The sequence below is a fragment of the Cynocephalus volans genome, chromosome 6 (genome assembly GCF_027409185.1).
Source record: "Cynocephalus volans isolate mCynVol1 chromosome 6, mCynVol1.pri, whole genome shotgun sequence".
In the NCBI taxonomy this organism is placed as follows: Eukaryota; Metazoa; Chordata; class Mammalia; order Dermoptera; family Cynocephalidae; genus Cynocephalus; species Cynocephalus volans.
Window position 1 is genome coordinate 47,965,757 of NC_084465.1, and position 72,089 is coordinate 48,037,845.

The 72,089-nt window shown below is 39.5% G+C and overlaps 1 protein-coding gene across 1 annotated transcript; it reads right to left on the reverse strand.

The window, feature by feature from the left end:
* Positions 1-25,041: 25,041 nt before the first annotated feature.
* On the reverse strand, positions 25,042-54,155 carry PIK3CG (phosphatidylinositol-4,5-bisphosphate 3-kinase catalytic subunit gamma). Its single transcript, XM_063100830.1, has 10 exons — positions 52,161-54,155; positions 49,182-49,247; positions 48,848-49,073; positions 47,240-47,343; positions 43,422-43,568; positions 42,307-42,397; positions 41,389-41,519; positions 40,355-40,466; positions 38,972-39,129; positions 25,042-25,320 (listed from the first exon to the last, which is right to left on the reverse strand). Exons 1-10 carry the CDS (start codon positions 54,153-54,155, stop codon positions 25,042-25,044), a joined length of 3,309 nt encoding a protein of 1,102 aa, XP_062956900.1.
* Positions 54,156-72,089: the final 17,934 nt, after the last annotated feature.

Sequence of the window (72,089 nt, forward strand, 5' to 3'; positions counted from 1 at the left end):
TCCCGATCTGCACAGAGAGTTAGGAGACAAGCAACTTCTTTGAACAGGTTGAGAATAATAAAGCAGCTTGTTTACTCTCAAATGGGTGACCCAGATTAAGTTTTAAGAAGGAATAGTGAAAAATTGGATATTGAGAACAGAATAGGGAAGAGGATAGCTGATCCTAGGGGTCTGCAATGTCGGTAATGTCCAAGAATGACAGAAGGATTGCTGGAATTCTGATGAAAGTCGGGTGAATGCGGTGATCAGGTTTGGTCATTACACATGCATGGTGGCCTTTGCTTTTCTTTGTCCTTCCATGGGGCAAAAGTGAAGCCAACTGGGCTGCAAGAAACTCTGGGATATTTGTTTCCTCCCGACGGAGTAATTTTTACTGTAATCTCAAGAAGCAATTCCCTTTCTTTTTTATGTATTTATGTATTTATTTATTATTTTAACTTCTCAATATACGTTGTAGTCGATTTTCATGACCCTTTACCCGTTCCCCTCCCCGCCTACATCATATCTTGTTCACTTGTCTTAAAAAGTTCAAGGAATTGAGAAGCAACGCCCTTTCTAATAGGAGTATCCTCTGAGAGTATTGAGTTAAGTGTTAATCTGACATTATAATGCCATAAGCATTTTAATCAAGAACCAGTTCTCAAATTTTTGCCTTGGTCACACTGTAGAGCCGAGGTCAGATACAGATGTGCTTCTGTGAAAACGGTCTTCTAAAAGTTTTTGTCAACTCTAATTAAAAAATAATTTTTTTTTCTAAAACAGTATGTACAGTGGTTTCAAAACAAGGAGGAAGAATTATGTCAGTGTATTGGTCTATTTGTGTTGTTTATAACAAAATACATGGAATTGGGTATTTTATAAAGAAAAACAACATTTATTGCTTACAGTTTCTGAGGCTGGGAAGTTCAAAGTCCATTTGGTGGTGGCAACAGTGACCCTGGGGTCTCACATTATAAGCTGGTGGAAGCAGAGAGATCAGAGAGAGAAAGACAGATTCTCCTCTTCTTTTAAAGCCCTCAGAACCATGCCCCGACCACCATTTTTAATCCATTCACTACTGCATGGTCCTACAATCCAATCACCTCTTCAGGGCTCCACCTTTCAATTACCATAGTAGGATTTCCCACTCTCTTAACAGTCATAGTGGGGGCTAAGTTTCTAATACATAAAACTTGGAGGACACAATTCAAGCTTCAGGGAGTTTTGGGGGGACATAATTCAATCCACTAAAGTCAGTGTGAAATATAGAACTTACTTTGTCTAGGTTGGAAAACCAGCAAAGCACACTCTTTCTTGCTAAAGGATTAGGAAAGCCTTAATATATTTATCAAAATTGTCAAGTCAGGAACATTTTTGTGCAACATACAAAAGGTCCATTAGCCTACTCACAATGATTTTGACATTTTCTTGTATTTTTTTGTCATCCAGACCTTCTCCCATATCATTAGGTGAAGAGAAATTAAAAAAAAAAAAATCCTTTGGGGAAAAACCCAATTCTCTCACAACAGGTAAACAGTTACTCTCCAGAGAAATAGAGTTGAGGGTTCTTGAGATAATGACTAAACCCCTGAGGCCACTTCTAGTTTGTTAATTCTGACCCCTGGGGGTTGGTTTCTGCAAATGCATCTACTTAAACACGCTAAGGCAGGACACGCCGTTATATTGGTAATAGATGGATTTAGTAGAAGTAGAAATCTTATGATTGTATTTTAAAAGGGCAATAAGTGTGGGAATGAAAAAAGATTCAGAATATGGGACTAAGGCTGCAAAGAATTCAATGTTTTTCTCATTTCTCCTAATGCCCTCAAGAGGATTAATCTTTAGATTTGTGAAAGAATGAGAATTAAATTGCTGCTAATGCCATGTCTCCAAAATAAAATTAAAAATCTGGAGTTGAAGTTACTGAAGATCTCTAATATCAATGCAAAATGCAGATCATGTGAAAGCGGGTCTTTGCCTGAGAGCATCCTTATTATTTCAAATTTCAGCCATTGGCTGACAGAACAATTCTGGCTATACAGCATAGAACTGTGTAGTGGCATTTGATGAATAGGGTTTCATTTGTGCAAATAGGGTATGGGTGGGGGAACTTTCTAGTCTGAATTCAGTGGTGGCAAGTATAAGCCTTTGAGTAGTTCTGCTGGGGAATATTTTGTTTTCTGGTCTGACACCAGGAATTAAATGATGGACAGCCCAATAGACCTTAATCAACACTGTGAAGCAAAATTTGTCCTTGTTTCATTCAGCAACATTCTTCCAAGCTTTTTTTTTAAAAAGTGAGCAACTATTATGTGCCAGGAATAGGCAGGAGAGATAAGTGGCCCTAATCCTAATGAAACTAATATTCTAATGAGGGAGCCAAATAAATGACTACACGTTCTGATGATCACTGTGAAGGAACAAATGAGGGAGAGAGAAAAGCGGGAAACATTTAAGCTGGGCCCTAACAATGAAAGGGAGCTTGATCTGGGAAAGATCTTAGTGGGTCTAAGAATCTGTAAAAGGCCAGCTGAAGCTTTGGAAGCCAGAGGGAGAGAAAGTGAGATGAGGCTGGAAAGAGCCTCATTGTATCCTCCCACCTGTAATTGTAGTCCCTCTCCCCACCTTCCATGACCCTCACAGTGCACGGTCGTTCATCTACTTATCCATTCAATGTGCATTTCTCCAGGTGCTCAAAATAGGACAGGGAACCGCACAGACACAATTCCTGCTCACAGGGCTCTTCCGTTCTAGTAAACACCAGGACATAGATTTAATTATTGTCTTTCATGATGCTTGATATGAAAGCTGGGTGAGGGGATGGAAGGAGACAGTGGTGGGGTGGGAGATGGGAAAGGAGGGAAATAAAGATACAGGGAGGCCAGGGAAGGCTCTATGATGAGGGACTTTCAGCTTTTCAAAATATAAAAAAAAAACAACAAAAAAACCACCCAATCACCAGTAAGGTATTAATTAGTTGACTGTCAAAGACATTGCTTGTCCCTGCAGTATATTATTCAATACTTCATACAAAGTGCATTGGGATAGTCTGTTTGCTCTCTAGAAGTGATTGGAATGCAGACCGGGGGTGAATATGTGTGAGAATTAGAGGAGGATTCCTGGAGAAGGTAGGCTTTGAGCTGAGCCTTAGGGGACGAGTTAGGTTTTGACAGACAGACAAGGGAAGGAATGATACTCAGCCGAGGGAGCAACTTGAACAAAAGCCTAGAGGTATTGAAGTATATCACTTGTTTATTGAAGCACCGTAGAGTAGACTGTGTTAGCTTGTTTGTCACTATGGGAAGAGGGAATCATTCTCAGTTTAGCAAGAAAACACACAGCACTTTAGGTATTTCAAAGAGAAAATTTAAAGCAGAGATTTGCTCATATAGGTGATAGAAGAGCTAAGAAGTCAGACAGAGGTGGTGAGGCAGCTCAGAGTTTACCAACAGCAGAAAGCTGCTACTTCCTCCAGGGCTGGAGGGACAAAGGGTTGTGTTACCAGAGCCCAGGATCTGGGACCATCTTGTGGAAGCAGGAATCACAGTAGACCTGCCCTATGGGAGCTAGGTCCATGAAAAAAGAGCATGTTCCGTGGGAGCTGGAAACAAGGAGGGGATACAGTCAGTGTTAGAGACGCTGACCTGAAGCAGCGAGAGGAGGCGAAATACCATGGCTTCTCCCCAACTCGGGCCTTTCAGCTTTCTGATAGGGCTCCCACTGGCCAGCCCTACCCAGAAGCTGGAGGGCAAAGGAACTTGGGAAATGTAGTTTTTCATGACATAGAGCAAAGGGAGAATGGCAGGGAGTGGATCTGAGAGCAAGGGGAGAAAGGGGTGAGAGGAGCAAAAGAGAGAGGGCAGGGCGGTTCAGATTACAGAAGAGGCTGGAAGGGAGGGACGCATTGGAAACAAATCAGAACAGCCTTTAGTGGCTAAGGAGTTTGGGCTTTATTTTTCGGCCACAGAGAGCCATAACAGATTTTTAAAAAATTAGCTTTTATTAGTTTTTTTAAATTATAAAAATAATATAGTCATTATAAAAATATTCTAACAGTACATAAATGCATAATATAATAGTAAAAAGTAAAATTTCTTAATTTCCTTCCAGACCACCTCCCCTCCCATCCCATTCCCCAGAGGTTATCAGTTTGGGCTATCCCATGCAGACACTCCAGGTATGTAAAAACAACACACACACATGCACATGCGTGTGCACACACATGCTGCTATGTGTATGGCTAGTTTATTATCTATATATGTGTACCATGACCCCATTTATGCATTTTAATATATATGTACAATATATGAAGCACATATAAATGTATAAATGGGGCCATATTGTGCATATTTATATCTACATTAAAATACTTCAATGGGTTCATATTAAGCATTCTCTCCATAATTTTATCGTTTCCACTAAAAATACATCTTGGCTATTGTCCATGTCAGTACATGTAAATATATAATCTACCTTAACCTTTTTAATAGGTGTATGGTATTCTAGTGTATAGAATTTATTTAACCAGTTCCATATTAATGGGCATTTAGACTATTCCAATAGTTTGTTCCTATTGTTGCAAAGAACATCTTTATAAGTAATCATGCATTTTTGCCTAAGTATCTAGAAATAGAATTGCTGGGTAAAAGGGAATGTATTCCTAATTGAAAAAAAGTTATCAAATTGCCTTCCAAAACCACTGCACCAGTCTGTGTTCCCACTAACAGTGAATCAAACTGTTTCTCCCTCATCCTCACCAGAACTGATTGTTATAATTTAAGTGTTAGTTAATCTGGTAGTTGCAAAGTATTTAATTATTGTTTAAAATTTATTTTTATTTAATTATAAATAAATTAAATATTTTCATATATTTATTAGTCATTTGTATGTCCTTTGTCCAATATTGAAGGATCAGCTCTTTTCTTACTGATTTTTAAGAGTTCTTTGTATTTTATGCCAATTAGTCCACAGATTTTAATTTGTGTTGCAGATATTTCTCCCTATTTCTTATTTGCCTTTTGTTTTCATGATTTTCCCCCCAAACACTGGCTATCAATTTTTAGGTAATTGCAGTTTGCAATTTTTAGTGGTTTCATAATCTTTTCTTATGCAAGAAAAATATCTCCCAATATTATAAAACAGTTAATCCTGTTTTTCTTCTATTCTTTCATGTTTTAGACTTAAATCTTTGTTCCACTCAGAATTTATTTTGATGTTAGAGATTCCATTTTATTTTATTTTTCCAAATAGCTTACAAATTGTTCCAAAAATAATAGTTATTAATAATTTAATAATACATCTTTCCTTCACTAATTTGAAATGCTGCCTTTATCATACACTGAATTCCCATGTATACTTGGGTCAATTTCAGAAACAATTTGTCTGCCTCTTTCTGCAGAGCCTCATATCATTTTACTTAAAGTGGCTTTATTTTTTATTTTCATGTCTGATGGGGTTAGTCATCCCTCATCACTTTCATTTTTCTACTTATTACATATATATTATCACACATGTATTCTCATGAAGGGTTTTGGACAGAAGACAACTACTCAAAATAATGATGGTGATGATAATAGTAATGCACTTATCATATGCTTATTAAGTGCTAGTCTTTGTTATTGTTCTTTGACATTACTGATTAATTTAATTTCTCAATCACATTATGGACACAAGAAACGGATAGAGTGAGGTGCTTATTCTCTTATCTTCTCAATGTTTCTTAGTTTAAATTTCCAAGACGAGGGCTCATCAACTTACCACATGTCATAGGTCACTAGATATGTCAGGGTATGTCATAGGTCATTAGCCAAGCTATGGATTGGCTCATATTCAGCTACAGTCAGGTGGAACAGAGCATAGCTACTTAGCTTGGACTGTGGTGGCACCTGCACCATGGCTGATGTATTTGGTACATCTCCTGAATTACATCATGTAGGCAGTGATTTCCTTTAATGCTTGCTGTTGGAAAAGAACCTCATGCCTACTTTGAGGTTCTGATTATGAGCAAATGAACTTCAATGTGACTCCTTGGGGCAGAATCAACCTGTCATAAAAGACAGTTTAATTCATAACAGATCAGGGATTTTTGCCATATCAGTGCAACTAAAAAATATTTGAAAGGTTCACTAGATTTTCTGGACAGTCAAACTTACCAGTGAGCTTTATCTGTTTGGCCTGAAAGACTGAACTTTCAGCTTTAAAAGTGAGCATAATATTAGGGTAAGTAGTTGAAACATTAGAGGAAAATGAGAAACTATAATTGATATGACATTACTGAAAATGAATGGCATTCATAGCCAGAGAATTAAGTCTTTATAATCATCTTCTAAGAGAAAATGTTTTTTTGTAACTCGGCCATAGAGAAACCACATTGATTGCTTTAAGAGAACACTACATTGATTCTGTGGTGCAGAAAGGGAGTTGGAGTTCTGCATTTATCTGTGAATGTCTCAAATATTTATGTATTGGTGGATTGTAAGGTTTGGCATTGCATGTGTTTTTGGGAGAAATATCTAAAGAAAAATCCAATTGTTGAGGGACTCTAAAAACACCTGCATCTTTTAAGATAAAAAAGAGTTAAATAGTTTTTCATCAATTTCTGGCTTACTTTTCAAATCTTCTTCTGCTTTTTGGCTTTTCACTGTTCTTTCTTTTAGAAGATACAAATCTCCCATTGAAGAGAGATTTAAATGTTGTTTAAATCTTGAATGTTGTTTTTGTTGAGTCAGGAAACTAGAGGAAACAATAAAGAACAGTGAGTAAAAGACTTCTTATGTGGACGACTTTAATATTTGCATTTTATTCGAATTCTTAGGAGTTACTGGGAATATTAAACACTGAAGGAAAGCTTTGGGAAATCATCAACTAAATACTGGTGCTGATGGATGGCACTTGTCGTGCTGCCTTGTGTCAAAGTTATTTGTACCTTTTATCCCTTCATTAGACTCTAAGATCCTTGAGAGTTGTATCAAAATCATCTTCTTAACCTCAAGCACTTCACAGAGTATTCAATAATCATTGTGCCAAAATGGAATTTCACTAAAAATAAAAATTTTACTATCTTAAGAAGACAGGGATCCCATCAGCATAGAAATGTGAAAATAGCACAAATGAAACAAAATATAATCTGGGGAAAAGCCTATGTTAGGGTGACAAGCTTTTATCGCATTAGAATAATACATAATTACTCTATTATTCATTATTGTACAGAACTGTCTGGAAGAGCTTTTGAGACAATCTAACATAATGTGTAACCTAAGGGCATGCTACCGTCTAAGTATGCTGGGTAGACGAGAGAAAAAAAAAATAGAACCCCAATTAAAAAGTCATATGCTAGTTTTTATCCTCCACTCTTCTCTTCCTCCTTTCTGTCTTCTTGGAGAGCTGCTCTCCCCCTGCAAAAGTTGTTTGCAGCCCTATCCTCCCACCTTCCAGTCACTGGTTTTAGAATTGCAGAAGGCTGTGGTGTTTTGAAATCTGCTGATACTAAAGTGCCTGAGGCGTCAGGCAAAGAGAAATTAATAACCTCAAATTAAGGCACTTAAAAGCACCTGTGAAAAGAAGGACTTTCTGGATCTGGCAATATCGTGAAATGGTAATCAATACCATACAATTTTTGAAAAAAAAAAATTGATATTGAGTAATACTTTTCTTTTTGTATTTGAGCTCATTTGCCACAGAGCATACTGTACAATTGATAAGATCAGGTGACCTCATTTTAGAAATAACAATAGGCAGAGATGAAAGAGTGAGAAATAGGCTCATTTGTACAGCATCGCTAGTCTTAAATTAAGATAGGAGATTTCTACTCCATATTTTCATTAAGGGACCAAGCCTGAGATGAGACCGGTAGAGCAGAGGCATACTATATTAGTACCGGAGTCTTGGTTTTAGAATAGAAAGAGAAATACTCAGAAAAATAGGAAACACAGTAATTACTATATTAATCTTTTCTCCTCAAGGGTGATTAATCGTGTCCTAAAAGCTAACATGAGGATGGTCTTAGGGAAGACTGTATTGATTCAGGGAGTTGTCAGAATTAGAATGGTTTACTGAAGTACCTGAGGGATGCTATTTTTCTTAAGAGCCTAAAAACAGAACAGATTTTCATCCAGTGTTACTACACAGAGGTTGTACCTAAAAGCAAGATGTATAAGTCGGCTTAAATTCCCTGTTACTCTTTGATCTTAAGGTTCAGCTATAGGAGCACTGATGTTTCCTAGTATTGTCTCTAACTTACTTTTTTTAAATGGAAAAATTTTATTAAGATATAATTTAGGTACCATACAATTTACCCATTGAAAGTTTATAGTTTTAGTATATTCACAGAATTGTGTGAACATTACAATCAATTTTAGAACATTTGTATCATGCCCAAAACAAATGCCATAACCATTTAATGATCTGTCCCCATTTCCTCCCAACCACCCCCAACCCCAGGCCTAGGCAACCACTTATTAGCTATATGCATCAACCCTCACATCAGCCTCAAAGCCTGGATTCAAAGTTGGTTTCCTACAAAAAATGATCAGTTAATTCTTACCATGGTCCTTCAGAGCTGCTCTTCAATAGTTGAACTTGTGGCTGTTAGATCTGCAACATCTAACATGGTACACTTTGTGGCTGTCTCAGAATAGTTAATGAAAAGATTTTTAAAAAGCTGCATGCATTTAGATCCTGGTAATTCTAGTTGTCACAATAATATCAATAATTAGATTGTATAGTCCAATTAATTAGACATTCTGAAATTTTTCATTCTATTCTACAGTTTCTATATGCAGATGTGTGTAAGTTTAAAATATTCTCAAGTCAATTGACATACTTGGTGAAGACAAAATATTCTGCAAACTCTCATACATTGTTGGTGGGACTGCAAAATGGTGCAGCCTCTATGGAAAATGGTATGGAGGTTCCTTAAACAATTGCAAATAGATCTACCATACGACCCAGCCATCCCACTGTTGGGAATATACCCAGAGGAATGGAAATCATCAAGTCGAAGGTATACCTGTTCCCCAATGTTCATCGCAGCACTCTTTACAATAGCCAAGAGTTGGAACCAGCCCAAATGCCCATCATCAGATGAGTGGATACGGAAAATGTGGTACATCTACACAATGGAATACTACTCAGCTATAAAAACGAATGAAATACTGCCATTTGCAACAACATGGATGGACCTTGAGAGAATTATATTAAGTGAAACAAGTCAGGCACAGAAAGAGAAATACCACATGTTCTCACTTATTGGTGGGAGCTAAAAATTAATATATAAATTCACACACACACACACACACACACACACACACACACACACACAAACCGGGGGGGGGGGGAAGAAGATATAACAACCACAATTATTTGAAGTTGATACAACAAGCAAACAGAAAGGACATTGTTGGGGGGGAGGGGGGGAGGGAGAAGGGAGGGAGGTTTTGGTGATGGGGAGCATTAATCAGCTACAATGTATATCGACAAAATAAAATTAAAAAAAAAAAAAAATATTCTGCATATTCAAAATATGCCCTACATATTTTACTAAGATAAACATAAACTTTTAAGAGAGCTCTGAGAATTTTGAGGAAAAGGGAATGCAGCTTTTAGTTAGGTACCAACACATGTTTTTTTGTGATTTGTAGAAACAGAGGATTGAAGTTAGAGGGCAGGGCCACTAGCAAAATGAAGTGAACTTTGCAAGAGAGCTGATGGCAGCTCTTGCTCAGAAAAATCCTGTGTTAATTTGGATTGCTGGCTCCATTTTAGTGCTATGAAAAGCAAAGGCTAGGAAGAATAAGCATCATTTATCAGTGATAAACATTTGAAGAACATGAGCTGTTGTGTTTTAGAAAAATTTGGAAAGTCAAGTTGATTCGAGAAAGCTTTCCTAAATAATATTTTAATTAGGGAACATGATTAAATTTCCCTAAAACTGAGCCCAGAAAAGATACAGGGAGGAGACCTGAAATTACCCTGTTTCTGAAGGAATTGTGTGTTATTAATTCTGAATTCCAAAGATTTTACACGCTGACTGGCACATAAACGTTTAATAACCATATTGAAAGAGAGGGGACATTATCCTGAAAATAGATTGGGCACTTTCAGCCTTGGCCCCATGGCATCCTAAGTGTCGAGGATGGTTTCATGTGAGAATGAGGATGCTATTTTGGAGGCCTTGATTAGTAAGGGAGTCTGGAATAAACACTGTTTGGGCTAATATTTCTCTATTGTGCCTCTCCTAGACTTGCCAGTGTTGCACTTGTATTGTCTGTCCTGATCTATTAGAGTCATGCAATCTCTTTTGTATCTTAGAACAATATCTCCTTTTCCTATGTGATTTGCTTGATTTTCATCTGCTCTATTGATGTTAGACCTGGGGAAGACCTTGATACCAAGATACAGGACTGATGCCTTAAAATGTCAAGAGTTTTCAAGGAAGAAATAGCATGGACCTCCCACGATAAGCATCTTTAAATTAAAGGTAAAGGTCATAGAGGCAAATTGATATCTTCCTGATAAAAACCCTGGTTGTTGTGGAAATGGGAGTGGGGAGGAAACAGGAAAATGATTGTGAAATGTTGCGGTGAAAAAGGGGTTACTTATGGCTGTGGTCTGAATGTTTATATTCTCCCAAAATTCATATGTTGAAACCCTAATCCCCAAAGTGATGATATTTGGAGGTGGGGCCTTGGGTGGTGATTAGGTCATAGGGTGGAGCCTTCTTGAATGGGATCAACAAGGCCCAATGAGATAAAAGAGGCCCAAGAGATACCACTTGCCCCTTCTGCCATGTGAGCAGGCAGAGAGAAGGTGCCGTCTGTGAACAAGGAAACAGAACTCCCCAGACACTGAATCTGCTGGTGCCTTGAACTTGGACTCACAGCCTCCAGAGCTGTAAGAATCAAATTTCTGTTGTTATAAGTTACCCAGCCTATGGTATTTTGTTATAGCAACCCAAATGAACTAAGGCACTTACGTACACCTAGTGGTTCATAATATATCCCTTTAAGCCAGGTAGGAATCATTCTCAACCTAGCTCCCTTGACACTTTGGGAATCAAGGAATCAATAATCTAAATTCTGCAAACTTGATAGCTCTTTGTCTTTCCTTCCTTTCTTCCTTCCTCTCTCTCTCCATCCTTCTTTCTTTTTTTCTTTCTCCTTCCTTCCTTCCTTCCTTCCTTTTTCTCTTGTCCTCTCTTGACCTCTCTCCCTCCCTCCCCCCCTTCCTTCTGAATAACCTTAAGCAAAATAAGCCCAACTGTTGGCTTCTGGAGCTACAGCTGAGGAGCCCTGGTCTGGACCCTTTCATTGACGACCTAGGGCAGGGAAGAATCCCCAGGCTGCAGCATCTGCTTCTTGAGAAGGTGCACATGCCGGTTCTTTAGAAAAGGTTTCCAGGGAAACCATAGAACTTCTATTCTTTTTCTTTAAATTTTATTAGCACTAAACGTGCCTGCTAATGCCTAGGGTTCTCATTTGAAGTCAGAAGCTGCTGAAGAAAAGTGTTTGCATGAAACAACACCCACATACCCCCAAATCATTTTTATGCTTCCTTCACTAAATGTCAGTTCATGCTCAGCTGGGAAGAACTAAATGATCTGGGTTCATTTGTGGGGTGAAAGATAGGGAGGATTAACTCCTCTTGGGTGAATTGTTTTTCTCCCTTTTTATTGTGATGGCTGCTAACAAATGATAGTGATGTTCAGTTGGGCAGTTGTGTCTTCCCAGTTAGACTCTCTGTACATTAGGCCATGGAGAAAATGTGAATACCAGAAAATGTCTTTATGTACATTTTTTAACATGCAAGGAAATATTTGATCAAGAAAATCACAGAAAAGTTGGCTGAAATATTTCTACACCTACATGTATGCATTCACGGCCGAAGATTTCTGGATACTTGGTCTGTGACCCTACATGTTTCCGGTGTAGTAGAGGCAGATCCTGGCAGCCCTGTTTCCACCTTGTGATCCCACATCCCTGACCATAAACTGATTGACCCTGAGGTGGATGTCTGACCAAAGCTGAACCAAAGCAATTTGAATTGGAACACAAAGATACTGGAAGTTTAAACTAGATGATCAAATCAGAGGAGAGCTGAGAGGCAGCCATGCTTAAGTACCCACTCAACCCTAAGGAGGAAAGCAGGCATGCCAGGAGAGAGAGATTTAGGCATGCACAGAGACAGATAAAGCAGAGGAGAGAGAGAGAAGAGGGACTGGAAGGACTTTTGGTGGCTTTCTAGTTCTTGTTTCTTCGCCTGGGCGGCCTGCGTGTACTTTTTGATCCAAGGTTCTGTGAGAGAGATTTATAGCCTCAAAATAAATTCCACTTTGTTCTTAAGTTAGAGTGGTTTTCTGTTACTTCCAACCAAAAGGCCCCTCATAAGAAACATCCAGCTTGCTAGGATCAGCTTTTACCCCATTTCTTTCTAAATGGTCCGGGCTTGCTGGTTGCTGGTCTTGCCATTTCTGGCCTAAGCTGGTGCTGAGCTAGACTTTCCCTCTTGTGGTACCAGGCATGTGTGCTCCTGCACTGGCCTTTGAGGGGTGGGCATGTGGTTGTGCCCCTCACACTGGGTGTGGCTGGTGACCCACACAGGAACGCCACTCCCTAATCATGTGGTGGTTTCTGGTGGGAGCATCAATGGGGATTTTTATAGAACTGACACACAGCAGGCTGGCCAGACAGGGCAACAGAGCTGAGGAGATTCAAACTTTTCCCTGGGAGGGAGACTCCCAGGTGTAGGGGGACTTTGGAGCTTAGAATCATAAAATGGCAGATATGGAAGGAATTTTTTGCAGAGTCCAGCTACACCTCTTCCTGTCCAGATGAGAATCATGAAGCCCAGGGAGGCAGACATGACTTGCCATGGGGTGGAACTAGGATTCCCTACCTCTTGGGTTCTTTCTCCAACTCCATTCTGCTTCTGGATGAAAAGAGAGTGTAGATTCCTGGGTTCTTCTTTTCTGGGCTATGGGTGTAATATAAAGTTCTTATACCACATATATGGCTATGGATTTTATGGTTCTTGTGATGAAGTTAGTCATTTATTTTTTAAGCAAATTGAAGAAAAATATGAGTCTATAGAAATGTGAATGACTAATTGTTTTTTTCTTTCAGTATACTTGTGTATATGGTGTATGTTTAACTTCAACCCAAGTTGTCTTAGGCTGGCTTGCTGTGATATCCAGTAAACCATGATAACATACCAAGGTCACCTGGACTTAGGTAACGTGGGTGGACACATGATAGTCTAAGTTTTGTCTTTGCACCGTAAGCCCCCCTAAATCATATTCTTTACACAGATCATTCTCAAATCTCCTTCTGAAAGTTTGTCTTCTCTCTTGACCTCTGGATACTCCATGTGAGGTCCTGTACAGCTTTGTTCACGCCACACTCGTGATTCTGCCTGCCTCACACCATTTGATCTCCAGCCTACTCTATTGTAGAGGGTTTCTTGCTTCTGGGCAACTCTTCTCTCTCTCTCTCATTTTCATTTTCTCCAACAGACTGCCTCTATAATTATTATTTTCCATTTTGTAATAGGCAGTTTTTTTTTTTTTTTGCACTCATTTCTTCTTCTGGAAACAGCACTTAGATTTTCCTTTGAGTCCCCCACCCCCCTCCAATGAATGAGTGAATGGGGTTTGTGTGGTGCTGACCCCCCTCTCCACCTCCAAGGCTGGGCACTGGAGGCCATAGCATTTACATCTGTAATGTGTGACCCAAGTTATCCAATGAGATTCAGCCCTGGGATCTTGATGGTACTGTTGGGGAAAAGGCAGTCTCTTCTCACAAGGGAGCCTAAATGATTAGGATATAAGCCTTGAGCTGTTGACGATCATCTTTGCCACATCTTCGGAGAGAATCCCCTTGAGAAAGAAATCAAGAAAGAGAAAGTGCAGTTGACAGATGACATCATTTATTCCTTGGCATTGGCTGAGTCTGAAGCCAGATGCATCTCTAAACTTCCCAGTGAAATGAACCAATGCGTTCTTTTTTGCTTAAAGCCAGCTTGAATTGGGTTTCAGTCACAGGCAACCTCAAGCATCCTGACTAATGCATGGTCATATCACTATTTTCCTTAAAAGTTATTCATGCATTTCTTTTACCTGCAGAGAAACCCAGCCTCCTCTGTGCAACTTCCTGGCCTTTTATGATCTTGCCCAGTCTAGACTTTGCTCCTTCTCTTTCACCATTCAGCTGATGCTCCTGTCATGATGCTCTCCTGGTGTTTCTTGACTCACCTTGCATTTTTACCCCTATTGCCTTGTCTTGCTACTCCCACCCTCGCTCCATCTGGAATGCTCTGACCTGCATGTTGAGATCCGATTCATACCTCAAGACCTAATTCACCTTCTCTAGGAAGCCTTTCCTGGTCCCTTAGTCAAAATGAACTCTTGCCACCTTTATATTTTCTTTTTCTCTTTATTTATATCTCTATTATAACACATCAAAACCTGTCTTATCTTCCAAGTCAAGAGGTCATCTTTATATCTCTGCCCCTACTCCCAAGCCTAGAACAGAGCAGGCATCAGTTGATCATGATTTATCACAGGGTTTTCTCTACTGTAGTCAAGTTTGAGTGGGCTGTTTCTGCCGCTGGTGGTTCCTGAGTTGTTTTTGATTCCCCAGGATCTCCTAGCACAGCTGAGTTTCCTGCACATAGTAAACACTGAATAAATGTCTGCTGCATAGAGTGGATTTGGTCTCAGAGGCTTCCACAGTTATTTTCATACAGGTTTTGGTGGTGCTGAACCAGTTTCAACTATCAGTTTCAGTGCTCACATCTGTGACTCTTCACCCCTTCAGTACCAGCTCATTAGCCATCCTTGCCGGATCCAGCTGCCCTTGAGTGACTTGTGGTGGCATTTGTCAAAACCTAAACAAAGGCAAAGGCAAAAGCAAAGGCTTGGCTCATGGTTCTTCAGGCCCTTTCAGGGCTTCCATGAGAGGCGTCTGAATGCTGAACATGGTTTTTGTCTTTCCAGTTGACGGTGAAGAGCTGTGATAGCTGTTAGGAGAGTGGCAGCTCTGAGCCTGGAACTGACTTTCCTTAAATGTTCCTTGATAGTTTCCATTTGGTTTGATGCTTGTCATTGAACTTGCATCTTTGAATAAACTAGAAGGTAGGAGAGAGAGAATGAGGAGAAAAAGTGGGATCACTACTTTATACAACATGGCTCAGAGAAAGCTCCCTTCTACCATCATCACCATTACCATCACCATCATCACCACCATCATCACCATCATCACCATCACCATCATCACCACCATCATCACCATCACCATCACATTCATCATCACCATCACCATCATCACCATCACTACCATCACCATCATCATCACCATCATCTCCATCACCATCATCATCACCACCATCACCTTTACCACCATCACCATCACCATCACCATCATCACCACCATCACCACCATCACCTTCACCACCATCACCATCACCATCACCATCATCACCACCATCACCACCATCACCTTCACCACCATCACCATCACCATCACCATCATCACCACCATCATCACCATCACCTTCACCACCATCATCATCACCATCACCATCATAACCACCATCACCATCACCATCACCATCATCACCACCATCACCATCACCATCACCACCATCACCACCATCACCATCATCACCATCACCATCACCATCATCACCATCATCATCACCATCATCTCCATCACCATCACCACCACCACCATCACTATCACCATAAACACCAATGCCTGAGTGCCTGCTGGGGTACTTGATCCAGCTCTAAGGAAGAAATAATCTTACATTTAAAAAGTGGATTGTCTACGTATTTATGTAAAGCACACATGGGCACTTAGTTGTGTCTTTGTATTTATTTGTACAAGTCAGACTTTTTCGTCTGAAGGCTTCCTGACAAGGTGAAACTAGCAGACTTTATACACTTGGATTATTCTTAGGTTAGTGGCTGCAGCTGCTGTTTACAAATCCTGGTGATGTTTGTGTCTCTGCTGTTTTTAGATTTGACTTGATACTACCAAACAACTACTCTATGACAGGCTGTGCTAAGTTCTTTCCCATACATTAATTCTTTTGTTTTCTTTAATCTTCAGGACAACTCTGAAATGTGTTAATTATCTATTGCCATGTAACAAATTACCCCCAAACTTAGTGGCTTAAAACCACAACATTTATTATCTTGTAGTTTCTGTGGATCAGGAATCCAGGCATGGCCTAGCTGGGTCCTCTGGCTCTGGGTCTCTCACAAGATTTGACCTGAAAGGATGTGTGTCCTGACTCACTAATGTGGTGCTGGCAGAATTCAATTCCTCACAAGCCGTTGGCTGGAGACCTCCCAGTTCCTTGCCACACAGACCTTTCCATAGAGCATCTCACAATATGGAAAGTGGCTCCATTAAGGTGAGCAGGTTAGAGAGAGAGAGAGAGTGCCAGCAAGATAAAAGCCACAGGCTTTTATAACCTGATTTTGGAAGTGACAGCATATCACCTTTGCCATATTTTATTTGTTAGAAGCAAGTTGGTAGGCCCAGTTCATACTCAAGGGGAGGCGATAATGTAAACGCATGCATACCAGGAGGTGGAGGTCACTGGGGACCATATTAGAGGCCTACCTATCACAGAGATAGATATTATAATTCCCATTCTACAGATGAGAACATTGAGGCACCATTTGAAAACACAGAGATTGATGATGTATGTATGCATGTATTTCATTACATATGATGAAAATCCAAGCCTCTGAGTAGTATTTCTCAGGCACAGATAGGTACATGTTTTCAGGCTTCTTGGTTTGACTTTCCTCACTCACAGAATCTGCCTCTATGTCCTATAGAGCCTTACTATTTAAGTGTGGTGGGGGGACCAGAAGCATTGGCTTCACCTGGGAGCTCATCGGAAATGCAGAATCTCAGTCCCTGCTGCAGATGTATGGAATCAGAACCTGCATCCCCCAGGTGGTGTGTGTGCATGTTAAAGTTTGAGAAACGTTGCTGCAGAAGGTCTCCTTTCCAGGGTTCTCTGTTGAGCGCAGGTGTTCCTGTGTTCCTCTGTCTGCAGGCACCGCTGGTTGTTTGCCTTTTCAGCAGCAGCGGAGAATGCTACATTCTACCCCTGTACTGTTTCAAAACCAGAGAAAATAAAGCCTCTGAAATGAAGGCTTCTTATTGCCTACTATCTTTCTAAGCAGCAACAAGGTAAGAGAAATAATGGGGTCTCTCAGTAATGTGAGAGAGAGCAGGGACAATTGGCATGGATAATCACAGACAGCAGACAATTAAAACTGAAAGTTGACGTTTTGCTCTGGAGTGAACTGAGGCAAATCTGTCCGGTAAATGAGCCTTCCTAAATTATATTTTATTTAGGCAACATAGATGAATTTCAAAAGCATTATGCGATGTGAAAGAAGCCAGGCACACAGACCACATATTGTATGATTTCTCTTAAAAGAAACTCTAGACAAGGTGAAACTATACTGATAGAAAGCATTTCAGTGGTTCTTAGGGGTTAGGAGAGCTGGAGAGAATTAGCTGCAAAGAGGCATGAGGGAACTGTCTGGAGGGATGGAATTGTTCCTTATCTTGACGGTGGTGGTAGATACATGGGTGTATACATTATTAAAACTCATCAAATTATACATATAAAATTGGTGAATTTTATGTATGTAAATTAATCTTCAAAAAAGCTGTTTAAAAAAAGTAAGTGGGAGTTAGTAGCATTGTCAATTGATTCTAGTTTCTCTGTCTAGTTTTCTTTAGGGCCAGAACCCAGGGACTAATTTGCATTGATTAGAATAACTCATCAGAGAAGGATGGTTATTTAGAAGATTTCTTGGTATGTGATGTTGCCAGAGAATGGAAATTATTTCTCCTTTGAAGTCCTACTGGAAGACACTATATGTAGAAAACTGAGATTCCCATCATTTGGGGTACTTCTAAATGTCACACGCTAACGATGATACCATTAAAATGTTTGTTTTTATTTCTTGAGATTCTTCAGCCTTCTTTGAAAAGGAACATGGAAATGATAGAAATCATTTATTGAGCAATAACTCTTGGCCCAACAGTCAACTTAATGTTTCAGTTTCATTATTTAATTTGCACAGCAATTCCGTAAAGTAGGTATTACTGTCCTCCCAAGTTTACAGAGGAGACAGCTGAAGCTTAGAGAGATTAGACAACTTGTTCAAGTAACAATTAGTACTTGAATTTGGGATGATCTAACGCCAAAACCACTTAAACCACTCTTTCCTGCCTCACCTATTCTAAACTGCTCCTGCAGCATCTTACTCAGGCTTTAAAACGTATTCTCCCCAAGTTACTGGCTTAAGGTCCAGCTGTGTCCACAGCCACACCTGCATTTCCTCCAGGGTCTTGTCACTCAGACTCCTGTAAATCTCCATAGATTAAAGGAGTCAAACCCATCTACCTGCTGAAAGCCTGAAGAATGTGCCCTGCCACTTAGAACAATTAGTGCCTGAGCAAGGAGTGGCTTCAAAAACAAGGATTTGTCTTCTTTGGTTTCCAGAACTATGGGCTGGATAGAATGGGGCTCAGAGAGGTCAGGGATTTGGTAGTGGTTTGTGGCCATGGGATTTCCCCAGGGGAAGCCCTCTGTAGTCACAGGGCTGGTCGTTTTGTATAACAGGTACTTAGTGATAGTGCAAAGGAAAAGTGCAGAGTAGGATAGGGGTGACTGGGGACCAGTAGGGCTTTGGCCACCAAGCACATCTGGTGATGCAGGTGCCATTCAGCCATATACCTTGCACACGGTTGGAAATGGTGGTGATACTGGTGGGTGAATTTCTGCCAGATGATAAGAACCTATTTTTAATTCAATCATAATAAAAATATTTTGAGTTTGATTCTCTTAGGATAAAATTTCTCACATGACTGCCCATCAGCTGTGAAATTCAGAGAAGGGCCACTGAGGTGTTCCAAATGGACTCTGCTTTCCTTGGTACATCCCTGCCCCTCATTACAACTTCCAATTCAGATTGCTAAATGCATTATGGACTCAGACTCAGAGTCCAGCCCCGAGAAGGACAATTTTTACCAGAGCAGCAGGCGGTGAGATTTACTCACGAGCACTAATGAATGAATGCTTAGAAAGGAATCTGACATTGATGAGAAGTGAAAATGAGGCTGTTTGCACCTCCCAGAGGGACCTCATTTATGAGTTAGAGAGTTCAGCATGGCCACACCAGCCGCATGAGGTTTGTAGAACTGAGCAGAGCTGCATCAAGCAAGTCATCTCTTACTGACTGAACACACAACATATTTAGAGGGCGTCTTCCAAAAGCATTGCCATCTAAGGGAGGAAATCAAGGCCAGCCTTAGCAGTGTAACAGATAATGATCAGATAGGGTCAAGTAAAGCAGGAAACTTTTACCTGGTCATTTTTATGCCAAGAAGTTCCGACAGTAGCCTTGATGCCACTGTGTAATAATTATTGACTTCATGATTTTTTTTTTCCTTTGAGAAACAAAATTTTCTGAGTTTTAATGAGGCATGATGTAAGGTAAAGGGTACAATTATCATGCAGACTGCATTTTTTTTCCAAAATAAAAATACATCATTTTGGGCCGAGCCTGTGGCGCACTCGGGAGAGTGCGGTGCTTGGGAGCGCGGCGACGCTACCGCCGCGGGTTCGGATCCTATATAGTAATGGCCGGTGCACTCACTGGCTGAGTGCCGGTCACGAAAAAGACAAAACAAACAAACAAACAAAAAAACCCATAATTTTTCCCCTATTAGGAAATTCAAATGATGGAAGTCAAATTCCCCAAAACCTAAGAGAAAAAATAAATACAAGGTAAAAAAATTACTATTAACAGTGTGGTATGAGTATATCTTCCCAGCCTTTTCATGCATATACAAAGCTATATTTTAACTTGAACATGATCGTAGTGTAATACTGTTCCTGTACCACCTTGTTTCACTCTGCCTTATGTCATAGACCTACATGATGTTGTTCTAGTCCATTTTCTGTTGCTTACAACAGAGTACCTGAAACTGGGTAACTTAAAAGAAAGCAAAATTTCTTACAGTTTTGGAGGTTGGGAAATCCAAGGTCCGGGGGCACAACTGGTGAGGGCCTTTGTCATGGAAGAGTCCCATGGTGATGCAGGGTATCACATTGCCAGGGCTGAGCAAAAGCCCATTTCCACATGCTTTCTTCCTCTCCTTAAAAACCCACCAATCTACTCCCTGATAACCTATTAAACCATGAACCCACTAATCCATAAATGGATTAATCCTAATCACCTCCCAAAGGCCCCCAAATACTACAGTGAGATTTCCCACCCTCTTAACACTGTTACAATAGGGATCAAATTTCAAAGTAAGCTTTGGAGAGAACATTCAAACTGTACTAGAAGTCAATAATTTTGATCTACCTTATGTTTTTAAGGGCTTCATTGTAGTCCATTATATGGATGAGATTTCATTATCTGATCCCCTATTGAGGAACTTTTAGGCTGTTTCCAATCATTGTTTATTACAAAGAATGCTGGTAACCATTTTTGACCACAAATCTTTGCACTCTTGCAATAATTTCTGAAGGATAAATTCTTGGATGTGGGGTTTTTGGGTCAGAGAATAGATACCTCTTAATTTTGATAAATTTTGTCACAATGCCATGCATGAGTTTACCAACTTGCACTGCTTTCAACAGTATGATAGAGTGCCCTTTCTTTCAAATTAGTACCAACTCTGGGCATTACCAATCTTTACTTAAGCTGATAGGGAAAATGAACCTAAAGCTTTTAAAATTTGCATTTGTTTAATGAATAGTGACTCAGGGTCTGCTGTCATATGCTTACTGGCCACATGTATTTCTTTTCTTGTGTATTCAATATTTTCTAATGAAATATCTATCTCTTTATAGAATTATTGGAGCTTTTTATATATTAAGGACATAAGCACTTTGTCACATATTTTGCATGCAATTAAATTTTTTTGATAAGAGCAGAAAATATTAAACAGGTTTACTTTCATAAACCCTGTGATTCCTGTCCAAACCACACAAAAAACAACAAAACTCTATAAAAATGGTGGTTATTGATACTGTATTGGTTCCCTACGGCTGCCATAACAAAGTGCCACAAACTGGGTGGCTTAAAATAATAGAAATGTATTCTTTCACAGTTCTAGAAGCTGTAAGTCTGAAATAAAAGTGTTGGCAGGACCATATTACCTTGAAGGCTCCTAGGGGAGGATCCTTCCTTGCCTTTTCCAGCTCTGGTAGCCCCAGGTATTCCTTAGCTAACAGAAGCATCACTCCAATTTCTACTTCTATCGCACGGCATCTGCCCTGTACGTTAATTCTTTCTCATAAAGACACCAGTCATATTGGATTAGGGCCCAGCCTAATGACCTCATCTTGACTTGGTCTGTAAATCCTATTTCCAAATAAGATTACATTTACAGGTACCAGGGTTATGACTTCAACGTATCTTTTTGGAGGACACAATTCAACCCAGAACAAACACCTACCCATCATGAAGTGTCAGCTATTACCAGCATGTTATAAACACTGTTAAGGACTGGGACTGGGTAGTCTTGTTCCATACTTTACTCTTCAGTACTTAGCACAGTGTCTGATATGTAGTGGGCATTCAGTAATGGTTTCTTAAAAGAATTTGGGTTTCAAGAATATCTGGCTTTTCAGACATTAAAAGATGTGTATAGAGAACAGAAGATGCCAGATTCTTTTTCTAAATTTACATTAAACAATTTGTAATTGAAATACTTGCAAGTGGGGAGAACTGGACAGTCCAGAGAGGGACTAGCTCAGCTTTATGAAAGGGCACGTTAGCAAAGGTGTGTTCTTTAGGTTCCCCAGGCACCTGTCCTGAAATGAGTCTTTGAGAATGTGCAAACAAGCACTCAGACTAGAACCATATTTATTTGTCAGAATTATTACATTGTAAGAAAAAAAATAGCCAACAAAACCCTTAAAAATACAAATCTATTTTCTTCATATTGTTAAATATAATTGTCAATTTATTTCATAATGATGGAGAAAAGAGCCTAGCATGCCAAATAAAGGTCAGAGTTTGCTCCAGGGAAAAAATAATTAATTTCCATTAATATAGTACTAACAGCCTCCAAATGATGCTGCAGAATTCCTACATCTAGCCTTTCTTTTTTTAAAAAAAATTCATTTCCTGAAAAACATATATTACTAAAGTTAATTTTTTAAAAGTCAAGGGTTTTCTCTAGGAGTTGATATATTTTATCTATAGTACCTTTACTTCTCCCTACTACGAAAGTATCACTAAAGTCAGTCAAATGCAGTTGTATGAGGCTCAGCCTAAAACACCTGCTTTGCTTTACTTTTAGTGGCCATAGCTCTAATCCAAGAGCAATGGGCCACTGTTCTAAGTCTTAATGTACAGCCATAGAGATGAGGTATTTCAATTTGAACAGAAGCAACATTTTGATCCGGGCACTTCATCTACACTCATACAGACCTGGTCTATGTGTGCAAGGGTGAGCACCAACACCAGTATGCAGATACACACAGTGCCGGTTTTGCGTGACCCGTGTAGTCGCACAGGGCCCCATGCTCGGAAGGGCACTGTGCTAGGCTTAATGCTCTGCTGTTGCCATCCTGAGTTTCTCAATACTTTTTAGATGATGAGCCCCACATTTCCATTGTCACTGGGCTCTGCAAGTTATGTAGCCAGTCCCAGATACATGTAAAAGTTGCTTTGACTTATTCATCTGACTTGTGATCTGTGTTTTAACATGGCATTGAAGATAGAGTTGTGGATAGTTTCCCAAGAGCAGGATAACCCTGGGTCTAGAACATTTTCAAAGGTGCAGGTGTTAGTCTTGTAATTCACTGGGAACAGCAAAGGAAGAAAGCACATGGAAGTGATTTTTGTTTATGTGCAAGTCTATAGAGCTGAAATTATATCCTCACTGGAATATAAAAAAGTCAAGTCCAATGTGCTTGGCTATTATTTATGAGTAGTGAAAGCATCCTTTTCTGAATTAGAAAGCATCATCCTTCCTACTTTTCTTCAAAAGAATGGTAGGAAATAGTTGGTCTAGAAATGTCATAAAATGTCTATCCTCCATTTATAAGAGGAATAAACATTTCAGTACAGTGCACGGTCTTCTGTACAGGGGGATGGAGTGTGATTTTAAGAGGACAAGTTGCCAAAGAAGAGGAGTTCTTTCTAGATACCTATGAGTCTAAACAGGCTCCACGGGCAAGGAAAGACAGTTGCCTATACCCTCAAAGGCTGTGCAAGGCTTCTAACCTTGGCTGTGTAGTAAAATCACTTAGAGTACTTAGAAAAATACTGAAGTCCAGCCCTCATCCCACACTAATTAAATTATGACCTGGGAGTAGGGCTCAGGCAAGGGTATTTTAAAAAAGTTTTCCTGTGATTCTTATTTGCAGCCAGGGTAAAGAACCACTGGGCTTTTGCATACACAAAAAGAAAGGTTTAGGCTACATCAGTCATCTGTTTTGAAAATTTAAAAATTAGAAATATATTTATATCTGATTGTGCTTAATCCTAGACATCGTTCACATGGAGTTATTTCTATGTAATATATTGACTATAGGTAATGTACAATATTTTATAAATAATTTAATGATCTCTCCAAGGTTAAACAACACTTCCAATAAATAGCAAGATATTTAAGAGAAGAAAGTATTTTTTAAATAAGACATTTCAATTATTTTTAGGAAATCTGAAGGATGGATAAGGCAAGTAGTGTTCTTCCTAACTTAGAATACTTTTTAGATATCAAATATCTTCTTCCATTAAAAAAGAAAGAAAAAGCTGCTCAGACCAAAATTTAAAATTAAGGCATTTGAAAACTAATTCATATTTTCTAGAATACTTCCTTTAATAATATACTTTTTAAACATGCCACTAAACATCTTTACAAATATGTACTTAAAATTCTAGTAATCCTAGAGTAGAAATTCTTTTTCAACCAATTCTTGAGTTCTAGGGTAAAGGTATCCTTGAAGATTTCACACATCTGTAAAAGGCTGTGGGAGGGCAGCAGCTGAGGACAAAGAAAAGCAGGGAAAAGGGAGAGAGGAAATGTACGGGCATAAAAGAATCCCTGTAGGTAATTCCTGTTTCTATGCTGGAGTAGCTATCCTAACTGTACTAGATAACTCACTCTGTGGGCAGAGTTGAGACAGGAGGTCTCATTTCTGTTTTTCATATTCATAACCATGGAACCAAACCAGCATAGGAGGGCCAAGACATGAAGGTTCAGATTTTCCCTTTTGTGTTTGTGTGTCTCGGTAGTACATTGTAAAAGAATCTAACTGCAAAAGCCACTCAAAAGACTAACTGGCTTTCCTTGCTTTTAGCACATCACTAACATCTGCAGACACTGTGGGGATGTTTGGAAGCATCATTTAAGGAATGAGACAAAGGTTACAATGATTACATCTTTTTCTGTAAACAGCTTGAAGGACAGAAGGATAACCAAAATTGAGGGTAAACCCACAGGCTGGCCAGTTAGCTCACTTGGTTAGAGCCAGTACTGATAACACTAGGCACTGGGATCAAGGGTTCAGATCCCATTACTGACCAGCCACACACACACACACACACAAAATATATATATATATATATATATATATAAAATATATAATATATAATATATATATATATATATATATATAAAGAGAGCATAAACCCAAATGAAAATAGATGTCACCAATTATTCTAAAGAATTTCCAGAAGCACTCAATAATAAGATAGTCAACATATCAGGCACTATAAGGAAGTCATTAGTCTGTTTAAACTTATAATATAAATATTCTCCAATATTACCAAGACAAATGAGAAAAAAATGAACCTGCAAATAAGCCTAGCACTGAATGTTATCTAACAAATCAGCAAAGCAACATTTTTTTCCTCCAGGAAGAGTTCAGCTAGGAAAAGAGCGACATTTCTGAAGTGCCAGCTTTCACAATGTCCAATTGCATTCTAAATCCAAGTTCTATGACTGACATGCTAATTTAAAGCTTTAGAATATTTGTTTTTAATTTTAGCCCAGAGTATTAAGCTGAATGTTTCTCTCCTTGTTTGATGCCAAGAACAAGATGGAGGAACCAGTTAAACTGCACAGTCCATCCTTTGTCTCGGCAAACTTCAATCTGATCAAGAAAATACTTTTTAGCATCCTCCTCATTTTTCCCCACTGTTAAGGCATCCCGGATATACTCAATATCTTCTTTGCTTGTTAGTTGGGGCATCCCCGTCATCAGCATCATGGAGAATAGGATGATCAGTAGGTTTGTGTGATGGCGAAGGGCTAGATAAGCCTTAACACAGACATCCTGGATGAAAGAGAAGAAAATGCTGTTACTATTTGCAGTAGCAAGCAGGCTGAAGACCACTGGGCTGTATTGGAATTTACATAGCATGACCTGTCCATGAGAAGAAACCATCACAAACAAGGTAGGTCCCTGCTTCAGATGAAAAACTTGGTAAGAACACAAACTGTTTTTATAATCTCTTAAACACTTTAGTGTAGCTGCATATACCCAGGGTGTGCTCAAGGAAAACTAATTGATACAGATAATTTTCATCTTATTTCTTACACTACCTTTTTAATTCAGTTTCCTTGCTAGGAAATTGAGGATGGAAGTTTCCGTGGTCTCTGAAGAGGAATGAATCAGTTTTTGAACACCATGTTGGGATCAATAAACTTTATGTAAGCATAAATAATGTTTGCCAAGAGCTAATGAAATCCAAAGAAATGATGTGGTGTTCAAGATGTAGTTAGTTTTCATTTTTATTTTACACTTTGTTCTATTCTAGGAAAACATATAAATTAGTTTTTCACTGTTTGATTCTCAAAATTGTTGAATGAACTTTGGAATTTTAATACTAATTCTGAATATTGAGTGAGAGAGAGGTCTTTAAAAAATGCTATAGCTGACCTCTCCCCAAGAAGCTTCAGAGCAGGTGATACAGGTGAGTTAAATCACTTCCTAGGCAATAGGTATGATTATGCAATTTAAATTGTTCCAAAGCATAGAAAAAGATGCAAGTTTCCCAGTTTTACAACATGAGAATAACCCAACCTTAATACCATAACTGGACAGAGATAGCCAATTAAAGAAAACTAAAGTTAATGATTATAGATATAAATATTTCAAATAAAATATTGAGTAAAATATTAAAAGAATAACACACCATAACCAAACTGCAACAAGACTAGCTCATCATAAGGTAAAACATCCATTTCTGATTTTTAAAAAAGTAACATGTAATTTAATATCTCATAAAATGTAACAATGTGAAGAATTATCTGAAATTACCAAAATAATTCTAAATAGTGAAATACTAGAAAAAGAAATAAAGTATAAAATCAGAAAAGTAAAAGTAAAATTATTAGCATTTATAAATGACATAACCGTCTTCTTGAAACACTGAAAGGAAGAAAAACTCAAATATTATTGTAATGTTTTTAATAACCTATTTTTTCAATAAAAATTAATAAATAGAATGCTGTAATTTGGAAACACAAATCAGAAATTATAATGAAAAACAGATGCTGTCATGCTATGAATAATAGTAATAATAGGATAAACACATACACAAAACATGCAGAACCCACTGTGTTTTTTTTGGTAAGAATTAAATTAATTTTATTTCGATTTCTTCAACAAATGCTTCTGTAGTGCTCACCACGTGACAGTCATTCATCTAAGGCTACATATTATATACACTAATTTCTCATGAGCACACCTTGTGTGTGTGTGTGTGTTTTCAATGACTTTATTTAGGCATAATTGTCATACAGTAAACTGCGCATATTTAAAGTGAACAATTTGATCAGTTTTGACACATTTATACACCCATGAGACCATTACTACAATCAAGATAAACACAGCCACAACTCCCCATAGTTTCCTCCTGCCCTATTGTAATCCATCCCTTCTGATCCTCCCTGTCCTTTATAGATTTATTTGCATTTTCTAAAGTTTTGTATGAATGAAATCAGACTATGTACTTTTTTGTCTGGCTTCTTCAACTTGGAATAGTTAGATTCTGAGATTCATCACAATAATTATTGTTGCATGTATCAACAGGCCATTTTTTATTGGTAGATAGTACTCCATGTATGAATATACCACAATTTTTTTTTATCCATTCACCTTTTTAATTTAGCCATATTAGTGGGTGAGTAATGGTATTTCATTGTAGTTTTTATCTGCATTTCCCTAATAACAAATGGTGATAAGCATCTTTTCACGTGGCTATTTGCCATCTGTGTACCTTCCTTGGTGAAGTGTCTGTTGAAATCTTATGACTTTTTAAAAAATTCTATTTATTTATTTATTATTGTAACATAGTTGATTGTACATATCTGTGGGGTAGAGCTGAGTATCAATGCCTGTCAGAAGCCATTTTTAAAAACTGTTAAACTTTACTGAGTCACATAAAAGAAAACTTGAATACATGGAACAACATAACATGTTCCTCAGTTCTGCATATGATAAAGATGTAAATTATTCTCAAGTTAATATATAAACATAATGAAATTTCAATAAAAATTCTTATTGGATGTTTAAACCAGATATTGTTTAAGTTCATCAGGAATAGTTAGGGCCTGAGAGAATATTTTGAAATAGTATAGTAATAAAAACCAGTGCTTGCCATACTAGATATTAAAACATTTTATGAAACTACAATATTAAAAACAGTATGAAGCAGTATCTATTCTTTTCCAAAAAAGACAAGAAATTTTGTGGAAAAGAACAGAAAGTTCAGGTAGGTACATAATAAATATATATATAATAAAGGTGACTTAGATTGGTGGGGAAATAATCTATTATTTGATAAATGGAACTGGGACAACTGGCTTATCATTTGGGTGAAAAATAAAGTTAAATTTTTACTCCATATGATATATTAAAATAAATTACAGATGAATTAAAGATTTAAATGTAAAAAGGGCAAATATTTAAATCATCAAAGAGTGGGAAAGAACTTTAGGAAAATGACTTCCAAAGTGGTATCTATAAGGAAAAGATGGAGAGATGACAGAAACTTAAAACTTTTGAGAAAAAAGGCTATAAATAGTACTGAAAGAGGCTAACGACAAAGAAGACGTATTTGCAACATGACAGATCACTTCCCCATCACCAGCCCCCCAACAATTATTACAAATCAGTAAGGAAGAGATAAATATAGTTGGCAGAAATACAGGCCAAGTACATAAATGAGAATTCACACTATAAGACATAAAACCAGAAAATAAACCTATCAAAAAATATACAACCTCATTAATAACCAAATAAACATAACTTAAAATGAGATGGAAACATTAACCTACGAATTGAAAATTTTTTCTTTTTTAAGTTTTTTAAGGATAATACCTAGTGTTCACCTTTCACAGGCTGATGGTAGATGGGAAGAGGTACAAAGATACTTCAAAAAGTTCGTGGAAAAGTAGAATTAAAAAATAATATGAATCTAAAAAAAGACAATATGAATCTTTCCACGAAATATCTGAAGATCTCTCGTGTAACTTTACCACCAGACAATTTGGTAACATTCATCAAAAGTTTTAAAATGCTTATAAATGTCATGGAACTTAATTGTGGTGGTGGCTACATGATGGATGTGTTTGTTAACATTCATAGAACTTCACACCTAAAAAGGGCAAATTTTGCTGTATGTGAATATGCCTCGATAAACTTGACTTTGAAAATATATGAGTTGTTTTACCCAGCAACTTCCATGCTTGGAACATACTTTTTAAAAAACTAGATAATTTTGCAGCGATTTATCTACAAAGGTGTTAATTAGAATATTACTTAAAATTATGGAAACTTGAAAGCAAACTAAATGTCCTACAGTAGGGAACTGATAAAAAAGGTTCATGAAATGTACCTACAATTGCATGCTCTGAAACTAGAATGATAACGTAGAGGAATATTTAATAAGCATGTAAAAGTGTTGGTGTTAAGAAGCAGGTGTAAAATGTAGTATCATCCCATTTGGGCAAATTAATACAAAATCTTTACATAGAAAAAAATATAAGTTCACAGGTCAAAATGTTCATAGTGATTTTTCTTTTTGCTTTTAGATAATCTTGTCTGTGTCATTCGTATGTGATAGAGTAAATGCAACGATAATTGAGGTCAGGCCTGCATCATCCTGAATGTCAAGGCTGGACTGTGTATGCATCACCCTGTCCAAGTACAAGAACCCATGCACTATTCTGGCATCTTCTAAGTGAGATAATATATAAAAAATGCGTGGCATGGACACTGGCACATAGCGAGGGCTCAATAAATGTCAGTCCTCTGCCTTCCTTACTGTTACCATGAAGCAGGAGACTGGAACAGATCCAGGAGTCTGGGCTGTTCTAGCTGCTGTCCAGGCATCACTTGTCCCCTGGAAGTGGCCCCAGTGCATTAGTGGCCTTGCATTCTTAATGACTCTCCTTATGTCTGGAGATCATTTTTTCAGCTCATCTGTAGGACCTACCGACGTCTCTCTCGTTTCTTGGTAATTACGCAGGCTAAGTGCAAACTTCACCCCAGGCAACAGTCTCATTAATTTGTCAACTTACGCAATTTTCACAAGGGCATAGATGGGGATGCCTTTTGATTTTGGATTAGAGTACATTCTAATTTTTAATCATTTTCTATCCTTCTATACACTGGGGGCTCCAGGCAAACCCTCTGCTATGTAAGTGCACTGTGTGGCCAAACTCTTTTTAATAGAAAATTTTCAAGGAGGGAAATTAACCTGAGGCCAAGTTATAACAGTAATTCATAGGCGCTCAGTAAATACTTCTTAAGCAGCCACAAGCAGATTCACCAATCCCTGCTGCAGCCAAAGAGGGAAAGGAATTGTCCTGATTCTCTTGAAGGCCGTCTCACTCATATAAAAAATTCCTGTTGGTTTTAATTCATTTGACTGGTTCTGATTTTCACAAGCAAGGGTCTCTTCTATGAGAAAGAAATTTCCTTTCCAAATTTAATGCATGCCAAATTTAATATGTTTCAGACACAATGTCCAGATTCTGACTTGCTGCACAGACTGAGAGACTCAGTGCAGATTTAATTATCCTTTGGTTAAAGGCAGTGTTGAGCAGTGGTTAACAGCAGAGATTCACACCCAGCTGTACGGATTCAGATCTTGGTTTTATTACTGACAAGCGGCAGGTCACTGGAAAAGTCACTGGAAAAGTCACTTAACCTCTCTGGACCTCAGTTTCCTCATATGTGGGATGAGAATAAAAACAATACTCATCTAATGTGGTTATAGTGAGATTTAAGTGCTGTGTAAGTGATTGGCTATTATTATTAACAAATATCATGAAGAGTTGCATTATTGAACATACACTTCTCAATGCTAAGGTGTCACTTTCCCAAGTAGACCATCTGTGCACATGTCTCCTTAGACAGTGAAGACATAGGAGAGGAGGCAGGTTGCAGTGGGAGATAAGCCTCGCTCCAGCCACTGTCAAGGGGGAGGGTTGTCTTCGTGCTGGCCCACCGAGGTGGGTGGGACGGAAGCACATGGCACACTGGCTACATCTGCAGCTGGTTCTCTTGCCTTGAGGGGCACAGCTGAGCACTTGCTCCACGCACTCAGACCCCAGAAGTTTCATTTCTGCCCTTTGCACTCAGCCACAGGGTCTGTGAGAGCTTCCTGACCATGCCTCCTCGGCTCAGAGGCCTGTGGTTTGAGGGATCATGAGGATGTGGCTCAAGGAGCTCAGGGGAAAACAGAGAACACAGAAGTTACTGGCTGTAGTAAAAGAATGTTCCCTTCTACCCGGGCTGCCTGTTGTTGACCTTAAACATCCCCTGTCTCTATCTCAACTGGCTGTTGAAGGCTTTGTTTTACAGAGTGTACAAGAAGGGGAAAGGGAAGAATCTGATTTCAGGGACTTGGTTTAATGTACTTGTTATGAGTGTGAATGTGGGGAACATTACATTATTATTAATGTCATTAGCTAGAACATTCTTCATTAGTAGCTAATAAATAAGTAGTACATCTGCTCTTAATTTCATTGTTGATTCAAATGCCTTAATTATAGCATCTAGTACTAAAAGAAACGATTGTTTTTACAAAGCTACCACCCCCATAAGTCTTAGGAACAAAGAAATTCATTAACATTTCAAGGCCCAAACTTTGACTTGATGTGCTAACTGGCTCAAGTATCAGTTCTCTAAACTGAAAACAAACTACTTCTATACAAAATCTACTAACTTCTTGAACACCGATGTGCCCTGGCTGCTTTAGACTGTCCAAGGTCATATGGAATAATTTTTCTTAAAATCAAAATCTTCCATTCTCATCTAGAAATGAAGTGGAAGTGAAGTATTACTGTACATGTTCACAAAAATGAAGAAAAAAATCTTAGGACCATAAAACAGGAACTCTAGGAAATGACTCGAGGGCTGAGGGGAGAGAAAGAAGAAAAACTCACAAATATTCATCAGTGAAAAGAGATGTTTCCACCCACTTACTTTTCCTAAATAGCAATGTTGCCTCTGTCTGCTAGAAGAAGGAGATAGTGGAGAAAAAATATTTCACTCCAAGGCAGAGGATTTCATTTTGTTTTTAATAAAAATCAGTGCATTGGCTAGCCTATGTCTTTAGGAGCTATTTTGGCAAAACAGAGAAGGTCACTGATTAGTAGACCTAAAAATGCATTAGAAGCACTTTCTGGTATATCCAAAAGAAAAGTGTGTGTGACATGTGGCCATGTATCTGTTGAATTTGAATTAGGCTTCTTATCTTTAAGGATTTGAAAATGATTCTCAGACTAGCTCCGTTTACCAGATGGCTATATTGCCATCTTCTTAAATATTTAGTTAGAAGCCAATTAGAAATCTAACCACTACAGTTAAACTATTCTACTTTAGTCAAATACTCTGAGTAGCCTGTATGTAGAAGGGGTGTGTGTGTGTCTTATTCCAGAAAGGATTTTAGGTGGACTATTTGGATACACAGAAGTGAAAACAACACTAGTTAGAAGTGAGTGGACAAAGGAAATAGAACAACAACAAAGGAAACAATACTCAATGGGTTGGGGAAAGAAAACTAATTTAAAACTATATAGCACAAATCTTACATACTTGCTATGGGCGGCAGTCTTCAAATTTATCTCTAGCCAAAAGGAGCCTCTAATCCATTACTCTATCCAGTGTTCAAAAGATTTTAAAAAACCTGTTTGTTTAGGAGAAGCACAGCTTTTTTAGAAACTACGACGAACAGAAATTTCACAAGAGGGGCTGGCCAGTTAGCGCACTTGGTTAGGACATGGCTGGTAACACCAAGGTCAAGAGTTCGGATCCCCTCACTAGCCAGTAGCCAAAAAAAAAAAAAAAAAAAAATTCACAAGAAGATCTGTACACAAGAGTACACTTTGTAACATGTTGAACAATTTTCTTGATAATATTCTTACGGTAGTCAAAACAATTCTCTAAAAGAAGCTAAACATTGAGAAAATGATGCCAGTTGAAAGGTTATTCTTGATGAGTATTTAAAAGTAACAGGGATCTAATATTTTAGGTACTGAGTGATACTGCATGTTGGTAGATTAACACATAAATCCAATCCAAGGTCATCTCTCCAGTCTTGGATTCATATCTTTTCCAGAATAGTGATTAAGTTTGACAAGCTTAACCAAGTCCTAACAATTCGACAGTCCTACATGTGTGCATCTGGGGGAGATATCACAGCAATGTATTCAAATCCCTCCAAATGGCTGATGCTGGACTCTTCCCTAAGGGTATCGTCCAGTGGGTAACATGTAGAGAGATTGAAGTTCTGAGAGATTTCACACTGGGAAGGAGGAGGCTGAGCCTGACCTGGTCGGTGGGCCACAGTGCAGATCGCAAGGGTGAATTCTTTAACAGCTCAGTTCATTGTGGACAATGTGACAGATGAACCTGTCATCTCCCACTTGACCTATAATAGGCCTTAATTACAGTAATTTGTGATTAATCAATTGAGCGCCAAGTGACTGCTCTGCTCTCTACCCCCCAATCCAGCCAATGCACTGCTTCAAGTTGGACCTCAATTCCCTTTCTTGACTCAAATTCTACTACCCACTCCCATAAATACCTATGTCCCATCCATACTGGGCAACTGTACTTTTTGTTCCTAAGTACTTTTCAAACTTCATGCACTTGCTCATGCTGTTCTTTCTGCCTGGATGTTCCTTCCCTCCTCCCTGCCTCTGCCTGGCAAATGAAATTAGATTCAGCCCTTAAGATCCAATAAAGACACTACCTTCTCTGAATAGCCCTTTTCTATCCTCCAGGGAAGGATTAATCACTCCCTTTGCAAACCACTGTTGACACTCTTAGGACAAATTTTCCTTACCATGAAGTGTGTATGTCTCTCTCGTGCTGCGCTCTGGGGCTGTGCCTCTGCTCCGTATCGCCTGTGCCCAGCACAGTGTCTGGCGCACTGCAGATAATCTGCAGATAATCTGATAATCTGCATGATGGATGAATGCTTAATGTGCAGAAGCCAAGTTCGACCTCGGAAAAGATTTGCTGCTTTAAAATGAGGATGAATTAGGGAACAATTGTATCTGAAGGGGATTACACTGTAAAGGTATCTTGCCTTGCCAAGGGCAGTACTTGACCCTTTTTTTATGCCTGGCACAGTGCCTGAAATGTGATAGGTATTTAAAAAGTGTATGTTGAATTAGTGTCCTATTTTGGATATGATCAACACGGCCTGGTGATTACAACGGGATGGAGCAGGAGCCTGGCAGGTTACAAGTAAAGACAAGCACAAGGGCTACTGCACAAGGGAAGGGGAGAGAGAGAATAGTAATGGGGCATGGTGCTGATAACACTGAGGTCCAAGATTTGATTCCTGTACTAGCCAGCCACCCATAAAAAGAAAAAAAGAGAGAGAGAGACAATAGTGATGGGTAATAACTGTGAGGTGGCTACAGTCTTTATAGGAACGTCAGATGGCAAGGTCTCTATGGTCCCTATGGCTGGGCTTAGGTAGAATACTCAACTCTCCAGCAAGGTAAATAACAGCAGGGAGCAGGGCCCTAGTCTTAGAGGTAGGTTTACAAGCAGGGGCCTCTGGTGGAGGAACAGAGGCAGAAGCAGTTAAAACAGCCTGGCCAAGGCTGGAGTTAGACTACAGCAGAGGTAAACTCTGGGTGAATGAAGGTTCTTAAAAATTCTGCATAGCGACTGGCAAGGGACTGGGCCTACAGGTTGGAAGTTGGGTACAGGCTGGCATGGGGATGAGACTGCCGGTATTGGAAACAGGGCAGGGCCTGGTATAACTGGCAAGAAAACTTCCATAGTCATCTGGATTAAAATAACACAAATAATGGGTTCCAGACTTTTCTCCTATAAAACACTTCTTAAGAGTGACATCTAGGGGCAAGTGCCTTTTAAGGACAGTCCTCAGACTGCCTGCTTTGTGTAGCTGTGTTTATGAATGTGTTATTTATCTGGCTACATTGATAGCTTCAGATTTATCTCACACACACTTGCTCAGTGCCTACTGTGTGCAAAGAATGTCTTCAAAATGTTTGTAAGAGAACACGTTGTTCATGCTCCTTGAAAACTGTTCTGTAATGAACATTAACTGTGTGTATATACTCCACGTCCTATTCTCTTAGCATAGACTACTGCTATGATTGGGAATAAATATGTAATACTTATGTCAGTAAGGAAATATCGACAAAAATGTGAATAGACACCATATGGCACTCACATATTTTTATTATTTAATAAAGCATTAATTAAGTTTAGTTCCTCATCTAATGTTTAACCTGCATCTTGAAGACTTACTAACTTGCATGTGATGGTGGTTTGTCAAGCTGTGCCTGAGTTACACTTTCATAAACTCATACAATACAGTGTATAATGGGGAAGAAAGACACCCTAGAGGTTATCCAGTCTGATCCAACTCCTCCCTATGCAGGAACTGCCCCTCCATGATCTGCTCTTCACTCAGCAAACACCTATTGAGTGCTGACTGTGGCTCCGGCCCCACATGAGGGACACAGGACACACAAGGCCTTGCTCCACAGAGCTTACAGTCTGGAAAGGGAGAGACAAATAGCAAACCAGTACAAATGGTCATATGCTGTGATAGACTCAATGAGGGAAACAGGCAGGGGGCTGTGACAAAGAATAACAGGAGGGGACCTGATTTAGATGACTGCTCTGAGGAATGACACATATACTGAGACCTAATGGGCAGTGAAGGGGATTCCGGGAAGAAGGCCTGAGCAGTGGGACAGCTGGCATGGTGGTAAGGTGGAGGACAGCCATGGTGACAGGAGTGAGCAAAGGAGGAGGGAGCACCCTGGGGTGAGGCTGGAGGGTGCAGGGGCCTCATCCCTCAGGGCCTTGCAGGCAAAGCTCGGACATTTAGAATTTATTCAAAGTCACAAATTACCAACACATGGAAGTTAGAAAGCAGGATAATGGGATTTTGATATCTTCTGATATTTTTAATATTTTGCTGGCTCTTGCTTTGAATAAAGTAAAAAAGCATTAGATAAAACAAATGTGGTATATCTATACAATGGAATACTACTCAACCATAAAAAAATAATGAAATCATGTTATTTGTATCAACATGGATGAGCTGGAGACAACATGGAAATAAGTCAGGCACAAAATGATAAATACCACATGTTCTCACTCATGTGTGGGAGCTAAAAAAAGTGAGCTCATGAAGTAGACTGAAGAATTGAGGTTACTAGAGGCTGGGAAAGGTAGCGGGGAGAGGGGATAGGGAGAGGTAGGTTAATGGATACAAGCTTACAGCTAGACAAGAAAAATAAGTTTTAGTATTCTATAGTAGTGCTAGGTGTCTATAATTAACAATAATTTACTATATATTTTCAAATGGCTAGAAAAAAGGAGTGCAAATGTTCTCATCACAAAGAAATGACAAATGTTTGTGGTGATGGATGTGCTAATTAGCCTGATTTGGTCATCACACAGGGTATACATGCATAGAAATATTACTCTGTACCCCATAAAAACGTACAATTATTACCTGTCAATTAAAAAATAAAATAAAAAAGATGGCAAAAACATCCCAACATATTCCTGCATAGAAATAAATGGGAAGCCAAATCTCACTTGCCAATGTTGTATTTGTGTTATGTATGTTCTATAACTGTGACTGAAATTTCAAATAAATAGGTCTAAAATAAATTACAAGTGGGTAAAAACACTGTTTCATTTTTTATCTCTTCAGTAAGGAAGAGATTTTTCTAAGGAGAATTGATTTATCAAACTCATTGTCCTCATCTGTTGAGCTCCCTGTGTGGACGATGCTGCTCCAGTGTTCTTGGGTTCAAATGGTGGGCCTTGGTTTCACGTCTATCTCATTACAGCTTGTTCCTGAACTCTCCCCTATTCTATAAATAATTTATAAACATGGTCCTAGGCTGAACTAGCTAACTACCCTGGAAAGCAGAGAGGTGGGACAGAGTAGAGACTTTTTCAGTTCCCCTTACTTCCATCCTCAGGCCACTAGCTAGGTATGTTTTAATTCTTTGTGGAGAAGGCTCGCCTCCCCCTTAACAAACAGCAGCTCAACTTTTCTCTACCCTTCTTACCAGGTTATTCAGATATGCAGCAGGTGTTAATTAACCTTATCAATTCAAAATTAGCAGTTCACTGGAAATGAAGATGCCTTTAATTCAAAATGCAAATGTATACAACACTTCCCAGCTTGCCTAAAAATGGCAGCTTTAGTATACAAGATTCTAAGGCATTATTTAGAGAGTTTAGAGATGTGGTCCCTGATTTTGAAGAACTTCAGTTCAAAAAGGAAACATAAAATTAAGAAACAGAAAATCTTCCTGGAAGGCTTAGCAGTATATAAAAAAAAAAAAAAAATTGTTGCAAGGTCAGAGTCAAATGATGCAGAAATTTGCTGCCCATCTTTGTCAAGCTGGAAACCTTGGAAATTCTGCACAGGTATCATTTGATACTGTGGTGTTCTTTTTCTGTGGGAAAAACAGGAGAAGGTGGGGGTGCAGGGCTGGGAGAGCCGAACAGGTAGGGTGGGGTCTCCGCTCTCTCTTTAACCAGAACATGCTACTTTGTCATGTTTTATATATTGCCCGAGAGCTCATTTCAAAAATGGTTTCTCAACTTAAAAGTTTTCAAAGTTTGAAGACCCACTGTGATGCATATAACAATGGCGGCTAATGTTTATTGAGTTATTGCTGTGGTCTAGGCACTGGGCTAAGCATTCTGCATGTTTCATTGAAATAATCCCCAGAAAAACCACATGAGTTACGTCTTACTATTCCTACTTCACAGATGGAGAAACCGAGATTCTGAAAAGATAAATAATTTTCATCATATACATAGTGCTTAAGTAGCAGGGCCAGGATTCAAACTCCAAAGCCCATCCCTTCAACTACCATGCTGTGCTATATCTGTATTTAGGCTCAATGTGCATATACAAGGGTACTTCAAAAAGTTCATGGAAAGATTTGTCTTATATTTTAATTCTATTTTTACACGAACTTTTCGAAGTACCCTCCTATTGTCAGGCACTTAAAATGTATGCCGGCACTCCAAAATATAGATATATACAAATATAACAAAATTCACGAAGGTGTGTTTTTAGTGGTGCACACTGCCTAGATGTCGTTTTAGTTAAAGAGGTTTTAATGGCTTGAGAAACAAGCTTTGGTCATAAAGGATGGAGAGAGGCTCCCAGGCCAAGAAGATAAATTTCAAAGGTTCACGGCAAAGATTTGTTGCTTTGGCTGGAAGCTCCTTGCAGGGGGAAGAAACCCCTCCTTGTCCTCCCCATCCCCCAAATCTCTTCATTAAGAATATTTTGAAACTTTAAAAAAACAATAACAATAACAACAACAACAACAACAAAGAAAGCTAAAGGAAGCACTGTTTGGATTTTACTGGGTATCATGGACACTATGGGGGCCTATGGAAATGTCATCAGCAACAGGACAGGAGAGCAGTCGTTCTAGGGAGAGTCACTGGCAAAAAGGAGGACATACACACAGAAACAAGGACAGCCTGTGAGTGAGGCCAAATGCCTTGCGTTTGATTCTTTAAATTACAGTTCATTGCTGCTGCGTTTGTCTGAAGCTAGTTAGATTAACACTAATTCCAGGAGAGGAGAACTGAGTGCTTTTCCCTTTTAAATTGGTGAAATTCTTCCAGGTTTTTTTTTTTTTTTTTTTTGGAACCATTTTTCCCTTTCAGGAAGTTGTCAAAATATGTGGTTTTTAACTTTAAAGAAAAACAGGACTGAAATGTGTCAAGTCCCTGGAAATAGTCTAACACCTAACTGAGTTTATGCAGAAAAACAGACACTAAAAATCCTAAGACCATCTGGCCCCAAAGATCTCAATTTCTCTGACAACACCACTGGAAACGTGGGAGGGTAAATCTTGTAATCACCAAATCAAGAGTCAGCCAGGAGAATAAACAGGAACAGACAGGTTTCAAAATAATACATCCTAGTTCCTCTTCCACTGAACTTCAAGGCCCATGTCATCTCCCAAGGGTAACACTGCACACAAGAAGGGACTCAGGAAGAAGACTTGTTTCTGCAATGTGGAGTGCAAATCAAACCCTATTTAAAGTGCATTAAGGAAGAGAGTCCTGAAAAATACGTGTAAAATTTAGGTCTTCTACAAATGTCTTGAACAGATAAATATCTGATGGCTAAACTGCTCACCTGTTGCCCTTCCTTAAAGCTCTCTCTTCAGTACCACGTCATCCTGGTGTTCTATATTTGCCTGTCCCGCTGCTTATGGAATATTTTTACTTGGTTGGTTTTAGGTGGATTACTGAGAAGCGTCATTGTGCACTTGGAGAAGGAGTGGAGGTGGCAGAGAGGAGGTAGGGTTGGCCGAGCCACCAAGTGGAGACAGGGGTGAGGGCTGTGGTGCGCTCCGCAGGCCACCTACTTGGTTCGTGTTCTCGGTAGGCGATGCAGAGGGAGGTGACTTACCTGAAATTTCTGGAAATGTGAGCTTGTCTTCTTTCCAGAAGTTCCCATCACAAACAGGAAGTCTGGAGTTAGCACGAATGGCACTCTCTCCTTATTAATGCCCAGAAAACTTTTGTAATTCCCAAGAATGTGCCCAAAGTCAATATGGAATAGGTTTCCTTGAGAGAAGAAGATGTCTGACATCATTACACTGGCATAAGCGCTTGTAATAACACTTTGTTTCATGAATATTCCTTAAGTTGCCTGAAAATAAGCTATCATGATGGAGAGAGCATATTTTTACATTGTTTTATTAGGCTGTGATATTTTTCTTCTTAGCAGGTGTGTGAAAGTAGTAGCCACAAAGCATTCTTGGAATCAAGTAGGTTATTGATATCCTTCCGGTGTTCTTTAGATGACAGCCAAATGCCATTAAAAAATTTGGGTCTCAAAATTACTCAGAGAAACATAAATCAAACTCTCTGGCCAATACGCTGTCATTCTGCCCAAGACTCTCTTATGGTCCTTACATAACTTGGGACAGACTGACGTTTCACTCTGCTTGGATGAGGGGCATTCACGCTTACTTGTGAATAGTATGATAGAAATAAGTCATTTGAGTGTCCTTTAGGTTAATTTCTGCCACTACCACCATCACCACCACAATCACCATCATCTCTCATTTGTTTAGCCCTTTATCATTTTCTATAGTCTATAAATGCATTATCTCTTTTGATTTGCACAGCAAGTTGGTGCTTTTTCCACACTTTACTCTTAAATCGGTCCAAATTTCATGGAGAAAAATCTCATGGTGTGGTGGCCATTACTGACCATTGTCCAAATGGACAGTGGACCAGTGAAGAGGCGTGAGTGAGGGAGGTGGAGCATTTCAGGTTTAAGGGCATCTATGACTTCTTTTTGTCGCTTCCCTGCAACGTTTGACACTATTGATCACTCTCACCCTCAGCAACGTCTGGGATGTGACCCTATCTTATTTTTCCGGCTATCTCTCTATCCTTTTCTTCCTAAGTCTCATTTGCTGCCTCTTCTCTTACTCGCTTCTTGATCCTCAAGGTGTGTGGTCTCTCTAGGGTGATCTCAGTAGCATCAATGTCCCTACACAATAATGACTTCTAAATATGTGCCCCAGCCTTGAACTCAATTTAAAAATGACTCTGTTCTGGAAGGAAGTGGGAATGGGGCGTTAGTGTTTAATAGGTAGGTACAAAGTCCCAGGTGACGAAGATGAAAAAGTTCTAGAGATGAATGGTGGTGATGGTTGCACAACAATGGGAATGTACTTAATGCCACTGAACTGTACACTTAAAAATGGCTAAAACGGTAAATTTTACGTTATGTATATTTTACCACAATAAAAAATTATTCTGCAATAAGTAAACTCACCTGTCTCTGTGATCATGATGTTGTCGTTGTGTCTGTCGCCTATTCCAAGAACAAAGGTTGCCACACAGTAGCCTGCACAGGAATAAACAAATCTCTCCACTGCTGCCTGAAACTAATGAAAATGCATCTCAATATTAGTTGTCTGCGAACTACAAAGAATAGCATGAATCTATTACAAATTATTTCCAAAAAGATACTGTCTGAGAACCATTTTCAGAGAGCAACTTAGTTGTGCCTGATTTCATTAGTGTTAGCACAAGGAGGAAACAGGAGTCAAAGGGCAACAGTAACTGAATCAAAAGGGTTTGCTTCCTCTCCATGCCTCACTTGCCAACAGCTATATGGAACCCATAGTAATATCTCCTCATTGTAAAAGTATGTTTTGCTTGTGACCACTTAGAGTATGCAGGGGTTCACAAATCCACATGTACAGCAGAATAATAAGTGCCACTAATTATACTTCCGTCCTAAAGGCTGCTAACCATGCAAGTGAGAAGTGCTAATCTTGTACAGCGGAACTTTAAACGGCAGCCAAACAGCCTAACCATACAGCTTGTGAAGGATTCAGCACATGCACTTCAGAGTCACGGTGGAGCTGACATTTTCAGCATCCATAATTTACCATTTAGAGTAGAGTGCAATGTAAATTATAAATTACTCTATTAGATACGTGGTATTTCTCAGGTCAGAAAGAATTTATGCATGGTAACTGCGTCTTTCTGCTGAACAACAAAAATAGACCGCCATAAATAGTGCTAACAGATCATTTTATAGAACCAAATTTTATTCAAAGCATGCCTGGTAATCAAAGGAGAAACAAATGCTCATGGAGTCCTCAACTGAGTGCCTCTGTTTTACACATATGCTATGTCACTGTGGGAAAGCACTTAAAACCCCCATTACCTCATGAGAAAAGGCTTTCAATACGTCAGAAGACAAGATGCTGGGGGATCCTTTGAAAACCTGAAACCACTATTGCTGTATAAATGACAGCTTGTAAGGAACGTTTAGAGTGGGGAATAGCATAAGCTCACCTTTTCTTCAATAGGGCATTTTTCTTTGAGCCAGTGATTCAGGACTTCATCTTTAAATGCACCAGTGTTGCCCACCGTGCTTTGCTGAATTTTGGCAATTGTCGTAGCATCTTTGACGATCTCAATCATTCCTACATGAGGATGCACAGAGTTTGATGGAGACTGGGGCCCACTGCCTGGCCTACAGGAGGAATGGCTCTGTCTCTATATTTTTAAACTAGAGGGCTATTTTCCAGGTCTGTGTTGTTGGTTTATTTAGGGGGAAGAGAAAGAAAAGAAGAAGGATATGGAAGTTGTGTGGGATATGCTTTCGATATCCCTCAATAAAAAGAGGAAAGAGTTGGTTTTGAACAGTAATAAATAAAAGCATTTATGTGCTGAGCGTCCTTTCTCACTTGGCAACCTGTACCTTTTCCATTTTTAAATCACAGGGTCAAATGTAAACAGTTTCATACAGTTCTCAAATCAGAAAGTTGAATAAAAATATGTGTGATTGGACTTAAAATGTCATGTCTATAAAAGTACGAAAAAGTAGAGTAATAGCTTTGATAGTGTGAATTCTGGAATATTGAAATAAGTGACAGATCTTTCCATCTATTTTTAAATGTTATTTGTGAGAGAAAAGTTTAATGTGTAATGAAAAGAGCTAAAGTTTAGAGGTAGAAAAGTAAAGGGGAGGGAACCAGTTCTTACTAAGATAATTTCCATGTATAGTCACAGGATTTGAACCCTGCATTCATGTATTTTCACCATATCCATATTAAAAATTGAGTCACATTCACTAGCCTAGGAACAATTTCTTCCTTTTTATATGGATTACGATTGTGATTTTTCAGTTATTAAACACCTACACTGAAGGAATTATGATCTTTTACAACTAGCTGAGTGGTATGCTCCTCTCCTGAGGTAACCACATACCGATTTTGTCCCCAGTTGAAATGCAACCATATGGCAGGAGGCACAGATCCAAAGATTCTGTCTCCCAAATGGACTCCATGATTCGTAGAATCTGGGCATCAAAATACAGAAACGTTTCTATTATAAATACATATTTATTTAATGTATTTTCCTTTATATTTTCCTTCTCTCTTAAAAAAGTACAGCAATCTTATTTGGTAACAAAAAATATATAAGTAAATGTAAAATATGTAAGTAACAAGTGCACTTTTATTGACCAACCTGGTACTGAGCATGTTAATTTCAATCCCTGAAATGTATCTTGGGGAAGAGGATAAATGGATTTCTTTTGGGGTTGGTTTTAGCTATGTTTTATCATATATCTGTTCAAAATGCTCCACTCTCATGATGTATATTTTACCACAATAACTCTAACTACCTTACACATATTTACCACTCTAATGTGGTTTGTCTATTTTAAATAAACCATATTAAGTATTAGAAATTGTTACCTCTACAATGTTGAACAGCTAGAATCTGGAGAATATTACTTTGCAGATTTGTGAAGCTAAAGTTTATCCAGAAATGTAAGAATATGTGAACATGATTAGCACTGATACCTTCGCCATTCACCTTCTGCCTTAATAATCTGCTCAATCTTGTCACTTGTGCATGTCATTCCTCCAATCACCCACCTGTTCATTTTCTTTCTTCTTCCCATCAAATCATTCACTTGAGTTTGTGTATGTGTATCAGAGGAGATGTATCTAAGGAGGGTGCCTATGGGTGTGCAGATATGTCTATGAACAGGAATAAAGTGGGGGTGGGGGTAAACACGGCTATATTCTCTGTTGACAAGCGTGGAATGGGGTGTATACAAAGAGGTTAGGTGAGGGAAGTATATCTGCCTACTTTGGAATGTTGGATATGCATCTTTGAAAGAATGGACAGAACTGTGATGCTCCTTAGATTGCCTATCTCATGGTCCACAGCCATATTACCCAAGTGAAACCCCTCTATTATGTAATCTTTGATCGCTGTTCATCATGGGAATAGAATCGGTAGAATGTGTGTTTTAGGTCTAATACAGAATTCTTTTTTCAGATAATTAGAAAAGTTCCTAAACATTAGCGTACCTGTAAAATAAGCATGTCTTGCCGCAGATCATCACCATGTTTAAAGATAATTCCAATTGTTTCATTTGATAAGGCTGTAGGATCAGCACACTTGAACTCAAGCCACAAGGGCTTTTTCTTGGAGGCCATCACTTTACATTTTTCAATCTGTAAGGGAGCAGTCATGTGTTTCCTACATGTAATAAATACACTTTGTGGAGACACAAATTCTCTCGCAAAGCATCACTATAAACAATCAGGACAAAGTACTAGTTCAATGTTTGGGTAAAAATACAGTAGGTGTTCCCACCAAATCTAGAAATGCTCTGTGAGAGCAAATTCACAACACTTAAACCGGTGGTTCTTAAACTGTGCTCCAAGGAACCCTAACAGTCTAGGAAGGTACCTAAGTGGCAGATCCCACCCTCCCCATGCCCACTCCTACAGCACTCTGGTCCTCCCACTTCTCCTGTAATAAACTGCAACTTTGCTATTATCTGTTTATGTATTTGGCCTCCCTCTATGATTTAATTTGAAAAAAGAGTTTTAATGCTACCACAATGTCTAAAAAACTATTACTGCAGAATCAGATGCAATAGGCCAAATCTAACATGATAAAATTTAACAGAAATAAATGGAAAATCTGGCACTTAGGTATAGCACCCCCCCCAAATAAACCTCCATAAATCTAAATAAATTTAAGGTAAGGAAAATGTGGCTTAGCAGCCACCCACATAAAAATAAAAAACTAAGGAGTTTTGCCAAAGGGGAATTCACCATGAATCAAACATGTGATGTGGTCTTTAAAAAAAACAAACACAATTTGAATCTGTATTAATATATCATAATTCCTACCAATCTGTAAATGGAGGCTAGTGGATAGTGTGTGCTTTTGCTACAGGCCCAGTTTGCTGGTAATTGTATATAAAATTAAACATGGAAGGGAGGAACTTTCCCTTCCTTCCATGAGGCTTAACTACTACAGGAATTGCTATCTTGCCATAAACAACTAGAAAATTAGATAAAATACATGAAACAATTCTTTTCAGGCATTGGACAATAAGCAGTGAAGATATGTGACCTCTGACAGAAGAAAAGCAAATGAGGAGAGCCCTATAATTGCCTCAGTTTACTGCTCTGGGGCTGTTCTAGGCTACAGCACAGAGAGAGGGGATCCAGACTGAGCCTACAGTCTAGCTGTCTGAAATATTGTAATCAAAGTCTTTGAAGGAGAGGAGAGGAAAGAGAAAAAAGAAAAAATACTGGAAAGAAAAAATGTTGGCTGAAAAATTTCCAAATCTGTAGACTATAAATCCACAAATTTAAGAAGCTCAATACACCCTAAAAGACTAAACATAAAGGAAACCATACCAAATCACATCATAATCAAGTTGCTGAAAACCAGTGATAAAAGAAAATCTTAAAAGCAGCCTGGGAAAAGAAGATGTATTATACAGAGAATCAAAGATAAGAATGACAGAGACTTATCTTCAGAAAATATGCAAACCAGAAGAAAAAGCTACTGAAAAGGAAAAAACCCGTCAATATAAAATTCTATAATCAGCAAAAGTATTTTTCAAAAATGAAGGCAAAATAAGGAGTTGTTCAGAAGACCACAGGCTGAAAGAATTTAATGCCAGCAGACTTGAGATATAAAAAAATGTTAAAGACTGAAGGAAAATGAGGCCAGATGGAAATCTGGACCTATACAAAACAATGAAGAGTACCAAAAATGTTAAATATGTGGGTAAGTATTTTAAAAATTATTTAATGTATTAAGTCTGTTAAATGTACTTTTAACTGTTTACAGCAAAAATAATAGCAACATATTATGGGGTTTATAACAAAGTAGAAATTAAAAGCATAACAAAAATAGTACAAAGGGGCTGGCTGGTTAACTCACTTGGGAGAGTGTAGTGCTGGTAACACCAAGGTCATGGGTTCAGATCCCTGTACTGGCCAGCCACCAAAAATTAAAAAATAAAATAAAATAATACAAAAGATGAGGGGGAAAGGATGAGGGATAAAAGTATACTGTTTATAAGATTCTTACATATACATGGAGTGGTTTGTTATTTGAACGTCATCAAGAGTGTGTGGTATTGATGTAAGAACAGACATGTAGATCAATGGAACAGAACAGAGAATCTAGATGTAGACCCAAATATGCATGGTCAGTTCATATTTGACAAAGGTGCCAGGGCAATTCAACAGGAAAAGGATTTGTCTTTTCAACAAATGGGGCTAGAAAAGTTGGATATTCACATAAAAAATGAACTCTGTCCTTTACCTCACATCATATAGGAAAATTAATTCAAAATGAATCATTGACTTAAATGTTAGAGTTAAAACCATAAAACTTCCAGCAAAAAATATTTGTCAAATTGAGTTAGGCAAGGATGTCTTAATCTTGGCACTGTTGACATTTTGGGCTGGATTTGTTGTTGTTGGGGGGGACTATTTTGTACACTGTAGGATATTTAGCAGCATTCCCAGCCTCTACCCACTAGATGCCAGTAACATTCTTCCAGCTGTAACAATAAAAAAATGTCTCTAGACATTACCAAATTATCCTGGGGGTGGGGTGGGGAGGAATCACCCCAAGTTGAGGACCAGTGGATTGGGCAAAGATTTCTTAGATAGGACACTAAAAGCACAAACAATAAAAGAAAAAGTGTTAAATTCGACTTAATCAAAATTTAAACCTTCTGCTCTTTGAAACTTTGATACTTCTGAGAAAATAAAAAGGCAAGCCACGGACTGAGAGAAAATATTTGTAAAATGTATACCTGATAAAGACTTTGTATCCAGTTTATATAAAGAACTCTTAAATATAGAAATAAGAAGGCAACCTACCTTAAAAAATGAGTGAAAGATTTGAATAGAAACTTTTCAAAAGAAGCTACACTAATGGAAAACAAACACATAAAAAGATGCTCAATATCATTAGCCAAATGCAAAGAAAACAACAGTGAGATAACACTCCACACCCATTTGAATGGCTAAGACTAAAAAGACTGATAGTAACAAGTGTTGGCTAGGGAATAGAACGACTGGAACTCACGTACATTGCTGGTGAAAATTTAAATGGTACAGTTACTTTGTAAAAAGTTTGCTAGTATCGTATAAAATTATACATTCACCATCTTACCCAACTATCCTGCTGTTAAATATTTACTCAAAAAAAAAAAAAAAAGAAAGAAAAGAAAAGAAAAGAAAAAAGAATGGAAAATGAATTGTGGAATATCCATACAAGGGACTACTACTCAGTCATAAAAAGGGTCAAATTACTGATATACACAATAACATGACGGAATCTTAAAAGCATAAGGCAAAGTAAAAGAATCCAGATACAAAACTATATACTATATGATTCCACTTAATAAAATTCTAGAAAAGGCAAAATTATATGATAGAAAGCACACCTGCTGCTTAGGGTGGGGAGTGGGAGGAGGAAAAGGACTAACTGGAAAGGGACATGAAAGAACTTTTTCTATAACATCTCTATGGAAATTCTCTATATCTTGATTGTGGTAGTTGTTATGTGATTGCATGCATTTGTCAAAACTCATTGAATTGTATATTTAAAATGGACAAATTTTATTTTATATAAAGGATACCTCAATCAGCTGATTCAAAACAAAATGGAAAGGAAATTACCCGGTGTTGAGGCTTTCAATAGCTAATGATTGGAGAAGGGTGTGGCAGAAGCCTATCCAGGGTCTCTCCAGCTTCCCTGTCTCTATATCAACACTAACCTTTACGTACTGGGCCCTGGAAAGCATGCTAGACATTTTTAAGACATAAAGGCCACGAAGAGACATTCAAGTGATACCTACCACTAGTGCTCCTGCTCTCAGTCCAGGATCATATGGAACTCTAAAGCTTTTTGGGAGACTAGAATTCTGCAGGTTTTCAAGCTTTTGCTTAAGTTGTGAAATAACTGTAATTGTCAAAAGTACACATGAGTTATTTGAGTTCAAGTAATTACCAATATTATCTAAAACATTTCCTAAGGCCATATTTGATCACAGCATTCTACATATTTGGTCTGGTGTGGAGCAGAAAAAAAAGGGGGGGTAGGGCCCTGCCTTTGAGGAACTAACCATTTGAGGTAGCAAGATAAGTCAGGCTTACTGTGAGGAATGTAACCACATACACATGCTACAACAGGGAGTGGAAATATGTGAATATACGTGGGATAACGCACAGATGCCAATACAATCAAGTAGAGAAGGATATTTTGAGAGTAATGCTAATAAATTAATACTGTAGTTTTCTTTCCAGCTTGTGAAACTTTAATCTGCCATTTTATTTGGGGAACAGACATTTGAAGACAGTATGAAGTGGAATTCAGTTAGGGTTCTATAAATTCTTTTCAAAAGAGGAAGTTAGGTTGTGTAAAGAAGATGTGACAGCCTCAAAATTATAAAGGCAGATACATACATTGAAAATTTATTCTTTAGAAAACAGAATGGAGGCCAGTACAAATGTTTCTCTTTCTTATAATAAAAATAAAAGTAATGTTATTATTACCATTATCGTTTTTGGGAGAGAGCATTATTGCTATATTGGAAAAGAATCAAAGGAAAAAAGTAGAAATTTAAATTATTCAGGAGTTTAAAACATTGGCTGAGGACATTAGTAAGTGTTCATTATGAGCCATAGTGCTAGGTATAGGTATATAAAAATGAATGAGACATCCCCTACCTTCACAGTTCATACAATTTGCAAGACTAGAAAGATATGTTAATGACAATAACTTAATGTAGTGTCAATCAAAACCTATGGAAATACAGAGAAGGAGTGATTAATTTTCCTAGGGCAGGGACAGGATTTCTTAGGGTAAAGATAGAAAGATATTGAAAATGGCTTCAGAGAGGAGGCATGGTGTGTGTGTGTGTGTGTGTGTGTGTGTGTGTGTGTGTGTGTGTGTGTGTGTGTGTGTCAAGATAACATGTATATATGTGTATATATATGTATAACTCTGAGATAAGCCATTTAAAGAAATGCAAAAAATCTAAAATAGCCTCTTAGTAATTCATTACTTTGGAAGACTGAAAACTTAAAAAGTATATGCGCATGTTCAAAGATTGGGAGAAAAAGGTAAAGATTTGTAAATAAGTAATCTTTGTGTGTGTGTGTGCAGCTGTTCGTAAATAATACACCTTACATCTGCATAATGCTTTTTAATTTTTCAAAGAGTTTAATATCTATTATAACTTAATCATTAAGAACATATAAATATATAATTTAGAAATTATTAACTTGTTAAAGGAGAACTTTAAATTTGTTTACTCCACACAGACAGAAGACTAAAAAATATGTTCTTGGCTGCCTTTAGGAAGATACAACTTGGCTTCCAGAAAGAGGAAGAATCATAGGGTCAATGGCATTTGAAGATGAAGGCATTTGGAAAGAGAACCAAGAAAATACAGCCACTGTACCTTGGGAACTGACGTCATATTTTTCAGCAGAGAGCGACTTAATATCAATGGTGACTTTCTGTAACAACTCGATGACTTGGACTTGTTGGGTAAAGTCATGCAGCATTGCTCTGCCACAGCCCCTCAGATAGGCTTCCAGGATCACAGCAAACCTCTGCTGATAGTGTCTGGACTGGGCTATCTCACTTCTCAAGAACCAAAACAAGAAGTGACCAATTCTTTTGTTCTGAGGGCAGTACAAGAGGTGGAAGTGATTATGACTAATGCTTTAGTCTATCAATCAGTTCTTGCTTGACTTAAAATGTCACTCTGTTATCAAAGTGGACATACTTACTCTTAAACCACGCTTCAGCAGAAATCTGGCAAGGGCACTGTCATGGTATGGTTCAAACTTCACAGCCTAAAGGAAGAACACATTGGCATCTGTAGGCTTGCATTGTATGTTGGTGAATCAGGGAAAAGGAAATAGAGGAAAAACTGCTGCTCTGCTTTAGTGGGTCTTTATGGCTAGGCACTTAAGTTCAGTCCTTTCTTTTAGAGGATACTTAGGAACAGAGTGAACCACTTTCATACAGTCATGGAGCAGCCGATAACAGCACTAGGTTAGACGCCAGAACTCTCAACTTACAGTCATGGGTTTTTCATAACTTCACAGGTGAAGAGATGAGGGCATTTGCTCCAATTAAAGGCCTACTCACTTTATTAGAAGGACAGAGGGGAAAGAGGGAGATGGCTATAACAAATCTACAGTGGAAGGTAAGAGAGGTTGTTAGAAAGAATGGAAGGTGGAGATCTGGTACATGTAAGGAGAAAAATATTTGTTAAATGTGATGATCCTAAAAACCCTGTGTCGACCTATCTGGTATCTCACTAAACTGCCACACAGGTTCTTACTGCAAGTAAGCAGCAGACCTAGATCAATCCACACAGAGCAATCACTACCCGCTGCCACGTGGTGGTGTATACAGAGCTTTTTGTCTCAGAATCCCTGATTTTATTTGCTTTCTCAGGAAAAACTTGATTTTCATTTTTAGTGCTTAGTAGTTTTTGTATCATTTGGTGAATGTAAAGAATACTGACTTAGGTGATAGCTCTACTACTGAAGAAAAAGAACCAATAAAATGAAAAACATAATTAAATCTTGGTGGATGCATGGATATGTGTTACATTATTCTCTACACTTTTCTATAAGTTTGAAATAGTTCATAATTTTAAAAGCAGCACGAATAATAAGTACTGTTAGATTATTATAAATGCATTATAAAATTTGAAGGGTAGATGTCATGTGTACACATGAAGAGAGGCTCAAAATTAAGCATCTCAGAGTACAGTATTCCCTTTATAAATAGAACTGGTCTATCCTTTTTTCCCAAGGAATGGGAGAAATTCCCTTTCTAGTTTATATTTTATGGCCTGGGGGCTTCTTGGTATGATTTACAATTCTTACTCTGCCTTTTCAGTTTGGAAATGATCAATACTGACTTCATAATGTTTCAATTATACCAATGCTTTCAAAAATGCTTTCATGGGTGTGGTCAAAGTATCATTTTAGCTGCATCCAGGGCCTTAATTCTGAGAATGTGGTTATTTAGTCACCAGCACTCACTTTAGAAATGTTTTAAGTTTCTAACCTGAACGTGACTCTTTCTGACCTTCGTTGTGTTTCACTTCCGTAAATACAATGCAGATCTCAACTAAGAGACCATTTTAATCAGGGATGAGTCATTTGGCCATATCTGAAAATGTCTCAAATAGTTTTATAAATGACTACTCTTCTTCAAATTTAAGACCACAAATTCAATGTTAATATTATTTATTGGCCTCTTTCATTTAAAAACATTTCCAAGAAGAACATTATTCCTTTTACAATTCTGTAAAGTTTACTTATGAAACTGATAATGAAAAACAATTCCTGGTAGCTTTGGGACTTGGAACAGAGCTGGAGCAAATTTGTTCTATGTTGTTTTTGTTATGGAGAGCTAGAAAATTGAAGATCCTTTAATTATTCTAAAATTCTTTAGTGCTATGCTAGTATCTGAACTAGAGGGTAGAAAAAAATTGGATATATTTAATAGATGAAAACAAAGGCCAAATGTAATGTTTCAGAGTTAAAGTTGACAAAACTCAAAATGCTTATCAGAAAACTCCAGCGACTTCTTATAAATACAGATAGTGATTAGACGGTTTAGTCTAAAATTTAGACTGACTAATCCTAAAGATCTCAGGACAAACATCACCTATTCAGAACTCTCCCTGATGCTGTCAATCTAAATTTAGTGTCTCCTGGACTCCTGTTTTCTCATGATACTCTGTAGTTTTTCCCCAAAGCATTTGTCACAATTTGTTATTAAATATTTGTTTGTGTGTATATTCATTTAATGGCAGTCTTTTCAGTACTTATTGTTGAATTAATGAGCAGGTCTGTGCTCTAAAATAGCACTTCTATTCCAATTCCTTTACTTCCTTTTCCTTGTCAAGCAGTACAATATAATTTGAGAACTGCTATAGTCAGTAGGGGAATTGTTCCTCCTTTCTTTAACTTCCTGCAAATCAGCAAAACCTTAGGCAAATTACTTAGCCACTTGGAACCCCAGGGAATGTCATGAGAAGTGGAGCAGAAATACAGTCCTGTTCCTGTCTAAGTAGAGGAACTGTCAAAATTCTACCCAGATATGAGATGTTATTTTATGAATTGTAATAAGCATGGGCAGAGAGTAAGACTTTTTCTCTCTGGTTCACACTATCCTGACACCAAATTGATGCAGGATACTGGGATGCAGTGGAAAGAGCAGAGCCTGGAGCAGACCTCCTAGGTTTGATGTCTGGTTTACTTCTTTCAAAGTATTGGGCACATCACTTAGCCTCTTTGTGCTTCGGTTTTCTTATGAATAAAATGCAAATGCTAATTTACTTTCGTCCTAGTTGCTGGGAGAGTTAAATGAGGTAATACATGAAAAGCATGTAAATCACTTGGAGCCTTGGTATAAGGAAGGCTTCAATAAGTCTATTATTAACATAATCACTAATATCTATCATTAACATAGTAAATGAGAACAAAGTATTCCCACAGGGCCAATTCTCCTAAAAAGCAAAATACAAATGTCTTTAAAATGCTTCTCAGCAAAGCCTCAAAGCCAGTAAACATGTCAATGGAACGGTTTACTACTTTTTAAGGTGGCTTCATCAGATTTACCTTGATTGATCATGAAGCTCTGCACAAAGGTCACCTGATGACAACTGAATGGGGTGCCTGTACACATGCAAATAAATTCCTGGAGAGGAAGATTCTGTTGATAACTCCAACATCACCTACCTGGACCAGCTGTAGAAGGTAATGCAGAACATCATCGTCCTCCAAGCTCTCCAGCTTCTGAACTGCAATGGCTCTTACATTTTCATCTGAAAAGTTACAGTCCAGGAGTTGCATTGTCAACCCAACGTCCAAAGCACTTTGATCCCAGACCTCCCTTCTGGCTAACAATTGGTATGTTTTGGCCACAATCTCTTGCTGTCCCCATTTCACTGAGCTCAATAGCTTAGGATATGCTTTTGGATGCTTAAGGCTTTCATATCTAAAATGCCAGAGCAATTCTTTGTCCTCTGCTGTGAGAGGGTTAAGTGGATCAGTGGCTATGATTGCCTCCAGTTGTTTGCGAAGCTGGTTGGGCATTTCAGCTCGAACCCGGTCCCCTTCAGGGTCAGGGGTGGACTGATGCTTAGGCAGGGCTATCGGGTGGCAGTAGTTGTCCAGAAGAATGGAGATGGACATTGAATTTTCCTTGTCTGGGTTGGTTGCAGAAGTGAGTTTGTCAGCATTGAAGCTCCCTTGGTCTTCGCCCTTCGCGGATATCTGCCACATGTGCAGCACGTATTCCCCGTGGCGCAAGAGGTACCGGTGGTCAATCAGCAGCAGGTTGACATAATAGAGAAGCTGAGCTTTGCCTCTGGACTCTGAACTGGGAGTCTCTGCAGAGGCCTTGCCGGACAGTGCTGGGGCTTTGCCGCAGTAGATCTGGAGGTTCAGCAGAGCCCCTTTGGGCAAGTCTTTGATTTTGATACCGAACTCAAGCCACACATTCCAGAGCACTTCCTCTGTGAAGGGTTTGGGGCTGGTTCTCCTTTGGCAAAGGACTTGCTGCCCATGCTGGATGTTTGCCTCTACAAAAACAGTGAGGTCAGTGTTTCGGGGCAGGACAGGGATATCAATGCCCCTGATCTTGACCCTGAACTTCCGGTCACAGTCCCACAGGGACACGGTGAACACACTCTCATGGTCCTTGCCGTGGATGGTCAGCTGCTCGTGGTAGCCGGTGACTCCTGTGCAGTCATCCACCAGCGGCCACTCCTCTTTCCTCACCTCGTCCAGGGCAGGGTCCGGAGCCGTGTCAAGCACCAGGTGAATCTCTTCTCCATTCTTGAGGCAGTGCCGCACCCACTGGAAGTTTCTGATGGGTGTCTCACCCACCAGGTACTCATCCCGGCCACAGACGCGCAGCACGAAGTCCTGTTCGTTTTGGCTTTCGGGGATATCCATCAGAGACTTCTTCTTGGCCATCTTGGTGAAGAAGCTCTGGAGGATGGTGCTGGGGGTGTCATCGGCGGAGACCTTGACGGTGTGGCTGGTGGTGCTGCGGTGGATGACGATGAAGACGCAGTTGTTGGTAATCTTCTTCCGCAGGTACTCCGGCAGGGGCTTGGAAGTCACCCAGGGGTGCATGGCGTAGAGCTGGGGGTCGCGGCCGGCCACCTCGGCCATGCGCGGGGTGACGAGGCGGCGGCGCGTGAACTCGAGCTCGTCGTCGTGCACGTTGCTGACGTCGGTGACGTCGTAGCCGATCAGGGCCGTGAGCTGTCGCTGGAAGGCCAGCGTCTCCTCGGAGGGCGCGCGCCGCTGCACCACGTGGATCTGGCCCGGGCTCCTGTGCAGCACCTTCCAGTAGCGCAGGCAGTCCAGGGTCTGCACCACCTGGTACTTGTCGTAGATCTCGTACCACTGCCCCTTCTTCTGGTAGAGCAGGAGGAAGTGGTCCGGGGCGAGCCGCTGGTAGAAGTCGGCGGCCACACTGGTCTCCAGCGCACGCAGCCACACCTGCGTCCTCATCTGCTCCACGTTGCCGTGGCCCGCCACGTGCAGCAGCGCCGTTTCGGGGGTCTTGCTGTTGCGCTGGCTGGTGGGCAGCACGAACTCGATGGGGATGAGCTCCATGGAGGACAGGCTGGCCGCGGCGCTGCGCGGCTTCATCCTCCGGCGCCGGCGGCGGTTGTCTTCTCTCAGAACCACGGGCTGTTCATAGCTCTCCAGCTCCATGCCCTAGGCGACCTGGGAGCGGGGGAACAGAGGGCTTTGTCACAAGAAAGGCACTTTCCCTTTGCAGTTTCCCGCGAGATGGCAGAAGAGAAGATTGACGTGCGCACCAGGACGCGGAAGAACCAAGTGCTTCAAGCTGGAGGCAGCACAGCCCTGAAGAGCGTGGGCTTCGGTTCGCAGTTGGGGCCCACGAATCTGGGCCCCGTCACTTACTCTCCGGGTGACTTGGGCTACCTAAATGAGTTCTGAGCCTGTTTCCCATCTCTCAAGTGGATTAGTAATACCTCAGAGAACGGAGCTGAGAGTTGAATAAAGTAATAAACTGTTCAGTATGGGTGATGGGTATATATATGGGAGTTTATTGATCATTCCCTCTACCTTTGTATATCTTTGAATTTTTTTTTTTTAAAGAGATATGTCAACCACTCAGGTAGCACAGTGCCTGACTATTATAATGGCTCAAAAGGTAATTGTTCTTAAGCATACCGAAAAACATAGGTAAAATAATACAGGTCAGGATGGAGTCCTAGCTGCCAAGATGAAACGTGAGATGTGAAACACCTCATGTGGAAAACAGGCCTTTAACTTACTTCCTTTTTGTTCAGTCTCACACTTCTTGGAACCTAGACGCCTTACCCAACCTGGCTTCATGTTCTCTATTTTCAAACTGTCTGGACCCAGGATCTACTCCCCAGTCAACTTCCTGCCTTTCTTTCTTCGTTTCATTTTTTTTTTTTTTTTCCTTTCTAATTAGGAGAGCTAGTCATTTCATTCATAAAACTCAAAAGTATCAGGATTGGTAAAGTTGCAATCAAGACCATTTGCAGATATATAAAATTTTGAATCATGAAATGTGTAAACATTCTAGCTGTCATTGCTGTATTAGGGCAATGTCTTAGAGGAGTCACCCAAGGCTGTGCTCTCCTAATAGGAACATTGTACCAGTGCATTTGTTCTGCCTCTGCTTTAGATAGTGGGGGAGCCACAGGATGGAAGGCGGGATTTCTGGACTCCAGTGACCTGCTGTTTAGACCCAAATCAATTATTTAACTTCTTTTTTGCTCTAATATTTTCTTCTCTATAATGAGAATTCACAAACTTATTTTTATTAACTTACTCACTCTTTCCACAAATATTTAATACGTATACCTGTCCTCCACAAAGCATTTATGTTTACATATGACATATTGCAGTAGGAAACCCTTCAAATAATGATTGAAATGTTGAAAGTATTAAAACTGAAAGATGAATAAGGCATTTTGATTTTAATATTTAGTATCACTACATTGTAATGTATTATATTCTAGGTAAGAATCAACTATTGAAACAAAAGTTTGCTTCTCAAAATATCATTTACTCTCAAATAACGAATGTGAGACACAACTACTTATCTTCTTAAGTAATAGTGGAGCATTCAGTATCCACCAAAAAGGAGAGTTTGATTAAAAGATAAGAAAAACAAATTTCATTAGATCCAAACTGTTCAAATCTTGGCTTAACTTACTTTTAAAGTCAATATTTCCTCTCTTGAAATATTATGAAGTTATACTTAGTAAATGAAACCAACTGTCCCAAAGAACTGTCTCTTACAGCTTAAAACATCCACTTTGGTCTTTTGCTACATTACAGAGTAACTAACAAAGGAGAGAATGATAAAGTATATTAATATTGATACTAATTTGAAAATAAAAAGTACAAATTTAGGCAACATACAATACACAGCAATAACTTCTGCCTCAGTGAAAGCAAACAATCTTATAAGATGCAGAAGAAAACAGGCTGACTAAATACTCACTGGTTTCCTTCATGGTTGAGGCTATGAAGCTTTCACCTTTTACAAGAAGACGTTAGAAACACAGTAAGTGCAGTAATCTCTAAGCGTGCACGTGTAAGAATGTGAAGCCTGGCTGGCCCAGGCTCCCGTGCTGTCCCTCTTCCTTCCAAACAAAAACAAAAAAGAACTGATGCACCTGCAAAATCACTGCTGGAACCTTGTGGATATCTACAATATCAGTTGAAGCAGACAATGGAACTCCGAGACATTCAATGATAGTGCCATCTCAAGAACTGACAACAGTTCCAGATGAAAATATTCTAGCTGAGAAGGAAGTGTCACACTTCTGAGTCAGACCCAACAAAGAGCAAAAAATAGAAGGAAGCAATACCTGGTAAAGCAGCGGAGGCGATGATGCTGAAGGATCATTTGTTTAATTTTCAAAAACAAAACAAATTCAAACCTACCCAGTGTGCCTCTACACTCTTCCTCTTTTCTGGGGCTCCCTTCATATCCAGATGCAGAGGAAGTGTTGCAGTTACCAGGAAGGAAGTTTTAACCAAGTCGATTATACGTGTGATTGCTCATTTTAAAAGTGTCAGAAATGCACTTCCTGTTATAGCACAGAGAGCCAGAGCACGAGAGTGTTTATCATATTCTTTGTTTACTCTTTGAACTAAATTTTCAAAAACTGTGAGAGACTGAGGCAAGTTAAAATTACATAGATCCAAACTAAAAATACACATCATTAGACATAAACAAATGAAATATTTTTGTAGCTAGTTTGGAGTAGAAGAAAAGGCCTAACAGCCACAATATTAGACATTCTATTATGTAGTCTTTTAAGACACAAATTAAACCCATTCCCCTCATGGGAATTCAAATGAGCCCTTGTTCATACACTGTAACTGAGGGATGGGGAAAGAGAAACCTAGTGATATGGAGGACTGAGTTATCAAGCTGAACATTTTCAAAGGTAAGGTCTGGAAGCTCACTTCCTTAGTTTGGTGAGAGATTTCTCTATTTTTTTCAGAGCATCCAGGGTCCCAAAATATCACTGGCTCAAACTGAAAGTACTACAGAGTATTTGCATGTATTGGTGTGAATGTTGAGACAAAGGCTTACTGAGCAATGATTAATTGACTGCAGACAAAATAGAAAGAAATTGCTTGGTATAATGGGGAAATTGGGGAGCTGAGCACTGTCACAGCATCAGGCAGAGAGTCACTGGGAGATGGCACCCGATTCCCATGTGAGTAGAGAACACCTAGAAAAGCCATCCTAAATCATTTTTAGAGCAGCTCTATATATTCCAGGTGGCCTCAGTTCCTTCCAGAATGCGCAAGCACACTCAGATCCTGAATCAGTTCCTCCTACCTTCCATCCCAGGGTTCGCTACACCAAAGTTCAACCTCCAACCTGGGCGCTCATGGACTACAAATGAGCTCCAGGGACAACAGGTAGGAGGGAGTTGGCCTCACTAGTCTCTTGGAGTTATATAATTAAGAGTTCCTTTGAATTACTCTGACATCAAGATAAATGATCATTTGATCTATCTCCTTTCACATAGGCCCCTTGGGTCTTAACTTTTTAATAGTACTCTAATAATAGTTGACATCAGCAGGCAAATCATTCCATTCAAAGGCTGCCTCTAAGTATTTAGAGGGGGCTAATTAGTTTCCTAAAGTATTCTCCCATACAGGATTACTCCCTTAGGGGGCTGGCAGCTTTAGAAGCTTCAAGGCTGGTCTTCTTGGTTGGTCCTGAGGGAAGACCACCACATTGTAGCCACCAAGCCACAATGCGGGAGCTTGCCAAGCTGTGTTTTACCCAGAGTTTGTGGGAGGATTCATGGGGGTAGGTGGGGTAGGAGGGGACTTGCAGGCAGGAGGGCTGACCTCAGAGGGACCATGAGCTTAGCCAGCTCCCTTCCCCAGGCCATTCAACACATTCCTTCCCTGTCCCAGTGCAGTCATATCCAGGGGGCCAAGTCCCAATCTGCCAACACACACACATACACACTCACATTATTCCAGAAATGATAAACTCAGTCTCTTGGGCATCCTTGCCTCTGAAGGAAGTATTCAGCTAAGTTAAATATGCAAAGGTGTCTGTTCTATGACTAAACTTGCAAATATTTCAGGCTTTGTTGGTGGTTTGAGACTAAAAGTACCCTGTTCTTCCCCAAATCCTAATATAGCCACTAAAATTTGAATATGTGCAGTAAATGTTCCCAGAGAGAAGTAATGGCAAATGTCTGCTTCCTCTATGTGGACACTTCCTTCATGCAGAGTCATTCCTTAATAGTAAGAATATTCTATCCCTAGCATTTTTAGGTTAGAAGACCCCTAGGCCTTATTATTATTATATATTTTTTGTAGGTACCTAACATTTATTTGATTCACTCCAATGTTTTTTAAATTAAGAAGTAATGAATTTATCTCATTCTAAGTCGATAGATAATTCTCACAAGTTCAATACTTAAGATGTTTTAAAGTATATCATTGCAACACTACACCAATTGCCCAATCAGAGATATCCATTCACATATATCAGAATTAAGTCATTATGTATTTATATAATGCAGGTAATATGGTATGAAGCAACAGTTTAGAATCAGAGAGTCCTGGGTTCTATTCATAGATTCACCACTTAGGAGCTGAGTAACCTTAGGTATGTTTTTCTTTTTCTTTCTTTTGACCTTTTTGATTCAACTCAATTTATTATAAGCTCCAAGGTAGTGTTTCTATAAGCAGAAGGAACAGTTCTTATTTGTGACATTTAGATTTGTTTTCTGAAAGAAATACTATAATATTGGAATATGTATTTAGAAGGATAATAACTATAATTATATTTGTTTAATCAAATCTTAAAACTGCTGCATTATTTTATGTGATATTATTTACATGTACTTTATAATGATTTTATTTTAAAAATTTATTTACTATTATTATTTTTTACATCCTAAGATGTTGTTGCGGAGCAGTTGGGGGGAGGAGGAGAGGAGAAGGGGGAAGAGACTAGGGTGGGAGGAGGAGGAAGGAGTGGGCATGTAATTGAGGCCTGTGGCACCTCTCTCATTCCAGCAGGGGAGCCCAGGGGTTTCTAGTGGTGGCTTGGTGATTGCTGGGCTGGATGCAGACATTGGGGTGGGCCATGACTGGCGCCTGGGCCTCATTATTATCCTGCTTTATCAATATGTCTTATTTTTCCCTTCTGTGAATCTCCATGCATCTAATACTGTATTTTACATATAGCAGACGTACAATATATTTTGGTTAAAGAAAAACACAAAGTGTCTGACCTTCTATATCACATCCAACCATCACAGGAATGACAGTATAAAACAAATTAGAAAATAAGAACACAGTAGGAAGTGTCAATAACCAACAAACAGATTAAGAATTAGTTAGGAAGGCTCTTTGTGAGGATCTTCAGAGAGTGTTTATGGCCCAGCTGGAGAGACAAAGCAGGCAGATGAAAACAACACGTGCAAGGTGATAGCATATACTGCCCAAATGGTTTAACCATATAATAGAACTTACATTATGGAATCCAACAGTTTACTGGAGGTCTCTTTAGGTAGGATTTAAAAAATTTTATTTTAAATATGCAGGGGAAGGCCTAGGAATCAATGAAAGAAGAATCACAGGGGCAGGTCCTCAAGTGAAAGGTATTTGGGGAACAGTGAACAGACCAGTTGGCTGAAATGGAGCGTTTGTGAAAGACAGAGGTAGGAGGTAGGTGGCAAGACAAGTGTGCTCTTCCCACACTTATTTCACATCTTGGCATGTGTAAATAGTAATATTTGTATGGCGCGCTGGGCTAAACTGACGCAGCTCCTCAAAGCATGAGATGACACCTGTATCCCCAAGGGCCCCTCGCCCTTTTGTGCACACTGGCTGGAAAACTCTGTTATTGGTTATTGCTCCTGGGTGGAACAGCTATCTGACTCAGATATAAGGGTATCTTTCAGTTTGAAAAAGCACTAGAATCCACCTTTTCACATTTTTTAGCTCAGCCTCAGATGGCATATACAGTGTGAACAAAAATGCAAAAAGGCATTTTAATCTAACAGTTTAGTTCACCTTCATATCTTGCTTTGTTGTCTGGGCACAAGTGCAAACCTTTATGAAGCTGTGCCCAATAGTTTTTGGTCTGTATTTGGTAAGATTAGAGAGACATGTCCTGCTATTGTAGAAGCACTAGCATTCATGAGACCTAGGTTTATTCCTGCTTTTCTTTAAACTTAATGTATGCCAACTCATCTCTCCCAGCTTCCTAATCTACCAAAAGGACAACCTAAAAGCCACCCTACTTACATCATAGGAAGTTGTTATAAATCTTCAGTTTTCAACAGAACAAAAACATCTAATTATATTATGTAAGATGTGTTAGGTGCTCTAGAGGACACACAATTCCAGGTGTCACACACCTCACCAACACAACGTACTGGGAAAGAAGTGGCCATGTCATCTTGTATGTTTCTTTCTCAGACAGAGAAAAGCTTTCCCAGAAGCCTCCCGGGTTCCCTGATGTCTCTGGTCAGAATTGTTGCAAGTGCCCATCTATGCCTCAGCCAGTCAATAGGAAAAAGGATAGAATTATGCAGATGGTATAAGCTAATCAGGGTGTACCCCTTGAGTTCCTGGTTGGCCAAAGAATGGTGGAGACAGGCCAGTTAGCTCAGTTGGTTAGGGTGAAGCCCTATAACACCAAGGTTACGGGTTCAGATCCCTGTACTGGCAAGCTGTCCCCCCACCCTCCCCAACAACAACAAAAAAGGATGGACAGCAGAACAAAATTTCAGGGCTCTGACAGTAAGGATAAAGGGGGACTGGGGAGGACCACAGCCTTGAACGCCATTAGGGAGGTAGGCTATCATCAGTGTAGAGGGGAGCCCCTCCAGGGTCTGAAAAAAGGAGCTACAGGAAATCAGTCACTGTCAACACAACCCCAAAGATCTACAGCCAGACTCAGGTGCCTATGGGGCACCCCACTCTGTTCTCTATTCTTATGATCAGAAATTGGCCATTGGGCACACTTTTCTCAATCTCCTGTTCAGTTAAACTTCACCAATATGGCTTAGTAAGTACTTCACAAATTTCTAGAAAAGATTTTTCTTTAAATTGACTTGAAAAAATCCAAATTCCTTTGCATGATATCTTAGACCTTTTATGATTTATCCCTTATGATCTATACTTAGCTTTCTGCTCATCTTCCAAATCATGTCCACGACTGAGTTAAACTCATTTCTCTCACGCTTGCCGTGCTGTTCCACAGCTTGGAGCCTCTGCCTGCTGCGCCCTTTGCCACCACCCCCCCGCCCGCCACTGCCCTCTTCTCTCCTCTCCTCTCCCTCCACCATTCCCTCGTCCCCCCAGGCATTTGACCACCTCCTATTTCATCAATACCAGTCCCAGTAACCTCCTCTGGCAGGGCTTTGTGATTTGGGGAGTTAGGATACTGTCCCCCATTAGGAACCACCACAATAACAACATCACCACAGCACTTTCTGTGTGTCTTACCTTGTTCTAAGTATTTAATACATTCATGCATTTAATCCTCACAACATCCCAAGGAAGGGCACTACTATTACTCCCACTGCAGATGATGACAGCAGGGCGTACAGAAGTGAAGTAGCCTGCTCCAGGTCCCACAGCGGGTAAACAGCAGGCGTCAAGGGTCATTCTCCCAGGGTAGGATGGCTGTGCACTCAGCTGCCTCCTGCACCAGACTGAATCCTTTGAGAGGAGTGACTGCTGTGTTCATCACTGTACTCCCCAGGACTTCACACAGTGTTTGGCACACACAAAGCCAGGGCCTCCAAAAATTTTTATGGAGTTGATGTTTGTATAGTGTCTCTTTCTAGAAAATCACTGAATTGCTTTGCATTGACAGGAAGCAACAGGAATATTGAGTGATGTTCCCAAAGCCTCTCAGACCAACCGAAACCCAGACAGCCTTCCACCTAACCACCTAACCTGAGGCCCTGCAATCTGCCTCCTCTTCATATCTCAGAACATGAAACCTGGGAGGAAAATGGTCTGTAGATTGTGGAATTTAGGAAGGTACCTAGTATGACTAACATTAGAAGAAACCACATGCTTTAGGAACATCCCCTCTAGAACCTTCTGTTTGATCCAATTTATTAATTTTCTTTGTTGTTCCTTTCCTGACTGAAATATAAGACCAAAGACTGGCTGTATCATGTCTTTGTGAGAACAAATTTTCCCATATAATGGCTACCCAGACCCATCCTTGGCATCCTGCCTTCAGAACTATCTGCAGATTGCCAAGGACTTTTATCTATCTACTGATACGCCTGTCTAATCACCTACGTATCTACCTGTCTCTATCTACCTCTTTACACATATACCACGATCCTGACAGAAACAAAGCTGCTTGCATAAAGGGAGTAGGGTTTCCAAACCAACTGTAGCTCCTTCCTTCATGGGATTTTTCCCGTCCAAGAGCACAGCAGCTCGGATGGAGCCTGCTCTCGAATCTCTGGTTCCGAGGCTGGAGGTGACATCATAATAGGAACTGCTTCTCAAGCCTTTCCACGGAAAGCCCTGGATTCTCAGCTTAGAGTCTGGCAGGAGTCACCTGCCGCTGGAAGGAAGCCAAGAGGATGCCCTGCCTCTCCAGATTCAGAAAAAGGGCGCGGGAGTGCGGGCTGGGGCGGGCGCGCTCTTCCCCGGCTCCGGGGAGGGGGCAGGGGCGGGGCCCCCGGAGGTCACAGCTCTGGGGGGACCCGGTCTGCGGCGGACAGAAGGGACCTCGCGGGCAGCACGCCAGGCTCGGGCAGGGCGGGGCGGCGCCCTCTCTTTACCTGCCTGGCTCTGTACCTAGCGAGGAATCCTCTTCGCCTCCAAAGCTTGGCCGGCGTTTTCTGGAATTACCCCTTGTGCGGGGCTGTTTAATCACATGAGGATTTTCTGCAGATCGGGGAATGCCCTGCGGGTGTGTCTCAGTGAGGGCGCAGCTTCCCCTCCTGCCGCCGCGTTGCTCGTTTTCTTTTACAGCAGATGACTGGGCGGTCTTCATTCCCAGGGTCTTTTCCCTCCTCTCCCCGCCCCGTCTCACCTCCCTTCCCTTTCCTTTGGAGTAGCATAGTGAGCGGGCGGGGAGGGCTCCTGGCTGCTGCTGGTGTTTCTCCATGAGGGGCTGGCTTCACGCGTGACCGGTGTGTGAAAATTCATCACGCTGGACACTTGCTGGTCACCTTTCTGTATGGGAGTTGCACTTCAAAAAGGGTTCCAAAAATAGTTTTACGTAAAGTTACTTTTACTTAAAAGAAAAAAGCTTAAAATACATTTTCCTAAACAGTGGGATTTTTGTTTTTGTTTTTTTTTTCCCCTCTACCTTCCTGGCAGACTCCTTTCCATGTGAACTTGACAGGTAGAATTTGGGCAGGCAGAGGTGAGGTCAAAGAACATTCTAGTACAGGGTACAGTGTAAGGCATTCAAAGTTCAGGAGAGTGCAATTCACTTCAATAGTCCCAAATGGGAGAGGAGGCCGAGAGAGGGTGGGTATGATAAAGTCATGGTGTTCCTGACAGGGCCATGGCAAGAAGTGGGGTCTTTATTTTGTAGGAGTTAAACAATTATGAACTCCCAAACCGAACAGGGTGGGAGTGGGAGTAGGGGAGGGGGTAGAGTTCATCTCTAAGGTCCCCTCTGTTGTCTTTTTAAAATCTACAGCTTTGTTAAGGTATACTTAACACATGACTCCCTACAGTTTTAACTTTTCACGTAGTTCTCTGAGACAAATGCAGTAGTACTAATATGTTCATTCAGGTGTGCTAACTGTGCCAATTGCTGTAACAAAATCTCAGTGGTTCCTTTCTTTCTAACCCCATAGTCCGGTGTGGACTGGGTGACGGAGGCGCTGCTGTGAGCATTATGTTTGCCACGACATGTTATAGATGATAAAACTTTAATGAACATGATAAAATCTAAGTATTATTGTATGTCTAATTTCATGTGTTGTGAATGATTTCTATCATGAGACACTTAGAATACAACCTTCCAGCTATAGACAGTCACTGATGGGATTGTATCTTGTCTCTACTAAGTGGTAGTGAGAAGTAAAGCCTTTTACAAAACCAGAAACGGGAGGTTCTGTCCTGTTGGCTTTTCCAAACTCCTCTGCGACAACGCAGTTCTTCCTTGATTTGCCGGGAAATTCTGTTCAAAGCAGGCAGTGCAGTAATCCAGAAAATATGCATAAGAAAATGAAGAGAGATTAGCAGATAGCTAAAGGATTATGTTAGTTGACCTTGTCATTGTCAAGGCCAAACCCAGAATTTTTTTAAATTAACGCTTTTGGAGTGTTTTATCAATGTATTCTTCTACCCCATCACTATTAAAGTTTATTTATCATAATGAAAGTTTATTTTTATGAACTTTTAAAATAAAGCTATTTTTAATAAAGTGTTTATAATGTTGTCAGCAGGGTTTGGTGGGAAGTTTGTGTCATGGAGTCATTTGGAGACCAGGATGACGGGAGCTCTGCCATATTCAACATGTGGCTTTCAAGATTGCCTCAGGCATCAATATCAACACCCAGCTAGAAGATGAGAATGGACAGTGGAGGGTGGTGCTGGGTGTGAAAGTGGTAAATGTCACTTTCATCTACATTTCATTGGCCAGAGCTCAGTCATGTGACCAAGCCTATTGCAGAGGTGGGGTCTGAGAAATACAGCTCCTGTTACAACTCAGCAACAACTCTATGCTATGGTGGTTGCTGGTGGGGGGGGAGGGCCATCAGTCTCTGGTGAACAGCTAGTCATCTCCACCACACAACTTCTCTTTCCCTTCAAATTACATACAGTATCCTGACTCTGCCAAAATTAGGTGTACTAGAGATGTTAGTTTTAAGGAAAAAAGGAGACCTTGCTTTAATACAATAGTTCTAAAAGACGTAAATGTTTTGTTGTTGTTGAGTTGATAATATAGATTTGTTGGGTTGATAGTGTGAGTCCTAGACAGGGAGACAGCGTTGATTATTAGGTGGTGTCAAGGTCCGAAGCAGATATGAAGCAAAGGATAATGTGGTAGTCAACAGGGCTGGTCATGAATATTCCAGTTCTCCTTCCAGAAGAAAGATGGTCAGAGTACATTCCTCCACCTCTTTGAAGTTAGGAGTGATGATGTGATTTGCTTTGACCAATAAAATGTGAGCAAAAGTTTGTCACAATTTGCCGTGTTTCCTTCTCTCTGCTTGTGGAGATCTTGGAAGCACATGGTGAGATGCACCCTTGTCAACCTGGCCCCTGAGAGACTGGGATCAACACAGCTCCCCAGCTGACCTATGTGGGACACGTCTATGGGCAAGAAATGCACTGTTGGAGGGTCAAGCTGCTGACATGTTGGGATTGTTTGTAACTAGAGTTCAACTTAATATGTTCTGACTGATACAATAGGTTAAGGTTCTTCTTGAAAAAATAGGCTGACGTATTTTGGATCAAATTTTGTTAAGTTTAAATTTTACCCAATGGGATTTGAAATGTAAAGCCGAAGCTTTTTTTTGGTGGAGATTTTGTTGAAATCCATTTTAATATTTTAAAATCCTATTTATTCATTAAATACAATACTTCATTTTAAAATGCTTCAAAGGCGATGCTATAAACTATAATATAAATATCAGAGAAATGGCAAGCATTTCATATAATGTTTAAAATATATAATTATAGAAAAAATTAGAAAATTTCTTTTACTAGCAGCTTTTAAGTTATATAAAATTTTCAGTATTTTAGATGTGGTTTTTAATAAAAGTGAACTATTCTTAATTCTTTTTGTCTTTCTTCATGACATCGTTCCTCTTTTCCCACAGGGATTTGTGTGGCTTTTCTTAGAACGTCCTCCTTCTTAATGGTATTGGAATAACCAGAATTAATACCAGAGGATCCTTTTTCCTTTTGTCTCCTCAGTTCTGCTTTGAAAATTTCTATGACTACCATATTTATATTGCAGTATCAGTATATTTGCCTCCAGTACCGAGATTCACTGTGGATACCCTCCTGTATCCTCTGCCCCAGTATGCCTCACAATGAGCATAGATGACAATACTACATCATGGACATATGCCTTAATATGAGACAACAGGTTGTGGCTCTTTCCTATTTTACAGTAGAGCAGGGAGTTAAAAGCTTGGTAGGAAACAGAATGGACTATGCTAGTCGTTCTCAAATGCCAGTCTTTGGCCAGCCTACATTAGAACACTCTGGGAGTCTTGTTAAGAAAATGGGTTCCTAGTTTCACTCCAATCTCCCTGAATCAAAACGTTCAGAGAAAGGACTTGGGCATTTGTATTTTTAACAATGTCTCTGTGTAATTCTGGTGGACAGCTGGGTCCATCTCAGCAAAGGCCATAGAGGACCCTCCAGAGGAAAACACACAGAGCATAGTGCCCTCCTTGACCTTCCTCTGCTATGAGGATATGTGTGCTTGTCTCTGTGCCCGGAAGCCACCTTGGGATGTTAGAGATGGTGAAACCCTTTGAGAAGAGGAGAAAAAACTCTGATAGGGAGTTTGAACTTGGAGTTAGCTAAATATTTACCCCACAGAGACTGTTTTGCAATTGACAAGACTGAGGTGCTTTTAATTGGCAAGTGTAATTTTTCCCTGTTGGTGGGAATAAAGGCTCAAGAACAAGATAAGGTCAGTTATGAAAAATAGATACATTATTTTTCTTTTATGTTTGTAACGGTAGTTCAACTTAATATGTTCTGACTGATACAATAGGTTAAGGTTCTTCTTGAGAAAATAGGCTGACATAATATTTTGGATCAAACTTTATAAGCTTAAATTTTAGTCAATGGGATTTGAAATATAAACTTTTGGGGTGAAGGTTTTGTTGATATTAACTTTAAGTGATATTTTTAAAATCCTGCTTATTCATTAAATATAATACTTAATTTAAACATGCTTCAAAAGTGATGCTAAAACAATACTCTCCTCTACTCTTTGAGTAACCTAGCATTTCCAAAATTGATTTGACATTAGGATGGTTTATTAAAATTCTGTGGAAGCTACTATTCCCTGGAACATATTTTGGGAAATGTTGCCCCGGATTATTTTCCTTCTTATGTGTAGGTTGAGTGTGTATGTTCATGTATATTTATGCAATTTTACAGAGTATTGTCGTGCACAAGTGGTGGCTTTCCCAAATGGCAGACTCAAAATCATCAAGTATTAAGTAGTTGCCATGGGAGTATGAGGCCACGTTGATTTGAAGATTGCAGCTCTAGAAACTGAATGTAGCAGTGAACAAACTTGAAACAGAAGGTTTAGTGTCTTAGTTTGGATTCCTCCAGAATAATGGCTTCTGAAATTGAGACAAGAATTTGGGTGCAAGTCCTTTATTTGGGAGATGATTCCAGGAAGCATGATGGTGAGACAGAGAAGGGCAGACGTCAATAAAGTGTATATTGATGACCACCCTTGGCACAAAGGTTCAATCCTTTGGGATACTCCAAGAACATATGTGAAACATGCCTCAGAATTGCCCTACTGAAGGAGGAGGAAGTTGGTTTTTTATTCTTCATTGGTTGGTCGCTCCTAGGCATGTTAATTCTTTGGCACTTCTGGCCTGTGTTATGCTTGGGCTGAGCTCTTGAGAAGAGAGACATATGAGCTTGAGCTTGGAATCTGTTGGTATGTGTGAGATATGTTCTCTGAAGACTTGTGGGATGGGCCAAGGGGATATGAGATGTTTATTGACAGCATCTGCTATACCCAGATATATTAGTCAGTTTTCTCTTGCTCAGAATACCTGAAACTGGGTAATTTATAAAGAAATAAAATTTATTTCTAACAGTATTGGAATCTGGTCCAAGGGGCACATCTGGTGAGGGCTTTCTTACTGCTGGGAATTCTCTTCACCAGAGTCCTGAGGCAGTATAGGGTATTACATGGCGACAGGGCAAGAATATGTTAATGTGCTCACTTGCTCTCCTTATAAAGCCACCAGTGCCATTCCTGTGATAACCCACTCATCCATTAACCAATTAATAATAGTTAATGATAATAGCCCTCATGATCCAATCACCTCCCAAAAGCCTACCTTTCAACACTGTTACATTGAGGATCAAGTTTTGGAGGGGAGAAACATTCAGACCAGATTAACTCCCGTCTTTTAGAGTCATTGTTTGTGTTCCTATTGGCAAAAAGCTACCTCTCATCCTCTGGGGTTGTGCTACTAGCTGGAAGTGCCTATTTTGATCCCAACAATATGATCAGTAGTAATGTGATGCATTTTTAAAAGTCTTGCTTTAGAAACTAATTCTGGAGACATCTGTTCATCTTGCTTTACAAAAAACAAACGGGGTTGAATAAAATCTGACCCATTAATGACAGAAAGTCTGAGTATAGGAAGAAGTGTAACAGGGAATTTCTTGGCCAAGTCAGTGCTTGAGAGTCCTTGAGATTAGAACCCATCAGTGGTGACCTGGGAAAATGGTCTCAATCAAATCCAGTCCACCACACTTAAGCAATCTGACAAGCCATCACGGTAATGAAACTGAAATTAACTGAAAAGTAGTTGACTTATTTAAGAAACATTTATTGAGTCCTTATTGTGTCTTATAACAAAGAGCATACTGAGGATGATTTTAAAGGTAGAATCATAGAACTTTAGAGCTGTTGGGAATTATGCAATGTTCATTATGAGTCTGTTTAGTGTAGTGGTTAGGAACGTGGACTCAGGAACCAGTTGCCTGGGTTCCATTGCTTGCAAGCCTGCCTTGGACAAGTTACTTCACATTTCTGTGTCTTTGTTTATTCTACATAATAGTATCTACCTTATAAAATTCTAAGGATTAAGTGAATAAATATATGTAAAGCTCATAGAACAGTACCTGGCACATGGTAATCAATGGTAAACTTTAGCCATTAACTAGCTCTATTTTGGTTTACAGGTGAAGGAATTCCAGCCCAGAGATGGTTGGTGGCCTTCCCAAGGTAATGCCCTTAACTCAGCAGAGTTGAGACCGGAACTCTTGTCTACTAATTTCTAGAGCAATTTGTTTTCAATACAATTTGCTAAATGATGGCAGACAATCTCTATTTGTTAGGCCTTTATTATCATTTGGGAGATAAAATTTTGAAAGCAATATAAAAAAATCATAAATATGGTATAAAGTAGCACATACAATCTATGAACATAAAATGTAGAAGGAATTAAAAGTAATATGTGGAAATCATCATGGCATCAAATTATTACAGAATCTTCCTGAAAGAGAAGTGAAACAATGGATTTGGCTAGGAAGGCAAAAATGGGAGAGGCTTCCCAGGCACAGTGCTAGGAATGATCAGGTATGCATGAAACATTAACTCCTGAGGAAGTGAGCTTGACTGTGGGGGAACTGAGTAGCTTGCTGGTAGGATCTGTGCCCATGCATGTGGTTTGTTCACTCTACACAGAATTTCACAAAAATTTGAGTGTCTACTTCATCAGTGGGGTTTTTCAGAGAAACAAAACCAGTAGAATATGTATGTGCATATATATGTATAAGTATATATAACTGTGTATATATGTTTATGTATATATGTATTAAAGATCATACATACATATAAATAAAGCATACACAGAGAGCGTATATATATGTACATACATATACATGTACAGAGAGAGAGAGATTTTAAGGAATTGGCTCATGTGATTACGGGGGTTGGCAAATTTGAAATCTGTAGAGCAGGTTAACTGGCTGGAAATTCAGATAGGATTTCTATGTTACAGTCTTGAGGCAGAATTCTTTATTCCTTCTTCTCTGGGAAACTTCAGGCTTTTGTTCTCAAGCCCTTCAACTGATTGGATGAGACTTCCCCACATTATCGAGGGTAATCTTTGCTTAAAGTCAACCAATTTTAGATGTAAATACCTTTACAGCAACACCTAGACTAGTGTTTAGGTGTTGGGCACCATAAACAACTGGGCACAGTAGCTGAGCCAAATTGACACCTGCAATTAACCAACATTAAAAAATCTCTAGAGTTTAAAAGGAAGATCCAGAATTCCAGTTCTTTTGAAAAAGGTAAAGATCTGGCAACCCTGGGCCTGCAAGTCCTTTAGATGAGCAGTGGACTTTTGAATTTCATCAATCTCCATCCTGTCCATAGACATCTGGGTTTGTGTGCTGAATCCTGTAGGGGAATGGAGAAACCTGAGTTTGATAAAGGATGACAAGACCATTTGTGGAGGACATGGAAATCTAAATTCAGAAGAGATTCCTAGAGTATTATAGCTACAAGAAAGGAACTTAGAGATCTTCTAGGTCGGTGATTTATCTCTGGAGGCTGCCTGGGCAGAGAGGAAGGGGCAATGATGGGAGTGGGTAGGATCTGGTTTCTCTGTATACTTTAATCTAAGTGGCTCTATTTTTAATCTGTTTTATATTTTGGGAGGCATTGAAAACCACTTCTAAAGACCAGCATGGAAATTTTACAATTGAAGAAGTCAAAGCCCAGGTTCTCAGTTTGATTTTTGACTTGCAATAGAAAGCCTTTAAACACTTTGAACACAAATGGAGAGTCATGTAATCACAGAAGAGATTCATCTGTTGAGACACAACTGAACCAGTGAGAGATTGGGAGCCAAGGACCAGTGCAGGATCCATGTCATTATCCATGTCACTGTACCCACAGCCTGGACCAGATAGTGGCTCTGAAAATAAAGAATAATGAGTAATAATTGTAGACAAGCTGGATATCAATAAGAAAGGAGTGGGCAGAGGCAGAAAAATTTCTAAAGTGTCAACCCTGTTGACTAGGACAATAATGACACTTTTGGCAGAAATGGGAAAGCTGCAAAAGGAATCCATTTGAAGGACTGACACCTTTAACGTTACTTATTGCATGCAGGGCCCAAGTATTTTTTAGCTGCACTTGACTGACTTCAGTGTTTTACTTTAGCTCTAAGAATATGCTGACTGTACCAGGATAAACCTAGTATGTGATAGGAATGACTGGAAATTTGTAATCTTATAAATGTATAATGTTTACTTATACTTTAGGTTCTAAAAGATTTATATAAAGACCTTAGAGTTTAGGGTTTAGACATTGAATCACCAGCAGATTCAATGTCTGGTAAGGTTGGTGAAGTCCTGCTTTCTGGTTAATAGACTTCTGTCTTCTTGCTGTGTCCTCACATGGCCAAGAGAGTTCCCTGGGGCTTCTTTCATAAGGCCACTAATCCCAGTCTTGAGGGCTCCACCCTCATGCCTTAATCAACTCCCAAAGACCCCCACCTTCTAATACCATCACTTTGGGGGTTAGGGGTTCAGCATAAGAATTTGGTGAGGGGTGGGAGGTCACAAACATTCACACGAGCACTGGTATCAGAGAAACAAAAGGAGAAGAACTTTCCGAGAGAGGGCAAAGGTGGGTGGTGATCACCCAGGTCAGAAGCAGCAGACGAACATGCTGACCAGATCACTGATCTCAGGAGGTGTTTGGTCCTGATGAGGAGGGAGCAATTTCAGGGGGCATAGATGAAGACACAGGCTGAGATTCAGAGAACATTTTACTACCTTTAGCCTATAGCTCCTGGCTGACTCCCTTGAATTGCCTCATTTACTTCAATTAATGACTGAAGCAATCTATTAGTGTCTGTAAATCATACTCAAAACAGTGACTTCATATTGTTTCTGTTAGTTACTCAAGACAGGAGTTCATTAGCTAGTGAGTACACACTAATGATCAGCCCAAGTAGTTGTAGCTGTGGTGTTATTAAATGCCTTGGATTAATATCCCCTTCAACATGAATTTTTCTGTTCATGGAGACAATAGAGGCTGTCAACTAAAGGAATAGAATTTTTTGTCTCTAGATGTAGGAATCATTACTTTAAGGCTGGCAGAAAATTTTTAAAAAGGAGACAAGTTGTAGAAGTTATAGCAATTCTCTACATTGTACACAATTCGTACACTAAACAGTAAGAATCACATGAGAATATTCTAGAAATTAACTTTGGAGTCCCCTCACTAGTCCTTCCATTACAGCTTTGTGTTGAATCTGAAATTATTGGCCATTTTCTCTATTGAAAATATACTGCTTTGGTTCACCTCGTACCAGCTCTTCTCTGGTTTTCTTCCTTTCTGATTCTCCCTCTCCCCCCATGTGCTGTCTCCTTAATTCTTCTTCCTCTGCCAGCCCC

Bases quoted from the DNA above. Each gene is read 5' to 3' on its own strand.
- PIK3CG (XM_063100830.1), bottom strand. From the start codon at position 54,155: ATGGAGCTGGAGAGCTATGAACAGCCCGTGGTTCTGAGAGAAGACAAC. The intron at 49,248-52,160 runs GTAGGTGATGTT...TTCTTCCTTTAG, and splicing joins ACCTTCTACAGCTGGTCCAG to GCTGTGAAGTTTGAACCATA. The intron at 39,130-40,354 runs GTGAGTTTACTT...TCTTCTCTCAAG, and splicing joins CATCATGATCACAGAGACAG to GAAACCTATTCCATATTGAC.